The sequence below is a fragment of the Eretmochelys imbricata genome, chromosome 3 (genome assembly GCF_965152235.1).
Source record: "Eretmochelys imbricata isolate rEreImb1 chromosome 3, rEreImb1.hap1, whole genome shotgun sequence".
NCBI lineage: Eukaryota > Metazoa > Chordata > Testudines > Cheloniidae > Eretmochelys > Eretmochelys imbricata.
The window spans coordinates 75880741-75952829 of record NC_135574.1 but is presented as its reverse complement, the minus strand read 5'-3'; positions in this window follow the sequence as shown (position 1 = coordinate 75952829).

Sequence of the window (72089 nt, the reverse complement as noted above, 5' to 3'; positions counted from 1 at the left end):
TCATCCATGTTTTCTGTCAACTTTAAAACACAATGAAAGAAACTAATACGTCATATCTACAATATAAGCTACACAGACCCTTTAACTATTCACTTTGAAGGCTCCTAATATGAGAACATAAGCGCCATATTGTAAGGGCCAGGTCAATTACTGACTCCCTTTTCATCAATTTGAATCTGGACTCCCAAAGTGCCAAGGAAAGTGACACAGGAGCTCCTATATTGTTACCATAAGGTAACATTTCAAGAAATTCCTCTGAAGTGGCTTTAAAACACCTTACTTATTTATTTGACAGTCTCCACTACAAAACTCGTCCTAGACTGCTTGTTAAAATGCTATCGAGAACTACTTAAATCTGTATTATTTCCTATAAAAATACTTCAATTATAATTTTTAGAATTACTCACATAGGGCTAAATTAATTACATTCACAGGAAATAATACATCCATCCACTTCAGTATCCAAAGTCATATATGGTTAACACAGAGATAGCTTTTATGTACTGCACAATCTGCCACGGCATTCGACTGCTATTTGTGAGGATTGTAACAGATCATGTGCTTATGCTATGCAGTTCTGTCTTTATACATACAGAGGCAATGACCCTCTCAATTCATGGAGGTGCCTCAAATAGACAATTTAAAAGAACTGGGGTGGGGGGAGGAACCCTCAGCCCAACACATTATAAACAATTCTCAGCTGCTCTTCTCTTCCATTCCCGTATTCCTGAAAAAGATCAATGATTAACTCTCAGGTGTATGCCCATCATAAAACCCATCATTTCCTTAATGTCCTTATCTTTGAGTGAAAGTCACTACAATAGGGTTTACTGACCCCACACTAAACCAGGGAAAGGCATAGAGGATTACTGAGGTAGGGAGCCCCTCCCCTCAGCAGCAAGGCATACACCAGGTGGAGGGATAGTTTAACAAGACCCTGGTAACCCAGGGGAAGGAGCTATAGGCTGTACCAGAAAATAAGGTTGATGTCTGAAGCCATGAGAGGAGTGGCTGCAGCATTAAGAGACCTCTGGAAGCTGTGATGATGCTAATTCCCATCCCTCCTCCTTCTCTTTGAGTTTTGAAACTCACAAGAGACTGCAAAGAACAGGATATTGTCCCACTAATAGACTAAACACATACTCCTAAATCTGTGACCACACCCCAAACAGAGGAGACACAGTGGAAGTGACCCGGGGGGACTACTGAGTGATCCAGACTCTGTTTCACCCCTCTAAGACCCTGGGTCCAGAGCAGGTGCAGTGGGTGGGCCCAAATCCCCCATCTGGCTCCCCTGTGATAGAACCCTAATGGGTGTGGAAGAGATATAAGGAGAGGGATTGAGGCTTACCGCATATGACCCAGACAGGTCCCCCTCTAGAATGGTCAGGCCAGAAAGAAGTATGGAGCCACTGCCTGACCACTAGGCCAGCTGGCTATCAGACTGTTAAACTATCCCTCCACCTGGAGTATGCCTTGCTGCTGTGGGGAGGGGCTCCCTACCTCAGTACTTGTTTATGCCTTGCCCTGGTTTAGTGTGGGGTCAGTAAACCCTATCAGAGTGACTTTCACTCAAAGATAAGGAAGTTAAGGAAATGATGGGTATTATGATAGGCATACATCTGAGAGTTAATCATTGACCTTTTTCTGGAATAGGGGAATGGAAGAGAAAAGCAGCTGAGAATTGTTTATAATGTGTTGGGCTGAGGTGGTTTTTTCCCTTGAATCCATCTTTTATATCTTCTTCACACAAAAAACTAGCTGACAGGTTCTGACCCCATGTGGACCTTCCTTTGTTGGTTGTCTGCGAGGAATTCATATTGAGTTTGTGAATTTCCATTATGAACTCAGTGGTCCTTGATTTGAAGTTAGGAACCTTCTTCATTTACATTTCCAAGGCTCCAATCATGTTTGATAGGTAAATGCAATTACCAGAATATATGCTATGTAAATTGTAATGTAAGAGCATACAACAATCCTTCATTAGTTTTCATGAAGTTTATACATCAAGTATATTGTCATCTTAATACTAACATACGCTGTTAACCTAGGGTTAATTAAGTACCGGGATATACATAATGTAATGTGATAGTATTCAACAGGTTACAGATAAATGAAGATAATATCATTCACATTTCCTTTGAACCAAATTAACATTTGAGTGAATTCATACACTTAACATTTCTTTGATATTCATACACGTGTGAATTTGCCTATGGCTCTGACCTGCTGGCCTGTCAGCATCACACCTCTCTACAAAGAAACAGATATGCTGCTTCCTGGGGCTAGTGGGGTACTATAGACAATTTATCCATGATTGCCACCCCTTTAATGGACCTGGTGCAAGATTAATGGAAGCCTATGACAGAGTTTTCCAGATACTAAAAATAGACTGATCTGGAACCCTTTTTTATTCCACCCCCTGACAGACTATGCAGGTACTCCTAAATCTGTGACCACGCCCCAAACAGAGGAGGCACAGTGAAAATGACCCAGGGGGGAGTATAACTTGGGGTGGACCAGCAAATGGTCTGGACTCTGTAACAGTCCTCTGGGGCCCTAGGTCAGAGCCCAGTGGAATGGGTGGGCCTGGATCCCCCTACCTTGCTCCCCTCTGCTGCCACTGTGACAGAACACTAAGGGGAGTGGAAGAGACACTCAGGAGGGATTGATGCCACTTCATCCAACCCGGTAGCTGGCCTCAGTATTATTTCTATTGTGGTAACGGCCTTGGAGCCTCCGTCATGGCCCAGGACCCCACTGTGTTAGTTACTGTACAAACCTAGAACAAACAGGCAGCCTCTACCCTAAAGAGCATATAATTTGAGTACATTTTTCATTCCGTTTTGATGGGGGAAAATATCCACTTTCTCTCATTTGGGGGAGGGGAGGAGTGAGCAAACGGTGGGAGAGAGTTAAAAGTTTAGAGGAGACATCCAGTTTCATTTAGAATTTTTTTGTGAAAATTGTTGAATGAAACAAAAAAATATTTTGTTTCAAATTTTTTGGCAAAATTTCAAGCTGTTCTAGTGTCTAGCTGTCCCAATTCCTCTCCAAGCAGGTAACTTTTAAGGTGGACTTTTTTTCTCCAGGCAGTTTTTCAGGATGTGAAATCATTGCTGCAGTTCATCTCTGTACACAAATTCCATCTTGGTCAAAACTTTCTGTTTCTTTCTATCAGTGCTGGTTATTCTTCAGTCCATTTTACCAGTCCATTCTGCGTCTGAGAATCCAGGACACTTTGAATCTCCTGATCCAATAGAGATTTTATTTTCAGCTGACTGGATTTAGTCATCTCTCGATTCCTTCTGAGAAGCTTGCAGGCCCAATTTTAATTATTCTTGGCCTGATTTTACTGCTTCTCAGATGGCTTTGATTTCTGTAAGCATCACATATATTTGTTCCATCTCTGTATAGAGACATATACCAGATCACAATTTCTATCCTTTGAAAATGTATACACACTCCTGACAAAAGTGTGTCTCCTTTGCCAAGAGAAAACAGGATTTTGGTTGTGGTGGGTTTTTTGGGCGGGAGGGGAAGAGTAAATCATGGTTTCATTGGAAAAGACAGGATATTTTCAAGTCTTATTTATTTAGAATAAGTTCATAAATCCTATTTGCCTTGAACTGAGGTGACAAATATAGCCGTAAGGCTACTCACAGTTAATTCCACTTACATAAACCCCAACCAAGGCACCAGTGACTAGCCCTGTAGTCAGAAAAACCTTTCTGACCTTTCATTTCTCCTGCTCTGAGCACACTGATCCTTCCAGAGTAGTACTGGCTGTTCCCTGTAAGTCATACAGCATGAACTCAGGGGATCCAGGATTGTCAATACTGAGCACAGGCTGGTTCAGATGGACCTGGGTGTCAATCCTCCTTTCATCCAGCTGATTTACAACACAAAGGAATTCCTCAGGCAGGTTCAACTATAACCAGTGGGCACTGGTGTTCACTTCTCTGTGAGTCTCCATTTTAATGAAAATGAGTGCTTAATACAAACAATATCCTTAATGCGGTGGCAGAAGACAGCCCTTGTGGGGGTTTGTTAGACAAGGTTAAATAATTTAAACTCTTGATGCTAGAATTTCATTTATGCTGAGGCCCCCTGACACTGCTTTGGCAACGTAAAGGTACCTTAAAGGGTATGTCTACACTGCATAATATATCTGTGCTCTAACATGTGTTTAAGCTCAAACTCCCCTCACCATCCACACACCAAGCCCTCTGACATGTTTCAGATAAAGTGCTTTGGTTGCAAGCAAGAACAAGCCTCAGGTTATATGAATAGGTTTTATTAAATTTATAAAAATCAAACTTCATGGCAACAGTACAAGCTGAAAACAGAGCTACATTAACAGGTTTTATTAAAGTAATAAACTGCAATAGCCCCCAAAATTGTGGAATAAGTGTGGCATAGCTATATTTCTTCACTCTCCCCATCAACAGCACCCCGTAAACCCAGCATGTTGGCACACAAGACATTCTTCATTTTCCTTGAACATCGAGATTCCACCCCATTAATGAAAGGTGCACTTCTTGGTTGTATGTACTATTCCTGCAATCCAACAGTGTTGAGTCCACTCCTGGCAAAATGGTTCTCCTTTTGCCTTGCAGATGATGTGCAGTGCACAGCAAGCCACAGTAATGCTGATGGCACTGGCAACACTGGCATCTAAACAGTTTGAAGGGAGCACCATCTTGCTTTCCATCTCCCAAATGCACATTCCACCACGATTCTACAGCTACTAAACTTGCAATTAAACTTCCTTTTGCCAGGCTGTCTGAAGTCAGGATATAGTTTCATAAGTCACAGCAGAAGAAAGTACACAGGGTTCCCTAAAACAACAGTTGGGACAGACACTCCATTGATAACAATGTAATTTGGAGGGAATAAGGTCCCTGCTTGTCCATGAAGGTGAAGTCCTGATCTCCAAAAATCACTGGCATCATTCACCTTGCCAGTAATCCCACATTGGTGTCCAGCCATTAACCTGCCTCTGTGGTCAGCCACGGCCTGCATAACAATGGAATAGAGCCCTTTTCAGTTTACGTACTCATTTGCAACTTGTGGCTGATAAATTACGGGCATGAGTCCCATCAATAGCCCCAGCACAAATTGGGAAGCCCATTTGCTCAAAGGAACACTGTTTATGGTCACCACCTTTGGTAAACAACAGTCCCGATTGCCTCAAAAACTTCTACAACCCCCACAACTGATGTGCCAACATCAAACTGGTCAGTCACTGACCTGTAGCATTCGAGGGTAGTCAGTTTCCAGATGGCTATAGCAACCTGCATTTGGACCAGTATGGCATCCTTCGTACGTGTCCTGGTGCTGAAGGGTCAGTACAAGCTACTCACACAGGACCAAGAATATCTGCTTCTTCATGCAAAAGTTCTGGAGGGACTGCTGGGCATCCCAGATCTGCATGACAATGTAGTCCCATCAGTCTCTGTTTGTGGCCCTGCTCCAGAAGTGTCGGTCTACATATGGGGAATCTGTAGTAATGGCAGCAAGAATAAGCTGCATTAATCAAGTCATGGCTGCCATGGTTATTCATACCTCTCAGAGGAGCCTTTGATAGGACGGATACTGTCACCGAAATGTCCACCAGATCCTCCGTCTTGCAGATCCTCCACCTAAAACAGCAGCAGAAGAGTGAGCAGGAAAAAGTCTTCTACTGGTGCTGGATCCATGTCTCTGATTCCAGTTGCAGGGAGCATGCAGACCTGAAATGATTCAGCTGGATGTGTTGGCAGGCTAAGAGCACTTCCGATCAAGTGCCATGGGATGGACAAACAAATTCTCCCACAATACACTATGAACCAAGTCCTAAAGCAGCTACAGCTATGAAGGGCACTAAAAACCCTGGGATATGCCCCCAGAAGCCACAGCATCTGACACATGTCAGCATACCACAGTATGGAGGTGCTGGCTCATGTAAAGGATAGATATGAGCTGTGCAAACCAATGCAGTGCGAACGCTCAAAGGCAAGCTTGGAAAGCCCGGGTTTGCATGGTGGGTACAATGTCCTGGATATAGTCCGCAGTGTACACATGGCCAAAGTGGGTGAAAATTACAGGTACCATTACAACCCAAAGCAGCTTTAGCATAAATGAGAATCAGCCCCTTTCCATGCAGAGTGTCATAACAAGTACTCATATGGTAACATAATCCAATAAGACAATAAAGTGCATTTTATCCCCACCTTTGCCATAATAATATCTACAGTATATCTGTGCCATATATTTTAAATTGGCAAAGCTCCCTTGAAGTCAATGGAGTGCTGCTGATTTACACCAGCTGAGGATATATAAAATGGAAATAATAATGCTACCTCTGAGGGGTGTTGAGATTTAATTTCAGAGTAACAGCCGTGTTAGTCTGTATTTGCAAAAAGGAAAGGAGTACTTGTGGCACCTTAGAGACTAACCAATTTATTTGAGCATAAGCTTTCGTGATGCATCCGATGAAGTGAGCTGTAGCTTATGCTCAAATAAATTGGTTAGTCTCTCAGGTGCCACAAGTACTCCTTTTCTTTTTGAGATTTAATTTGTTAATATTTGATTAGAGTTTTGAGAACTTGAGTTAGAAAGTTCTATAGACATTCCAAGTATAATTACGGTTTTATTATAACCTCCGTTATGTGTTTACAGTGTGATTTATACATATTACTTTTACAAAAGTTATCAGAGATATTAAATTCCGCAGGGTTTTAAAAGAAAGAGCACTTTAACCTTAATTATGGGTGGCAAACATGGTAAATACACACGGTGGAATTTAAGGAGGCGTGGGTGCTGACCAACAACGTCCTTGATGATCTGGGAGCTGGCTACGGGAAGGGTCACCTCTCTCCTGGTAGGATACAATGGCAGTTGCAATCAGAAGCAATTAAATTAATAGCACTCTAGATTGAAAGAGAAGGGGTTCATAGTAAAACATCCTGCATAAAGGCTGTCTAACTTCAGAACTTGTTTCCCCATCTTACTCCTTGCTCCAATACAGCTTGGGTTTATTGACCTTCAGGGCATTCAGCATTATGTAACTATTTTCTCCATTTTTTTTCCCAGAAAGGGCAAATTGAGTGCCATTAGGGGCAAGTGGAGTGGTTTGTTGTGGGGTATTAGTTTTACTGTCTACAAATGAGTCCACACGTTTATTAGGCTGTTTGTGTTGCTGAAGAGACACTGAGAAAGGATGGTTTATTTATGTGTTGGATATTTATCCTTGATTATTGGTATGAAATGACCAGCACAACAACATTATTTGAATGTCTGGTCATTTATTTGCATCCCTGATTGCTATTTTGATTTCTGTATGAGCACAGTGTTTAGATAGGCAGTTTAAATAAAAATAAAATATTCATTGATAAGGCTGATATCCCAGAATCAGAAGGGACATAAGAGGCCGGTCAGTTTGGTTTGTTTAAAAGCTGAAGCAATTAATCCTTATAGATTTATTATCTAGAATATTTTGTTCTTAGTTATAGGACTCCTTGGAAAACAAGAGATGATGTCTCATGGACATACCAGCAGATATTTAACTATAACATCCTGACAGATATAATGAACACATCAATTTACGTATTGGGTATTTCATTAAGCATTTTTTAGAGCACTTCAGTTTACAACTACACATGCCAGTGAAGTAAATATCCCTTGCTAATTTCTGTGGACACAATATTTAAAAAGGTTCAGAATTTTTTGGAGAATTTTTAGGATGTAAAAGATTAGTATTACTTAGCAAACATGGAATTTGAGTGTTTTTGTCTTCTGTGTCAAAACATCTAAATAATTTTCATTACTGCTGAACAAACCTATTGTACCATTATGGTCTTTTCAAAATAATCTCATTTCATATATTTAACTTTCCTTTTTGTTATTATAATATGTCTTCAGCCAACAACAGTAGTAGTTTAATTTTTTCTAGGATGATTTTAAAATGTTGGGTAAACAAAAGTAACATTCCTTCTAATAAGATTTTTCTTAATCTCTTGCTTAAAATAAGTGTTTTTTTCTACAACATTAGTTGTTTTAAAAGATTTCCAGACATCAGCATTTTTTATATATTTTTGATGTCCTGCCTTTTTATGAAAGTCTGAACAAGTGTAATTAATGCTTTCATAATTCATTGAAGCATAGCCCAAATTTCAGGGAAAATAACACAGTATTTGGAAAATAATAGATCAAAGGGAAGTTATGAGGTACCTATGTGCTGCGTTTCTTCTCTTAAAAAATAAAAATACCGATGAAATGTCTTCCAGTCCAAATATGAGATGCCACAAAGTCAAGAGCTGGTTGCATTTATACTAAGATAAATATTTTAACCTTCCTTTTCTTGGTTGTTCATACAATATCCATGCTTTTGTTTTATTAGCAATTATTCCTACAGTCCTGATGTTGATAAGCCTGTGTTGCCACACTGAAAAGTTAATTTTCAAGAAATCACAAGATCTGCTGTAAGGCCTCATTATAGTAATCATAAAATGTAAAATATCTGCTACTAGTTTTAAGTACACTGACGGGTACAGCTTATAAATCTGGTAATAATTATTTTTTCATTTAAATTTGGATATACCTAAGAAGGTAACACTTTAATTTTATTTTTCCTGATTAGGATATACCAACAAAAACTTTCATGACAAAAATATTATATATTCAATCATTTATCAATATAACCAAAATACAGTAACAGGATTTATGTTAAAATTAGACTTTATTTTCTTGCTTCTCTAGGGATCCATCTCAATCAACTGTTTAGTACAATACCTAGAGGTAATATTCCTGTGTTTTTAAACCATAGTAATGCATTCCACACACATGCATAAACTTGAAAAAAAAGTTTGAATACTGTGCATGTAGAATCCATATTCTGAACATGAGCGTTTCATTTTCTGTCATTATTTGCTGGTGGTATATTTACATCATTTATTAATATTTTCAGAAAGGACAACTTAAAATGAATGGAAACATCAGGAAAAAAATCCATGTGCTGTATATTACTGAAAGACTTTTTAAGTTATAAAACTATATTACTTTAATATATGTATGAATATATATTGTAAGAAACAGAGAGCTCAGAAGATGGAAAATGAAAACCCATAAGCTTCTTACTTATAAAGCTACATACCACTGATGTGAATTTATTACCTTAATCATCAATTCAAATGAAATTCTAGAAATACTACTTTTAAAATGCATAAATAGAAAAAAAAACAAAATGGTGCCTGAAAAGATTTTAATCCAGTAGTAATGACCCTCTTTGAGTAAACAGGTATAGCTGGATGAAAACCTGGTTTTGAGTATAAAATCAACTACAAAATAAATGTGTGTATATAGATATATTCAACTGGTGTTTTGAATAATTTTAATAAACTTAAATAGTCCCAGTTTTATAAAATGAATTCTTCTGAAATTATATTTTCCATCTGTACTAAGTGGGTAGTAGCTATCACTGTGTATATTCTTCTACTACATTATATACCGCTCTGGTTTAACTTTTCAATGAGATTTCACTTATATGATTTCACTTGATTTCATTCTTAATATAAATCATTTGAACAACACTCTTATTTAAAAGTAATAATGCACAATGTATGATGAAGTACTACTAACTAACAAATTACATAGGACATGTCTAAATTATCACAAATGTATGGAAAATCTATTGATTGTTCTCTTGGGTACTACATGGGATTTAAAATATGTGGTCAACTGTTCACCTCTAACCCATATTTAGAAAAGAAAATACAGTATATGTTTTCATATGGATATATGAATAGACACACAACAATATACCCTTAGTTCTGCAAATGGAACAAACTTCAGAGTTGAAATGTAGCATGATATTACATAGTACAAATCTGTGTTAGAATCATTATCAACCAATATTTGAGCGGTGGAATAAAAAAGTAAACTTCTCTTGAGGAAGAAAGAGATATCTATAGGGCACTATATCTGAAACTAAGCAATAATTTTTAAATATAAATATCTTTAGATCAATATTAGGAAACTGACATTGTAAAAAATTGAAATAATGTAAAAGTTATACATAATACATTTTAAAGATTTGTTAATTACTTCCCTGCTAATCAATCTATTATTTTCTGTTCAATCATATTTGCAATAGGTTTCTTGGTTGTAATAAACTGTGTACTCTTACTACAGATCATAAATTGTTACAGATCCCTCAAAATAGCCTTTTGAAAAGAAGCAGTAGGTTAGCAATTTAGTTTTACTGAGATCAATTATTCTTATCTTTAGCTTACCTCTGAATGAAGTTCTCCAATATATGTTCTCCTTGGATTCCTTTATAGGGCATTTCTACTTAACTAAGACCAATAAATATGCTCTGGCCTTAGCTGTATGGAATTATATTTATGTTAAAGAACCTCATCACAACAATGTAGGAAAACTGTGGATGGTAGTTAGAATACCTTGTAGATGAAGACTCACATAAAGCATAAGTTGTGAAGTAAGCATTATCTTGAATTCTGACTTCATCTAAATAAATCTGAAAGCTTGTCACAAAGTTGAAATGATATCCTAGCAAATTGACAAAATTAATATATTATTATAAGTCATGAATTGTTTAACCATAAAAAATAGCTATACAGACATGCTGTTATTTTCTTTTTAATTAAATTAAAAGTCTCTCCATTCCAATCATTGATGTGTAATCATCTTTCCATAAATAATTATTTAAATAATAGGCTAGGCATTCAAATATAGTTATTATTTAAAATACATTCATTCATTAGTGTGGTGTTCTAATATAAAATAAAAAATATAAATGCTGCCATAGGTAATTATTAGTGGCTTAGCTGTCAGTTAGTCAAATCAACTAAAAGACCAATTATTCTGATGTTACACAGGTTGAAAGGCTGGTTAAAATAGAGTTCATTGTTGACATTAGGTCATGTTTGGTGAGTTCAGTTTCTACAATTTCTTGTCTTTGACTCAGTTATTATAATGAGGATATTTTGTATTTAAATTCCTATACAATTACTTGTTCTCGGCTTTTATCTTTTTAACCTTGATTTAACACTTAAAGTGTAAACAACCATTTTTAGAATCTAAGCACTACATAGGTATTCTGTTTCCAGAAAAAAATAGTTTAAAAAAGATATGGATAGCAATTTTAAAATGCTTCCTGTAAGTTTTCTTCGTTCCATTCACATCTCACTGCAGACAACATGCTAGAAATCCTACATTAGGAAGTGCATTTAAACTTCATACTTACAGTTTGTTGTCCCTACGTATACACTGAAGGAAGTATTCAAAAAGACTATATATGAGGTAAACTTTTCAGATGTGTGAAAGTATTTCATAAGCAAATATTAACAATGGGATGAGCCTACTATGTTCTGCAGTTGGTGATTTGCTTTCAAAGAGCAGCCACAAGAACACAGATTACTTTAAAGGCTAACTCTGACATATCCTAAAATATCTAAGCTAACAAACCATTCAACTTGAATTTTGTTCCACATTTTATTTTTAAACACAGTACCAGAAGTCAATGGCATTGAATTAGAACAGTATGTCAGAAAATCTAGGCCTCTGAAAAGGGGCTAGACAAAACATTTTTATTTTATATGGGCTGTATGAAACATTTTGAACTTGTTCACACACAAGCAACCAAGGTATCCAAAGAATATCTAATTTTATTCTTCAGTTAACCTGCAGTGTTCCAAAAGATATAATGTAAGGATAACAAATAAGTCTATTTGGCTTCCATAGTCATCATGTAATTTCAGTATGACAACTGAGAAAATATACTTGGCTGCTAAAATGATGAAAGAAAAGAAATATGAAAATTTTGTACTAAAGTCAAATATTAAGCACAACACAAATAATGGCTAGGTTCTTACTGTGCATATTAATCTTCTGAGCCATGTCTCTTCTTACATGTACACTACACTGTAAATTAATGTAAACTTTGTCAACTGATTTTTGTTACAACAATTGAAGAAGAAGAATATATTCACATTCTGTATTGTATATCTTTATAAATCAAGGATAATAAACAAAGTACTTTTAAGCATAATATGATTCTTCCTCCACTTACCACAAAATAAAATTCTGCCACTGGTAAATTCTACCATTAGAAGCCATCTAGCAATTTATAGAAAGTCAAATGTATAACAGAAGTTAAATTAAAGCTAATTAAATGGACTACTTTAGCTATGAGTACTGAAAATTATATAGATGTTTTTCAAGACTTTTATTAGGCTGCAACTGTATAATTAACAATGCAAACTGTTAATGGTGTCAGTTTATTCTACAGTATCACATAATTATCAATTATTTTAATCTTGTTTGCAAGCATTTTATGCTGTTTTCCCTGTATAATACTAAGCTCTAGAATGAGGGACATCATTATTTTGGCCAAATGATGCTCTAATTGTGATTTTTAGTGAAGTAAATTACTTTTATTAGCTACTTGATATCTTACTTCAGATAGAAAATCCCTTAATTAAAATGTGATCAGTTTGTAATATAAACTTCAAATTCTCCTAATTTACAGTGAAACGTCATTATGAATGATGGAGCATTATATGAGACAGTGTGATTTAGAATTCAAGTTTTGACCAACAATTATTTGCACTTGCAGCTCAGCTGAGATTTTATGTAATTTAATTTGTTCCATTAGGTTTACTCATAAAAATCAGACAGGGAGAGTAGAAGACAACATTAAGGTAAGCTTCAGTCTGCTTTCCTTTTGAAGAATTGAAGATGCATCCCTTCAAACTGTTTTACCTCATCACTGGGCCTCAGTGACAAAAAGTGAGATCATTACTAAATCCTAGTTTACATTTCTCAATACGTCTCCAGAAACAGTTAGTTAGTAATTTATTTAAGGGGGGGGAGGGGCGGAACCTAAACAGTTGTAACTTAATTTGTATATGGGTGGTGTTCTGTGCAGTGCGACCCAGGAGCAGAATATGTAAATCTTCTTCAAAACTCTATGCAATAAAAAAAGGCACAACTAACTATAGCCATCCTACACCACTATTCTTTACTCAGTGTTTGTGTATCATGACTTTGCATGATTATTTTGTAAATAAATGTGTATTGTCTATTAACCACCACTAGAGAAAATTTCTCACAAATCTTCCAGGGCCATTCGATTCAGGATTATCAGATCCTAAATAATGTTATAATTATTTAGACTGCAGATCATCAAGAGGGATAAACAAATAATCTCTTTACTGTTATGGGATATAGTCTCTTCCGGGGAAAAACTGCAAAACCTTTTCCTAGGAACATTTTATACCAAAAAATAATTGGCAAATAGAAAGAATTTAAATTCCAAAAATGAATAGTAATGAACTGATAACTAGAATATTGCTTTAAGGTCCAAATACTCAAAGATGATATGAAAACTATTATTTCTGTTAAGCTAAGTATACTTCACGGAAGCCAGTGGAAAGGAAAACATACCATATCACCACCATACCGCAGGCATTTTTCATACAACCTAGTGCAAATTCAAAGCTTTCTATGACTGTCTCCAATAAAACAGCCACAACTATTTTTAAATACATCAGGAGTCCATGACCCCAGAAGTAGTAACTTCCCTTTCTTGATGGAGTGCGCATCTCACTTTTGTAAGTGTCAACAATTTCTGGCTGGCTGGCTAGATACCAAGGCATACTCTGTTTTTTCCCAAAAAGGCCATGTCATTCTTATACAACTTAATCAGTGGCTACATATAGGAAAGCAACACTGAAGCCTTTCTGATCATTTTAATGAGGACCCCTGGCTATTCAGTCATTGAAATATAATTGACTTGCTCTTCTCTTATTTTCATAATAGACACTCCAACCTAGACCACATTTATTTTGCTATAAGAAATGTCAAGAAAGATTGGAAGTTTTCTGAGTGTCCCCATTAAAACTGAAAACATGCCACCCTGTCTTTTACTTGAGCTGCAATCATTTTGTATAGGACTCATTATGCAGATAGGTGAAACATTTGCATCTTCTATCTCACATCTAACCAAACTGCAAGTGCCAAGAAAATAAGCACAAGAAACATAATTTTCTCATTATTATTTCGCATTTGTGCTGTTTGCAGTGCATGTGGGTGTGTGACACACACAATGCAAACATCACACACACATAATTCAAGGGCCTACATTCATTTTATGTAATGTAAATAAAGTTATAGGGGTTTTATAGCATAATTGATCATTATCAAGTAATATCATTTATCAAAACTGACATAATTCTACAAATAACTATTTTATTATCAAATTATTAGCAAAAACTGCCCAGATGCAATAATGATATCTTTGTACCTAATCAGAATAAGAATCTACTAGGTGTTGTTTGTTAAATACAATAATAAGCTTTTATATTTCAAATCTGTGATTTTTATATAGGTCCTAGTTATAGCAAATGGCCACCTTGTTCCTGAGATAAAAAATTATTTAGTATGTATTATTTTAGCCCAGATTCCAAATATATCTGGTTGGATTGTGACCAACTTAATTCCTAGTACCTGAATTACTATAAAGTATGCCAAAGTCAACAGCTTAATACCTGTAAATGCACAGTCTAGTATAAATCTGTGCTGCAAAACTGATGATACTTCTTCTCAACAGTTATTTATACATATGGAATTTCATTTATCTGATTGGTAAATAGCACCACCACCTTGGGCCCTTTTCAGTATTTTAAAGCCATGACTACACAAGCATCATTTCATAGTTCATTACAGAAAAAACAAACAAGATCTCCTTTATCTTATGATTCCTAATGAGATTTTCAGCCTTCTATGTTCCTCAAACTTTCTCATATTGGACTAATCATGGCATAGTCTTTATAACAGAGGACTATCATTATAGTAATTACTGTAAGGTCTAGTAGTTTCAAGCCTACGTTTGAACAGAGAAAATGAATTTTACATTATTATTTTTCCAAACAAGGTTTAAATTATTCCATACCTACCCATTATACTGGGTTATGGACAGTGCTCAAACATATCATGTGTTTTACATGGCAACTGTAAAATGAAATGATGGGAAGGGACCACCAAACAGATTTTTTTTAATTCATGAAAGTATGTGATCAATTCTCATTTTTCTCATAGGAATCAAGATAATTCCCTCACCCATATTTTTGAGGCTCAAAAGTATGAAACTATCATTCTCATAGACTCATAGGCTTTAAGGTCAGAAGCAATCATCATGATCATCTAGTCTGACCTCCTGCACATTGTAGGCCACAGAACGTCACCTACTTCTGAAATACACCCCAACCTATAATTGGTTACATAATCATGTTACAATATGTTAGGATTGGTTAGTTAAATTTCAGTAAAATGATTGGTTAAGGTATAGTTAAGCAGAACTCAAGTTTACTATATAGTCTGCAGTCAATCAGGAAGTGGGTGGGTGGGAAATGGGAACAGGGAATGGGGTGGGGAAATTGGAATCATGTTTAGCTAAAGGGGGAAATGGGAACAGGGACACAGGTAAGCCTCTGTGGTGTCAGAGCTGGGAAGGGGGACACTAAGGAAGGAAACTGGAATCATGCTTGCTGGAAGTTCACCCCAATAAACATTGAATTGTTTGCACCTTTGGACTTCGGGTATTGCTGCTCTCTGTTCATGCGAGAAGGACCAGGGAAGTAAGTGGGTGAAGGAATAAGCCCCCTAACATCTTGGTGCTGGTGACTCACTCGGATGCATCGCATCGGATGGTGAGTGGCAGCCTGTAAGTCCCCCTCCCCAACAGTCCACGCAGCTGCTTGGAGGGGGTATCATGAACTCTCGTGATGGTAGTTGCGGGTTCTGGCAAGCCAGGGTAAAGGATTTTTGGGATAAATGGATAAGGAAGAACCAGGGCCCATACCAGATGCAGGGGTCAACCGGGGATGAGATTAAAAAGGAAATGGAGGAAGTGTTAGGGGACCCGGAGGGATGGGGGGTGGCTGAGGAGCCCACCCTCCTTGGTATATGGGTAGTGGAAGAAGGTCCCTGCCCATGGAGACTGAATGCCTTCCAGGGAAAGGAGGCACTTCAGTCTGCTTGTGAAAGGTTTGAAGTAAGGGCAGCATTATGGGAAGCTGCCAGTAATCTTTCAAGTTTGGTGCTGCTTCAGCAAGGGCTGCTGAAGGGTTGTAAACTAGTTAGGGGTAGTTAAAGATGATTTGGCACAACAGGGTTTAAAGTCAAAAGCAGAGTTAACAGACTATCTTTAGAGACTGAAGCTGGGACTTGGTCCTGGGGGAGTGGAGAGAAAGAAGTGGGGGGGAAAAGTTTCAAAGTGCAAAATGGCAGGGTTTGCAGGAGCAGGTAACAACCCCCACTCTTCTCCCAGAGCCAGAATGAGAACCTGGGGATAAGGGTTCCCAATTGTTTCAACCCAGGGAGCCTACTCTTGGCTCAGAGATAACTATATCCTTTTCTTCTTTTCCTTCTTCTTTTTCTCTGTTTACTTAATTTGCTGCTGGTAGCCTATATTTTAAACTGACCTGACAGGCTTAATTGGTTTCTCTCCACCTCTTTCTCCCTACCTTTCCAGACTCTTTTGTTTTTCTGAAGTTTTAATGGAGGGTACTTTGGATACTTATGTGAGATGTTTTGGGTTGTTTTGGACAAAGTATGATGGAGGTCTGCTGTATTCCACTGGAATTTTTGGAGTAAAAGATCCATGGGCATCCATGGACACAAATGTTTTACTGCCTCTTTGAACAGTCTCAAGGTAAAGACCGCACAGGTTAAGGCAGCTGTGTGGCAATAATTGTACTTGGTGGCGAAATTGTTACAGACAAATTGCACTACCTTAAAGAACTAAATGTAGGAGTAAGTGATTTAAAGAAGTGAGTGAAAAGTTACAAATAGCTTTTGCAAAAAATTGATAATACAGGGTTTGGAGGAAAGTAAACATTTGGTAGTTGTGGAAATGGTAAAAGGTAACTGTTGTAAAGACGTTAAAAGAGTAACAGTTGTGGTGTTACAAGAAGGAAGTTTTTGTTTAATGATAAAACCCAGTTATATACATGTAACTGTATGTGCAACTCTGTGCGGTCACATTGGATGGAAGCTTGGTAATTAAATTATCCGGGGGGGTCAGGTAGAGTGGCTACTACCACCACTATGCTTCTGTCCCCAGAAGCCTTTACAGCTATTCTGAGGGGAAATGGGCCCTTTTCCCACAGAAATGGTCTATAAGGGACTGCTGCAGGCAGAGAGAGAGAGAGAGAATCTGATCCAAATTATTTGACTTGGGTAATGTAATCAAAATCACTAAAGGATGTAAGGGGTTTCTATTGGAACTTAACTTGGCTGCCCCTGGTTGTGTCTAGTTGTATAAGATGGAAGTGTAATCAGGGTACAGTTGTGTAAAAGAGTAATCACAGTGCAAGGGATGTTAGGTAAAAGAGAATTTTGTGTTTGTGCACAGGTAAAAAGAAAAGGAAAAGGGGAGAAATGATGGGAACACTGAGCCTTGGGGTGGCTCTGGGGGATCAGATTGTTGCTTTGGTGGGTGTGCATGAAAACTCTGTGGGCATGGGAGGCAGTTACACCTTGTGTAAAATTAATATGGCTAATATAATGTTATGGAGGTTAAACCATATGGAAGGAATGTGCATTTTCCCAGGACGTGTGCAGTGTATATTGGAGAAGGGATAAAAGAAATGCAAACAAAATATGTACTTAATTAAAATCCTATTAGGGCTCCAAAAGAGGCCACAAGAGGTTGTGCTTTCTTTTTCAGATCTCTATGTGATTTAGAGCAAGAGATGAAAGTGGAAAGTAATCAGAACTCTGGTGGAAGTAAAATGTTTCCCTTTTAAGACAGTCTCTGAGCTGCTAACAGCTTTGGATCCAGAAGCAAGCTAGTAAGCCTCTGTGTAAATGCAAATTACCTAGCTGATGGGCACAAAGAAGCTGCAAATAATGAATACATCTGGTCAGCAAACAAGCTACTAGAAGACTCAGATTATGGCCGTCCAGGAAAGGGAGGTGAAAAAACAGGTCAAGCCTGAAAATAAGGGGGACAGGTTAACCTTAAGGGGGGTGGGGGTGTGTGTGTGTACAGTGCTAAAATCTGAAGCTGTGTCTCAGCTATTACCTGAGAATAAACTTAAAGCTTGGTACAGCAGAGAAACTATTGCAAACATGGTCTGTTGTACAAGAGGGGAAACTGAGGTACACCACATCATGAATTTCATAAATGACCAGTGAGTGGGGTAATTCACTAGCCTGACTATAGAACAAAATAAGGACAGCCTGGAGGTAATTTTTCTGTTTTTCCTGCAATTAGCAAGGAAATTTGTAAAAGAAAGTGGTATTATTATTAAGCAATAATCTGTCCCCACCAGGGGGGTGGAAATTGTTTCTTTTGTTTTTCAGACACTCTACAAGGGAGCTGGCACCAGAGGGAAAAATAACCCACAGTACCATGAATCTGTGTATTGTGTTTGTCTGTGGTGTTTGTCTTGTTGCTAGCATTGTTGTGTTTTAATGAACAGAAAATCTCATGATGTGGGTGGGGGATGGCTTCAAAAGGCTGACCTTGGGGGGAGATGTGTATGGGAATGCAAATTCTCAACTAGGAGGCCAGCACCTGTGTAATAGCTACCATGGTACCTGGAAATGGAATGGCAACTAAGGCGGCCCCCACAAGACCTATGGAAATAATGAGATGGGGAGGAGCTCACTGGGAATCAAATAGTGTAAATCAACAGAAGATGTTTGGATGTGCCCCTCCCCTATGACTATGGTGGAGCAGAATCAATGGCGTATGCAAGGGGTGGATAATTGGGTGTACTGTGTATAAGGTGTTTTGCTGGGAATATACATATTACTGGAAGCACAATTACACCAGCCCATAACCAAACTACACACATCTACATGCTGCTATCTGGACTTTGGTGCACAAATGGATCTATGAATCTTACTGCTGTGAATAATCAAACCAGGGCATACTGCCTGATTCCATGCCAAGTGGTCAAGCCGGTTTGGACAATATCCCATTTCTCTGTGAACAATCAATGGACTTGATATGGACAAAAGCAAGTAAAACCTGCAGAGGCAGCTTGTTGCAACTGCCAGCAACTGGACACATAAGATCGTGACCCTGTCGAAGGAGGAGAGGCAGTGTTTTGGGGGTGTCTCGGATGTTGGACCATACTGCAGTGGTCAGGACTCGGTGTTGCTGTGGATTTTGTATTGTTAACTGTACTTGTGTTACGTTGCATATGGAGATAACCTATAAGTAATGTAGTAAGCCCTCCAAACCCTACAGTGTACTAGACAACCCGGACCCAATCTTCTCGGGCCCACTATAATGGGAAGTCTGGAACACTAATTGGAATAGGTGTGGTATGCCCGTACGAGAGAAGGTACAGGGCACTATACTACACAAGGGGCAGTGGGACAAATGGAATATCGACACCTTCCACCTTGATGCCTGGCCCTATCAGTAAATGTGTCACCATATGTCCTATGCTTTTTCAGGGATATCTGGGCAGGAGGATCCCAAAAGAAAAAGGGGGAAAAAAGGGGTGGAGTGTTAGGATATAGATATTCAGGCCTGTCTGTAAAGGCCTATACTCTAAGAATTAAGGTGTATTCTTATCACTTAGCTAGTTATAGAGGTATAAAAGAGAGAATCAAAATCACTGTCTACCGGTGTAAGGTCCTTCTCTTACTGTGACAGTCTGAGGCCCTGTGCTTAGGCTAAGATCTTTGGCTAAGCAACAGAGGCAGCCATAAGCTGGGAAGCGACCGGTCACATCCTCACATTCCAAGCTAGTCACACTGAAATAAGGTGCTATTGGGCTGTTAGGAATACAATCCTGTCCTAATAATGCCGATCACCTCCAGAGAAAGGGAAGTGCCTAGAAAATGTAAAAGGAAACTTAGTTTGATAGCATCCTGTCTGGCAAGAACTCACTTATCAATAGCTGGGATGTGAAATCCTCATTTCTGTGTTTGTTCTATCACTGTAGTCCCCATTTCCCCATTGTTTGTCTATATAATCTCTGTCTGGTTCTGTGACTGTTTCTGTCTGCTGTATAATTAATTTTACTGGGTGTAAACTAATTAAGGTGATGGGATGTAACTGGTTACATAATCATGTTACAATATGTTAGGATTGGTTAGTTAAATTTCAGTAAAATGATTGGTTAAGGTATAGTTAAGCAGAACTCAAGTTTTACTATATAGTCTGCAGTCAATCAGGAAGTGGGTGGGTGGGTGCGAGGGAAATGGGAACAGGAAATGGGGGTGGGGAAATTGGAATCATGTTTAGCTAAAGGGGGAAATGGGAACAGGGACACAGGTAAGCCTCTGTGGTATCTGAGCTGGGAAGGGGGACACTAAGCTGGGAAGGGGGACACTGGAATCATGCTTGCTGGAAGTTCACCCCAATAAACATTGAATTGTTTGCACCTTTGGACTTCAGGTATTGCTGCTCTCTGTTCATGCGAGAAGGACCAGGGAAGTAAGTGGGTGAAGGAATAAGCCCCCTAACATCCTCCAGTCATGGTTTAAAGACCAAGTTACAGAGAATTCGCCACTGACACTAGTTTAAACCTGCAAGTGACCCGTGCCCCATGCTACAGAAAAAGGCAAAAACCTCCCAGGGTCTCTGCCAATCTGACCAAAGGGAAAATTCCTTCCCGACCCCAAATATGGCCATCAGTTAGACCCTGAGCATGTGGGCAAGACCCACCAGCCAGACACCTGGGAAGGAATTATCTGTAGTAACTCAGAGCCCTCCCCATCTAGTGTCCCATCTCCAGCAGTTGAGGATTTTTGCTACTGACAGTTGCCAGTGGGCCACATCCCATTGTATGCATTCTTTCTGTCCTTCATATTTGTATAGCATATTTGGCACGTTCACATATAAGGCTTGAAAAGGCCACATTCTAGCAGAGTGTTGTAAATACATACTCCCCTGAAAACTACCACACAGCCTGGTGGGGCTAGTTTCACTGGAAAGCACACTCACAGCTGCAGCGTAGAAGTAGAAAGTCATGAAAGCCACATGTTTGTTTGTACCTCCCATGACCCAGCAAAGGCCCCCATACATACACTCTTATATTATTCTTGCCCTAGCAGAAAAAAATCTGTGTACAAGGGTGTTGTTTAGTGCTCTGTCTGTTCAGAGCATGGACATATTAATGGTATTTTATCAGCATAGGTAGGCACCCGAACAGGGAGAGTTTATGCACAGTTCTAATATTTGGGCCATAATGTATGCAGGCTTCCACATTTTCATAAATGTGTATGTAGAATTTCATTTTAAATACATTTGAAACAATGCTCTATTATTTAAAATTAATAGATTCGTTTAAGACATATAAACAAGCAATTTTCATTTACACATTTAGCCTTTTGCTTAAACTGAACAGAAATCAAAATATACTGTATTGCAACCTTCTGTGTATTGATAGTCCCTTTGAAAAGCTTTTTTAAAATTCAGTGAAATCCTATACAAAGCCTCTTTTGTGATGATTATTTCATCTTAAATTAAAATCTTCAGATCCCAGGAATGATCATACAGCTATTGTGAAACATAATTGTTAAATATTTAAAAATAAATAAATATATATTTTTATGTCTAATCACTCCTAGCCAGCGAACTCCTATGCACACAGCAAACTATAAACAGTAATTCTTAAAGGGCAACCAGGCTCTAGCCTCATATAAAATAACTGAACTGTCATAAAAGACACAGAGAGAAAAAAAATTATGTGACACATCTACCAAACACCTCCTTTACTCTGCAAAAAAAAAAAAAAGACCTGCATAGCCTTCACAAGCACAACTAAGAAATATTTTTTTTAAAAGGACCTGTCTCTCTAACACCTTGTCATGGATGTCTCATTTCCAACATGAGTTTCATATATCCAAAACTGAACATTTGAGCCTTTCTTGGAAGCCTTCGCCACTCCCACTATTCTTTGGCACCATTGACAATGCCGCCATCCTCTCTGGCCCATTTCCTGGGAATAAGTTTCAGCTCCTCCTCTCCCTCACCCCAAGTATGTAAGTGGGGTCTAAATCTTGCTAATTCTTACACTACCCCTCTACACTACCTCTCTAAGATCAGACTATTCCTCTCTGTCATCATAACTAAAATACTCATCTAGGCCTTCATTTTTCATTACTGTTAACACCTCTTGCAGACCATGCAAAAAGCAGCCACTAAGATTTTCATCCTTGCCCAGACATGGGCCTCCTCAGAGACATAAGAAGTTCAAGAACATAGGTAAGATAAAAAGTGATGGTGCTCTAGATAGAGGAGGAAAGGGTTAATGGACAGAGCTCAGAATCATTTGGGACTCATTAGCCTTCTGGTAACCCAACGTGGAGCAACGGTAGGGAATAGGAACATAAGCACTGGGAGTGGATCTGTAATCAGGCTGCTGCAGAGGGACAGAACCTACTCCATGAGTTCTGTGTTTTATTCTGTTTAAGGACTGGGTTTTGTTTTGACTTTCTGGAGGAAGAAGAGATCTTCAGACTTTAATTTTGTCTTCCTTCTGTAGCAGGAAGGAATTTAGAGACTGTTTACTCTTACATTCAGGCTGCCTGAAGGCTCTTAGTCATAATTTGAAGCAGAGAATCCAGGACTGTTTTCCAGCCTGTCATAAATATAAAGGGAAGGGTAACCACCTTGCTGTAGTGAGTGCTCTAAAATCCCTCCTGGCCAGAGGCAAAACCCTTTCACCTGTAAAGGGTTAAGAAGCTAAGATAACCTCGCTGGCACCTGACCCAAAATGACCAATGAGGGGACAAGATACTTTCAAATCTGGAGAGGGGGGAACAAAGGGTTTGTTTGTCTGTGTGATGCTTTTGCCGGGAACAGATCAGGAATGCAGCCTTCCAACTCCTGTTAAGTTAGTAAGTAATCTAGCTAAAAATGCGTTAGATTTCCTTTTGTTTAATGGCTGGTAAAATAAGCTGTGCTGGAGGGAATGTATATTCCTGTTTTTGTGTCTTTTTGTAATTTAAGGTTTTGCCTAGAGGGATTCTCTATTTTTTTAATCTGATTACCCTGTAAGGTATTTACCATCCTGATTTTACAGAGGTGATTCTTTTACCTTTTCTTTAATTAAAATTCTTCTTTTAAGAACCTGATTGATGTTTCATTGTTCTTAAGATCCAAGGGCTTGGGTCTGTGTTCACCTGTACAGATTGGTGAGGATTCTTATCAAGCCTTCCCCAGGAAAGGGGGTGTAGAGCTTGGGGGGATATTTTGGGGGAAGACGTCTCCAAGTGGGCTCTTTCCCTGTTCTTTGTTTAAAACGCTTGGTGGTGGCAGCATACAGTTCAAGGACAAGGCAACTTGGGGAAGTTTTTAACCTAAGCTGGTAAGAATAAGCTTAGGGGGTCTTTCATGCAGGTCCCCACATCTGTACCCTAGAGTTCAGAGTGGGGAAGAAACCTTGACACAGCCCATGTGGGCTTTTTTCTCCCACTTAAAGGGGCAGGATCTAGGAACAGTGGTTGTGCAAAACTCTTAGAAATGTACTTCAGGGCATGTCTAGAGAACAGGGAATGTGATGGCTGCAGGGAAAAGGAAGTAATCTCAGGAGAGCAGGAGACCAATCCAGATTGATAGCTTGGTGGAGGGCCTGAGAATGAAACTCAAAGGTGCAGGAGATGCTAGAGTTCTCCTCTTTCCTTAGTATTGAGGAACAATAAGGAGAAGACCCTGTGGCACTGCGGAATGATAATATCACCACATCCTTCTCAGGTTTCATTGTCTCCCCCTTCTCAACCACATCCAGTTCAAGCTTGTTGTTGTTCATTGCTCTGCATAACTCTGCCCTTTCCTTTTTAAACATTATGCGTAGTACCCTACATGCCAGAATTGGTAAGCTGGGCTGTACTGTTTCTTTGGAAAGAGCAAATTTGTGACTACTGTAAGCATCCAGTGGACCAGAGACAGGACACTCCAGGGAGATGCTCAGAGGGCTTGAGGGTTCCAATGTGCCCGTCACTAACCTGTAGAGTGACAGCAGGGCCTGCAAGGCATAGAAGGAAATGCTTATGTTGTCTGTGACCAGTGGAGTTGGGAAACTGACCCAAGGCAGACGAAGACAAGGCATTCTCACACTAAGGGCAGATGGTAGCGAGGTGCCTTACAACCCTGGGTAGCCCCAGGAAGCACCACAGGGGGGTTAAATATTGGTTATGAGGGGATTAAGGACAGAGGGAAATGAAGGTGAGGATTGATGTTGGGAGGGGAATATAGTGTGTTTAACTAAAAACAAAAATGTGAAGCCAACAAGCCTGCCTTATCACTCTGCTCAGTTTTGCCCCTCTTCTTACCCCGTTACATACACTGTGTAATACTGCAACAGTAAGTAGTTTTATTTCAATGCTAATTGAAGGGTAAGCTATTATTCAACAAAAGTAAGGGAAGCAGAATTCAGGTCTTGTGGAAGAAAACTAGTCCTCACTCTGCATTTGTCAGCAACAAGTCAGAGACACTTTTATTCTCAAGCAATTGCAAGGGGGAGAGTGCGCACAGACAGGGATTTCGCCTTACTAAGCAGATCTCCGCCAGATAAACAATTAGGGCAAGCATTTATACCTTTTGTTGCATACAATAATGATCAACAGCCGTGTCTTGTTTATACATATTCCTTCCTGATATCTTACTTTTCTCAGCAGTTCTTGCTACAGTCTGCGTTCCTTTCTTATCTAACACAAGGTCAAAACAGCATCTCTTACAGTTTTTCCCACTCGCTTCCCACTCGCCCAGGCCCTGCCTTAAAGTCTCACGTTATTAGACTTAGAGTTAGCCTGACTCTTACTCTATTCCTAAGAAAACGAAGATGTCTGCATCCAAATCCCCTTTATCCCTTTTTTTTCTTCCACAGTCCTTTTCTTATATGTTGTATCTCTTTCTCTCACCCTTACTCTGTCTTTATTTTTAAATTGTACACTTTTGCAGGTCAAGGACTATGTCTTTCTCTCCATTGAGAAAGTGCTTAACACAGCCTAGTTGCTACCACAAGATAACTAATACAAATATTTTGGACTATTCCAGTAATTTTATACGGGCAAAAGCAGAGGGAAAATATAAATAGACAAAGCCAAATGGGAGCCCTTCTTCCAGATCATGCAGAGGTGCCCTCCACATACTGCACACATTGCTACTTTTATTCCCTGGTAGGTGGGCATGTAATGTTGAAAAATCTGGAACCTTGGTTCTAGACCCTCCAACATTTATCCCCTGTAATCCACGCATAGGGAGAATTAATCAGTGCAAGCAAAGGGTGTGACACAGATTATTTCCCCTCTCCAGAACAAGAAGGAAGCAGGAAACAGATGACTGAGCCATGGTCTGGTTCCTGACCTGTTCCTGGGGCAATGCAGGTACATGCTACCCCTTTCTTGGGCTGGATTGTAGGATTACATTCTAGCCCTAAATAAATGGCATATACCAAATAGAATGTGGAGAGGCTCTAAAGTTTATATTGACACCTCTTTGTGAAAACCTGCATAATTCTTCCATGGTTCCCGTCATACTGAAATTTGCTTTTTTTCAATGATTTTTTTCTTGATACATGCCTTTTTATATTCTTCTTCTACATCTCTGTGAAAAGTGGCATTGGTATTTTATTTCTTTAATGTGGATGTATAGGGTTAGTATTGTGGTGATTACAAATTCACTGGTTTTGTATTTGTGAATTTCTGCTTTTTTCCTTTTCTACCAAATTTTTCTTCTAACAAGGGTCTCTAACATTTTTAACATTTATGGACTCAGAAATCAGTTTCCAAAGCATACCAAAGAAAAAGTTAAAGACTACATTTATGTCACAGTATTTTTGGGGCAATTTGTGAATGGATCTTCAGCACTGACTCCTGCACAAATACATCTCAGCTTCAGGAGGAACCAAATCAAGGAGGGAAAAGAAGATGCTGATCATTGCCAGCAAACACCTACTGGGACCTAAGCACCAAGGGAGAAAGAGACAGAGAGGTCCTATTTTGATTGTTCTTTTTTTATCTTCTCTCATATGTCCGTGTGTGGATCCTTGTGCTTCAATACCCTCGAGTTTCCCAGAGTTATTATGAACAATTTTTTAAAATTTAGATGCATACAACTTTGCACAAAAAATTGTGTATACATTAAATATGAATGCAAATATCCCTTGTACAGATATAAATAAGCTATTTGTACCTGCCCCTGCTGGTTAGGCATTTGTAAGCTTGGAGACTGTAAGCAGCTCCTCTGTACCGGCCCAGCACCTTCCCAGCCAGGTTGAGCTTCCTCTGCTCCACACTTAGAGCTGGTGCGGAGGCAAACAGGAGGGAACTGGTGTGGTTCCAGACAGCAGTCCCTGGAGGCAGGAGGTAGTATCTGCAGCTTTTTCTACCAGAAATCTCAGATTCCTCTGATTTGATCCTTCCTTCTTCCCTCCCCAAGAGGGGAGGGAAGAAAGTTGAAGGGGAAAACAGTGTCATCCCCCACAGGCTGTGAGTTTGGAAGATTGTATCCATTTGTAAAATGGGGATCGTTACTTCTGCATAAAACACTTTGAGTTCTCTCAATCAAATATTAATGCTAAATATTATTATTACTTGTTGATCGTGGTCTCAATACCAGGATGTTATTGGTGTTCAAACCTTCCCTCAAAATGGTAAATATGAGGCTAGTAAGCAGCAGATACTCCAGTGTCAAGAGATGGTTTATTGAGTGGAGATGATCCCTGCATATTTCGTAGAGCTGATTGTAAGACAAGATGAATTATTTGTGAACAAGTGTCCCTTTTTAGTTTGAAATATTTCTAAATTCAAATTTTTTTGACCGTTTATTTTTTTGACCATCAAACCTTCACTGATTGAGATGTTGATAATGTCTGCCAGTAATGGCACCTCAGCCATGGCATCAAGCTGGATAAAAGAGAGAGAAATGGATGACGGATCTCAGAGAACCTTATAAAAAAAAACAAGTCAAAACCAAAAAAGAAAAAGGGGAGTAATGGGGGAGGGAAAGTCTAAAGGAATCTCACAACTCCTGAAGTCAAACCAAAGACCCAGCAAGAGACCAGACTCAAGACTGCTTGTCAGGACAGTTTCTTCCACCGATTACTATTGGGACAAGACACTCTGGATTAATTAAACTGTGCACCACCCAAAAGAATTCAGCTGAATAGTTCTTCGTGCTGTCGATGTATGAGGTTAAAGCTCACTTGGTCACAGCTCTCCTCTGTGCCAACACAAAGCCCTTGTACAGAAGATCAGACTATAGCCCCCAGATCCTGAAAGGTATTTAGATACCTAACTCCTATTGAAATTAATGAAAGTCAGGCACCTAAATACTTTAGATCTGGGCCTAGGTGACTTCCCAGTTAACTCTTCTTCAGTCTGTGGCTCAGCTGCCTCACTTCAAAGAGACCACCATTAAATAAAATTGCCACAGTTTCAAAATAAAATCTTGGATAGCTTTTTACAACATTTTTTAGGGTTGCAAAATAATTTACAAGAAACAAAGTTAGACTTTTTTTTTTTAAAGTCTGAAGTCTCTACTGCCAGATTTATTCAATAGCTACAGAAATGGAGGATTTTTTCCAGTAACTTAGTATTCTGAATAAGTTTATCAAGAATCATTGGGCTGGAAAGAAGCTCGAGAGGTCATCTAGTCCAGTCCCCTGCACTCATGGCAGGACTAAGTATTATATAAGAAAAACTGAATAAGTGTCATTAACCTCTTTGAGCAAAAGAACAGCTTTAATAGTGTCTAAACTCATTTGATTTTTCTCTTCATTCAAAGCACTTCATTATACTGAAAACCCATTCCATTAGATCCGTGGTTCCCCAACCTTTTACTAAGGTGAAACACCAACTGCATTTTGTCTTTTTTTTGCAACCCACTCAGAGTCCAAATTCATGGAAAGAGCCCAAAATCATCATAAGCCAGCATCTTTCACCATCACTGCCTCTTCCTCACCCTGCCAAGAGGCATGGCAGCACCTTTCACCCCAGCACCTAATTCCAGCCTGGTGCAGAGGGGTGGTTTCAAGGAGGGAGGGTCTGAGAGCAAGCCTGCCCTCATTCATCCTGCAGTGGCAGCTTCTGTCCTGTGGGGCTGGCTGTCTCCACTCTCTGGGTGTTGCGGTCCAAATAGAAGACAGAACAAGGCTTTAAGCAAGCAAGCAGGCTGGTCTGCCGACGGGCTGGTCTGCCTGTCAGCTTTCCACCCTCTCTTTTATTTCTCTCCCTCCTCCTGCGCATTACATACTCCAACAGATAAAAGGAATACACTGGCTTTGTTTAATATTCTTATTTACCAATTTCTATCTATCGCATTCCTTGCTCTCGGGCATTGAGCCCAGTCCTGGGAGGCTTCCCACGGTTCATGTCATCTGGGCGAGATTCCAAGGTTCATGCCCTTGAGAGGAGCCGTGTGTGCACTGCTCCTACACAACACTCTGGGTGTGCCCTGAATGTTGCCAAGTGCATGAACCTTGCATGAATCCTACATCTGGGCATTGCAACCTGGCACACAGACTTGCAGCACCACTTAGGTGTGGCTTGGCCACTCCTGTGTCATGACAGAGGGGCAAGCTGGGCCAAACCTGAGTGGCACTTTGACCCCAGTGTGCCAAGGCACAATGCCCACAGCAGGGAGTCAGGCTCAGCCCTGCAGGAGAGACGCCACCACTGCAGAGTGAGTGCTGGGCAGGCTCTCTCTCCAAAGCCTCTCCCCCAGGGCCTTCCCTCAGCACCAGGCCCACAACCCATATAGAACCTTCCTGCAATCCATTAGGAGGCCAGGACCCACTGTTTGGGAAACACCACACTAGATTGTTCCCAGTATACGCAGAGCAAAGCCTACTTTGTATAGCAATATGTCCTGGTCGAATATTTTGTTATTGAAAAAGTAAATGTTCTGATCAATTAAATGAAAAACCAAGAGCTTTCAGGTGTCCTGAAAGAACCATGGGACATCATGTGAAAATCTGGGATATATGGTTACTTTACAATTCCACCACATTGGCCACCATGCACAAAAAATAGCCAGGGCACAGTGACGAGCCAGGGAATCTCTAGCCTCTGCAACACCCTGGCTGGAAGGGGAAGTCACATGTATGCTACAGCAGCTGTAAGAAAGCCAAGCAAATCCTTAGTGTTCATTAGTTCCAGAGTGACTACAAAAACAAACTCTGTGGCCAGTATAAGTGTTAAATACCACTGCACAGAATCGCATAAGAGAAGATGGTTAGACCATCTGTCAGATGGGACCTAGATAGCTGCAATATCCTAAGCAGTTTAAAAAAAAAAAGTCAAGCACATACCTGACCCTGTGAGAATTCTCCTTAAACTTCTCATTAAATCCTTGTGTTGATCACGTCCTATCAGACTCAAGCTGGCCCATCCAAACTGCATATCTGAGACAGCTCAGCCATGAAATCCTCCATACAATCTAGTGAGCTACACATCAACATTATCATGAAGTCTTATGTAAAAGTGACATATCACAATAATACTTAGCTGTCATATAGCACTTTTCTTCCATACATCTCTACCACGAAAATCAAGTTTTAGTCTCATCATTAGTAGAAGTGGGTGTAACATTAACAGGATGCAACTTTTGTTATTTTTCCCCACTGTGACAGCAATGTTGTTTTACTTTTATAAGATAAGAAATTCCATGTGAACCTAGGAGAAAAGGATTGCACTTTAACTGTACCAAGAACTTATGGTTTAGCACCTAGCAGAAGAATCACCTGAATTCAAGTGGTGACAAGGAAAGTCATTAATTTTCATAGGGCTGGAATCTATTTGAAATGTCCCAGAAAAGTCACAGAAAAGAAATATCTAATGCCCAGGAGAAAGAGAAAAAGCTTTTAATACAATGAAGTGTCCTCATTCTTCTTCTCCCTGGGGCCTAAGTGAAGTCATTTTTGTGTCAGAAAAAGGGTCACCTGACTGGGCTGGAGCTCCTCAAAGAAAGGGGGTGGGGTCTGTAAATGGGGAAGACCACATAGTTAAGATTTGGCCACATGCTCTACCTTTAGCTCTCCCTAGTCCCTAAGCTACCATAAACTATCAAAAAGAAAGAGTCAGATCCATTAAGTAAGTCTTTATATTTCTTTCTTTTGTAACATGTATTCTGCCAGGATTCTCAGTTTCTGATTAATATATTGTATTTTCATATTTCTTTTATTATGTTTTGAACTTGGAAATAATTTCATATTTTAAAAATGATAAAATAGCATTATTTTTTACTGTATTTTTTCCAGTAAATTCATCATTTCCATCCCTGAATTCTCAGTTTAGAAGCAGAAATACAAAACCAATATGCCACAAGAAAGGATACTCCTGAGGTGATGCTGGTCACCTCAATTTTGAGGATGATGTTGACAATGATAGTTTGTACTAAAGGGTCTTTGTGTGACTCTGAGAAGAACATTTACTGCAGTGGCCAGCCATTTGCCTAGTTGCATGGATTGAGCTGCACATTGTTTCTGTCCCTGGCACTGTGTTTCAAGCTTCTCATGCAATTCTTTGCAAAGCTGTGGACGCCCAGGCTTACGATGTGGCAAGTGCAAGTGGTCTTCTCGTCCATCCTCCCTGTGGAAGGAAAAGGCCTGGGTAGAGACAGTTGAATTGTGGAAGTCAACGAATGGCTACGCAGGTGGTGTCGGAGAGAAGGCTTTAATCATGGGATGGTGTTCCAAGAAGGAGGAGTACTAGGCAGAGATGGGCTCCACCTAACGAAGAGAGGGAAGAGCATCTTCGCAAGCAGGCTGGCTAACCTAGTGAGGAGGGCTTTAAACTAGGTTCACCAGGGGAAGGAGACCAAAGCCCTGAGGTAAGTGGGGAAGTGGGATACCGGGAGGAAGCACGAGCAGGAGCGCACAAGAGGGCAGGGCTCCTGCCTCATACTGAGAAAGTGGGAAGATCAGTGAGTTATCTCAAGTGCTTATACACAAATGCAAGAAGCCTGGGAAACAAGCAGAGAGAACTGGAAGTCCTGGCACAGTCAAGGAATTATGATGTGATTGGAATAACAGAGACTTGGTGGGATAACTCACATGACTGGAGTACTGTCATGGATGGATATAAACTATTCAGGAAGGACAGGCAGGGCAGAAAAGGTGGGGGAGTTGCATTGTATGTAAGGGAGCAGTATGATTGCTCAGAGCTCAAGTATGAAACTGCAGAAAAACCTGAGTCTCTGGATTAAGTTTAGAAGTGTGAGCAACAAGGGTGATGTCGTGGTGGGAGTCTGCTATAGACCACCGGACCAGGGGGATGAGGTGGACGAGGCTTTCTTCCGGCAACTCACGGAAGTTACTAGATCGCAGGCCCTGGTTCTCATGGGAGACTTCAATCACCCTGATATCTGCTGGGAGAGCAATACAGCAGTGCACAGACAATCCAGGAAGTTTTTGGAAAATGTAGGGGACAATTTCCTGGTGCAAGTGCTGGAGGAACCAACTAGGGGCAGAGCTCTTCTTGACCTGCTGCTCACAAACCGGGAAGAATTAGTAGGGGAAGCAAAAGTGGATGGGAACCTGGGAGGCAGTGACCATGAGATGGTCGAGTTCAGGATCCTGACACAAGGAGGAAAGGAGAGCAGCAGAATACGGCCCCTGGACTTCAGAAAAGCAGACTTTGACTCCCTCGGGAACTGATGGGCAGGATCCCCTGGGAGAATAACATGAGGGGGAAAGGAGTACAGGAGAGTTGGCTGTATTTAAAAGAATCCTTATTGAGGTTATGGGGACAAACCATCCCGATGTGTAGAAAGAATAGTAAATATGGAAGGCGACCAGCTTGGCTTAACAGTGAAATACTTGCTGATCTTAAACACAAAAAAGAAGGTTACAAGAAGTGGAAGATTGGACAAATGACCAGGGAAGAGTATACAAATATTGCTCTGGCATGCAGGAGTGAACTCAGGAAGGCCAAATCACACCTGGAGTTGCAGCTAGCAAGAAATGTTAAGAGTAACAAGAAGGGTTTCTTCAGGTATGTTAGCAACAAGAAGAAAGTCAAGGAAAGTGTGGGCCCCTTACTGAATGAGGGAGGCAACCTAGTGACAGAGGATGTGGAAAAAGCTAATGTACTCAATGCTTTTTTTGCCTCTGTCTTCACGAACAAGGTCAGCTCCCAGACTACTGCACTGGGCAGCACAGCATGGGGAGGAGGTGACCAGCCCTCTGTGGAGAAAGAAGTGGTTCGGGACTATTTAGAAAAGCTGGACGAGCACAAGCCCATGGGGCTGGATGCGCTGCATCTGAGAGTGCTAAAGGTGTTGGCAGATGTGATTGCAGAGTCATTGTCCATTATCTTTGAAAACTCATGGCAATCGGGGGAAGTCCCAGATGACTGGAAAAAGACTAATGTAGTGCCCATCTTTGAAAAAGGGAAGAAGGAGGATCCTGGGAACTACAGGCCAGTCAGCCTCACCTCAGTCCCTGGAAAAATCATGGAGCAGGTTCTCAAGGAATCAATTCTGAAGCACTTAGAGGAGAGGAAAGTGATCAGGAACAGTCAGCATGGATTCACCAAGGGCAAGTCATGCCTGACTAACCTAATTGCCTTCTATGACAAGATAACTGGCTCTGTGGATGAGGGGAAAGCAGTGGACGTTTTGTTCCTTGACTTTAGCAAAGCTTTTGACACAGTCTCCCACAGTATTCTTGACAGCACAATAAAGAAGTATGGGCTGGATGAATGGACTATAAGGTGGATAGAAAGCTGGCTAGACTGTCGGGCTCAACGGGTAGTAATCAATGGCTCCATGTCTAGTTGGCAGCCAGTATCAAGCGGAGTGCCCCAAGGGTCGGTCCTCGGGCCGGTTTTGTTCAATATCTTCATTAATGATCTGGAGGATGGTGTGGATTGCACCCTCAGCAAGTTTGCAGATGACACTAAACTGGGAGAAGTGGTAGATATGCTGGAGGGTAGGGATAGGCTACAGAGGGACCTAGACAAATTGGAGGATTGGGCCAAAAGAAATCTGATGAGGTTCAACGAGAACAAGTGCAGAGTCCTGTACTTAGGACGGAAGAATTCCATGCACCGCTACAGACTGGGGACCGAATGGCTCAGCAGCAGTTCTTCAGAAAAGGACCTAGGGGTTACAGTGGATGAGAAGCTGGATGTGAGTCAACAGTGTGCCCTTGTTGCCAAGAAGGCCAATGGCATTTTGGGCTGTATAAGTAGGGGCATTGCCAGCAGATCGAGGGACGTGATCATTCCCCTCTATTCGACACTGGTGAGGCCTCATCTGGAGTACTGTGTCCAGTTTTGGGCCCCACACTATAAAAAGGATGTAGAAAAATTGGAGAGAGTCCAGCGGAGGGCAACAAAAATGATTAGGGAACTGGAACACATGACTTATGAGGAGAGGCTGAGGGAACTGGGGATGTTTAGTCTTCAGAAGAGAAGAATGAGGGGGGATTTGATAGCTGCTTTCAACTACCTGAAAGGTGGTTCCAAAGAGGATGGATCTTGACTGTTCTCAGTGGTAGCAGATGACAGAACAAGGAGTAATGGTCTCAAGTTGCAGTGGGGGAGGTTTAGGTTGGATATTCAGAAAAACTTTTTCACTAGGAGGGTGGTGAAACACTGGAATGCGTTACCTCGGGAGGTGGTGGAATCTCCTTCTTTAGAAGTTTTTAAGGTCAGGCTTGACAAAGCCCTGACTGGGATTATTTAGTTGGGGATTGGTCCTGCTTTGAGCAGGGGGTTGGACTAGATGACCTCCTGAGGTCCCTTCCAACCCTGATATTCTGTGATTCTATGATTCTATGATTAATTACCAGTTGCTCAAAGGTCACGACAGAAATGTTCGTTTTATGCAGATTTTGCTTCTTGTTTTCTTTGAAGCATTTCATCTGCCCTCCATGCTTATGAGTGCTGGAGCTTTATTTGGAATACAAGAATTGTTTTGATAGATGGGTCTCAGGCATACAAATTACATGGCCAGTTCATCTCAGTTGGGTGCAGCTCAAATGAGCCTTGATGCTGAATAAACCAGCTTTCATCAGGACTTCCATGTTGGAAACCCAGTCCTGCCATTTGATGCCCTGCAATCATTGTAAGCATCGCAAATAGAAACTAACAAGTTTTTTAATGTGCTATTTCACACCCATAAAGTAATGTGAAGAGGACACAAGCATTATAGACTTTGATTTTATTCAACATGCTGCTGAGATAAGTAAACTGTTTGACAGTTTGGGGCATGGTACCTTCCAAGCTTATTGACAAGTCTTGATAAGGATGTTGAAGAGCTCGCTGGTCTATAACCTTGATTTTCATTTGGCTGATGATGAGGCCAAAGTTATGAGCTGCCACAGCAAAGAAGTTTGTAAGATCTTGTAGTGCTGCTTTAGAGTATGCCATCGAGGCACAATCAGCAGCATAGGGCAGTTCCTGAACCAACTCTTCTGTCCTTGGTGTTTGCCTGGGGATGGGAAAGACTGAAGAGCTTATCAGTACAGAAGCATACAAAGACTCCATTTGAAAAGCCATGGAGGGCTTCCTCTAGCAATGCAGCAAACAATAGACCATAAGACTAGGAGCAAGGACACATCCTTGCTTCACTCCATTTGTGAGTGGAAATGGGTCTGCTGGATCACCATCAGTGCTAACTCTTCCAGCCATGCCTTCATGGAATTGCCAAACTATGTTAATAAATTTGCCTGGACATCCAAATTTAGTAAGAAATTTCCAGAGGGCAGTGTGATTGGCCATGTTGAATGCCTTGGTTAGACATGAGTCCAATGGTTTCTATGATGCAGTCAAAACTGTTCACAGCCCTACCCATCTAGCCTTGCCAATGCTAACAAGTGCTGATGGCGAATCTCTAGTCACAGATCACTCTGCCAGCCACCAATCTTTTCTGTCAAAGGAAAACATAAAAACATTTTAGTGAACTACTTAATCATTTAGATACTGTTTCTGATGAGTCGCCAGATAACCTATGTAAATTGCCCACATCTAATGCAGTTGAAGATCCATCCACACGAGCCAAGGTGTTGAACACTCTTGAGGTATTCCAAACCTATCTAAAACCTTGGAGTACTAAAAATCTACCAAAACATTCTGTCTCAAATGATTTTCAGCTCAATTTTCTACAGCAAAGGGCAGATTCGTCCACCTTTACTGACATTGTGTGATACCTTGTGCCATAAGTAGTCCTGTTGAAATAAGCTGGGTGACTGTCAGCAAGGAAGATAATGTCCCTAGCCTGGAACTCAGGATACCCAGATTCAGTTCCCTGCTGTACCACACATTCTCTTTCTCTTAGGCCTCGGACAAGTCACTTAGTCGCTCTGTGCCTCAGTTCTCCATCTCCAAAAGGAGGATAATGGCACATTCCTGCTCAGAAGGGTGTTGTGATGATAACTATGTTAAAGACTGTGAAACACTCAGATTCAACAGTGCTAGGGCCCACAGACATAAATACGATTCAGCATGTGGAAAGGTGACTCAAGCTAGCCCTAAGTATGAATATGTTCAATTAGGGAGCCAAACCCTCTTAAGGGTTCAATTGTGTTAGTTAGCTGCATGAGAATTTCCACTGGAATCTATTTGTGTGAGTAACTGCTCACCAGTGAGAGTAAGGAGTTCACAGTTTGGCCCTTATAGTTTTTGACTGCTCATTGGAACATATCCATACATGACACCAGATTGTGCCACCTTTACTCACAGTGAGTAGCACCTTATTCCACCAGTAGCTCCACTGAAGATAGTGAGTCTTTAAGTTCCTGAAAAGGAAGAACTGCAGAAAGAGACAAGTAATTAGAAATGAATTCCCTTAAATAGTTTTTGTTCCAAATCTTTAAGTAGGCAAGTGCCTCGCTCTCCTGCATTGAAGTCACAGATATACACCACTACCGTCTGATTTAAGGCTTTTAAAGAGTAGTCATCCTGACATCTATCTTTTCTGATTACACTTTAAAAGGGGAGTAGGAAATGGTGGAGGTAAGAGCAAGGCTCTTTGCTTTCTCTTGGCTTCAGATCTACATTCCATGGGGCAGGTTGTGCCAATGGGTGGTGAGTAAGGAAAAGGAACAATTTTGAAGGCCTTATATCTCAGAGACACTTTTCTGATGCACACTTTCCTCCCTGATTTCTGCTTGCTCCCAGGGCTAGTAATTTGCTGATGGTCTATTCCAGCAGCAAATTACAACCACCCCTAGGCTAGTTCAAATTGGCTGCCTGGCTTACTGAGGGGAGAACCCATGGCTTCACCCACTCCCTGCCCACCTACCTGTGCAGGGGAAGTAATAGCCCTTTGAGGCTGCATTCCACCCACTCTGTGACCCCTGATATATGTGGCCCATGCAGGGGAGCAAAGAGGATATCTTGAATCTCCCTAGTCCCCTGTGTGCTGTCATCAGAGAAGATCACAATCCTGCCTTTCATTTTGCTGCTCACAACATACATCCAGGTAAGATAATTTTTAGGAACATGGTTAAAGATCCAAGCTCTGGCAGAATCCTTGTACTTAACAGTATATCAGTTTTCATCCTGGAGAGAATGTGTACAAGCTAATTCTAACCCCTTGAAAGGATGTTCAGAGTAGAAGCACTGACTGTTTTAGTGTATTTGTGTAGCATCCAAATGGCAAATAAAGCTCATCTTTGCCTCTGACCTAGCATTATTATATAGCACTGCAAATGACAACACCGTAATATCACATAATATACCGAGTAGGTCTGACAAGTTACTAGCAAATCTTAAATATACATTGATTTTTTATTCTCTCTTTATGATTGCCATTTGGTCAGGCCCTCATTTTCAGCTCCTTGCATGATAGTTCAGCTGGTCTATACTGTGATTTGTACATCATATGGGTTTAAAATCATTGTTACACATAGAACTCTGTCCTTGTTGCCAAAGGCACTAAATAAAGATCAACTTATTACAAACTGGTGTGCTAACAGATTACTTTTCTTACTGGTTTGGCATCTAATGCACAGGACAGGGAGTCAGGAAACGTGGGCTCTGTTACAGATGTGCTGTGTGACCTTCCACAAAACCCCGCGGAAGAAAATTAATCCTTTCTCTGCCTCACTTAATTTAAGCACCCACATTTGAAAATGCTGACATAGGTGTCAAAACATGGGTATCAAAAAACTGAGACACACAAAATGAGAGGCCACTCTTGAAAATGTTGTTCTATGCTGTGCAGCTGTATTATTCATATCAAATACATAGAGAAAGATTTTAATCTTCTTCCATTCCTACTTCTCTGTTCCTATTATTATAACCATTATTTTTGTCTGAATTTGATTCTTTTCCTTTTGTACAAATTTGCAAATACAAGATTACAAAGGGCAAACATTTGGCTATTTCTGTCTGGGAATCCTGCCCTCAGCTAGCACACTTGATGCACATATAGTACGTGATCTCTTGGCTGCCTTCACTCACATCCATCTGTTAGACTGGCATCATGCCTGCTCACAAGTTGATCAGACTGTTTCACAAGGACACAGGTGTCAGACTATGATGTACTTAGATGGGCAGCATGCACAGTACTTCAAAATTCCATATCTCCTTTAAAACAATTCCTCCCCCATGGCATCACAGGCTACAGCAGTTTCTGGATTTTTATCTCATACTAACATCTGTCTGCATTTGAGGGGGTTACTTTAAAAAACAAGAAAGTGGCATGTGGAGGGACAATCAGCCTGTCATCTATAGCATTAACCCGGAGGCTTTGGCCTGTATCTCTCTGTTTTACAGAATGAAACAGAGAAAAGTGGTCCCCTTCTTACCTATTTCCAGGATAATCTACATATTCAATAATTTTCGACTCTTTCCTTGACAGGTTTCAGAGTAGCAGCCGTGTTAGTCTGTATCCGCAAAATGAAAAGGAGGACTTGTGGCACCTTAGAGACTAACAAATTTATTTGAGCATAAGCTTTCGTGAGATACAGCTCACTTCATCGGATGCATGCAGTGGAAATCCCCACTGTATTTTCCACTGCATGCATCCGATGCAGTGGAAATCCCCATTGTATTTTCCACCGCATGCATCCGATGAAGTGAGCTGTAGCTCACGAAAGCTTATGCTCAAATACATTTGTTAGTCTCTAAGGTGCCACAAGTACTCCTACTCTTTCCTTGGTGGCTCCAGCATTCCATCATGGAAGTTACCATGTACACTTTCCCCTGCTCTATGTCAAATGAAGCAGATAAACACAAAGTTAATTTAGCTGAACATACATGAACAGTAAAAGCAGCAAAGAGTCCTGTGGCCCCTTATAGACTAACAGACATATTGGAGCATAAGCTTTCGTGGGTGAATACCCACTTCGTCAGATGCATGTAGTGGAAATTTCCAGAGGCAGGTATAAATATGCAAGCAAGAATCAGCCTAGGGATAACGAGGTTCGTTCAATCAGGGAGGACGAGGCCCTCTTCTAGCAGTTGAGGTGTGAACACCAAGGAAGGAGAAACTGCTTTTGTAGTTGGCTAGCCATTCACAGTCTTTGTTTAATCCTGAGCGATGGTGTCAAATCTGCAAATGAACTAAAGCTCAGCAGTTTCTCTTTGAAGTCTGGTCCTGAAGTTTTTTTGCTGCAGGATGGCTACCTTTAAATCTGCTATTGTGTGTCCAGGGAGGTTGAAGTGTTCTCCTACAGGTTTTTGTATATTGCTATTCCTAATATCTGATTTGTGTCCATTTATCCTTTTATGTACGGACTGTCCAGCTTGGCCGATGCACATAGCAGAGGGGCATTGCTGGCACATGATGGCGTATATTACATTGGTGGACGTGCAGGTGAACTAACCGGTGATGGTGTGTCTGATCTGGTTAGGTCCTGTGATGGTGTCGCTGGTGTAGATATGTGGGCAGAGTTGCCATCGAGGTTTGTTGCATGGATTGGCTCTTGAGTTAGAGTTACTGTGGTGTGATGTGTAGTTGCTGGTGAGAATATGATTCAGGTTGGTGAGTTGTCTGTGGACGAGGACTGGCCTGCCTCCCAAGGCCTGTGAAAGTGGGGGATCGTTGTCCAGGATGGGTTGTAGATCACTGATGATGCGTTGGAGAGGTTTTAGCTGAGGACTGTATGTGATGGTCAGTGGAGTTCTGCTGGTTTCTTTCTTGGGCTTCTCTTGCAGCAGGAGGCTTCTGGGTACACGTCTGGCTCTGTTGATCTGTTTCCATATTTCCTCATACGGGTATGGTAGTTTTGAGAATGCTTGGTGAAGATCTTGTAGGTGTTGGTCTCTGTCTGAGGGGTTGGAGCAAATGCGGTTGTACCTCAGCGCTTGGCTGTAGACAATGGATCGTGTGGTGTGTCCAGGATGGAAGCTGGAGGCATGAAGGTAGGCATAGCGGTCGGTGGGTTTTTGGTATAGGTTGGTGTTAACGTGACCGTCACTTATTTGCACCATGGTGTCTAGGAAGTGGACCTCCCGTGTAGATTTGTCCAGGCTGAGGTTGATGGTGGGGTGGAAGCTGTTGAAATCATGGTGGAATTCACCAAGCATTCTCAAAACTACCATACATAAAAGGATAAATGGACAAAAATCAGATATTAGGAATGGCAATATACAAAAACCTGTAGGAGAACATTTCAACCTCCCCGGACACACAATAGCAGATTTAAAGGTAGCCATCCTGCAGCAAAAAATCTTCAGGACCAGACTTCAAAGAGAAACTGCTGAGCTTTAGTTCATTTGCAAATTTGACACCATCAGCTCAGGATTAAACAAAGACTGTGAATGGCTAGCCAACTACAAAAGCAGTTTCTCCTTCCTTGGTATTCACACCTCAACTGCTAGAAGAGGGCCTCATCCTCCCTGATTGAACGAACCTTGTTATCCCTAGCCTGATTCTTGCTTGCATATTTATACCTGCCTCTGGAAATTTCCACTACATGCATCCAACGAAGTGGGTATTCACCCACGAACGCTTATGCTCCAATACGTCTGTTAGTCTATAAGGTGCCACAGAACTCTTTGCCGCTTTTACAGATCCAAACTGACACGGCTACCCCTCTGATACTTGACATACATGAACAGTTTAGCTTTTTTTAGGTACCATCCAGGAATGGGACAGTAAACTGTGAAGCAAATTTTGACTGTTACTGTGTGTGATGTTTAATGTGTGGAAATTTGTGTAAAAAGTATGTTTTGCTGTGTAATGTTTATATGAGTGATTTTCATGGCCTTTGAGCAGTGTCTGGTACTGCAAGGTGATAGGTCTGTATACTTAAGTTTGTAGAAAAGATTATATTGTACTATGTGATAATGTCATTAAAGACACTGTTGTAATCAGGGTCAATAAGGTCAGAAAATGCCAACCAGGTCCTCCTACTGGGTCACATTGTCAGTTCTCTTGGTTAACAGTTTCATATGGTAGGGTGGTAATCCTAATGGAAGAGGTTGCAATTAAAATCAATATTAAAATCAATATGGGGATGGGACTGATGCACCTTGTAATGATGCTGTGGTGAAGAGTTCAGAGATAGGCCTTGTCAGTTAGTTATCAACCCATCATTCTGAGCCAAAATGGGGCTAGGTTACTGGGGCTGTCCAGCATGGGATTTGATGGCAATCTTTTATTAGACTGCAGCCTAATTGCTATTTGATTGCAGCGTATTTTGGATTTGAGATTATGTGTTACAGTTAGGCAGCAAGTGTGCTGACACTATTGCCAATCAGGCTGACATATACTGACTCATTGTTTCCTTGTATACCTCCATCAGTCTATCTGTATTCATCTATTGTCATTTGTCTTGGACTGTAAGCTGGAGCAGGGACCGTTTTTATTTTATTTTGGGGGGCTTTGTACAGTGTCTAGCACAGTGGGGTCCTATTTCATGACTCAGTCTCCTAGGTTTTATGGTAATACAAATAATAAGGAACAATAATAATATGATATATGGTCCACTTGGGGCCTGGAGTTGTATATTTATTGTTCTGAGTATAGAACAATGTTTCCCAAACTTGGGAAGCTGCTTGTTCTGGGTAGGCCCCCTGGCGGGTCGGGTCGGTTTGTTTACCTGCCGTGTCCGCAGGTTTGGCCGATCGCAGCTCCCACTGGCCGCAGTTTGCTGCTCCAGGCCAATGGGGGCTGCGGGAAGCAGTGCAGGTCGAGGGACATACCAGCCGCCACTTCCCGCAGCCCCCATTGGCCTGGAGCGGCGAACCATGGCCAGTGGGAGCCGCGATCGGCCGAACCTGCAGATGCGGCAGGTAAACAAACTGGCCGGGCCCGCCAGGGGCTTTCCCCGAACAAGCGGCAGCCCAAGTTTGGGAAACGCTCGCATAGAACATAGGGGCATTGACCCCAAAAAAAGGCTTCTGTTGCCTCCACTCCTTTCAGCTATTGCAAGGACCTGTTCTCAGGACTGTCTTGCTTTATTTTATTTTAATAATGCTGCAGACTTTCCAGGCCCTTTCCAAACAGTACATCTGTGTTCATCCTTTTTATCTGTGCTCTGCAAAGAAAGACTAGCTGGAAGAGATGAGGAAAGGAAGACTGAGGGGTTACTGGCACTTCCAGTTGCTAAAAGGCAGATGGCAAAGCGTGAAGTAGGTTTCTTTTGCAAACACTGAAGATAATTCAGTAGCACCTAAAACATATATGGCAAAGAATTCTCCTGGGTGACAGAGAGGTGGAGATAGATGAGAAATTAGCTTATCCAATTTTTTTCCCTCTGGTTAGAACCCGTAGAATTAGAATGCTTATTTGGAATTAAAGCTGATATTCTGAGCAAGCATGTGGATTGTTTAATAGGAAAACTCTTAAATGGAAAACTAAGGACTCTTTTTTCATTTAGCTTAATGGCAACATTTCTCTCCAGTGTATTCCCTCCTTCTTTGCCTTTGTTTGGGAATCAAACCTGAAGACTCAGTGAGCAAAGGGAACTGTTAGTAGAAAAAATGGGCCAAAACCTGTTCTGGTTGCTTCCGTGCACCCTGTTAATGTCAAAGACATTTTGCTGGTGTAAGTGAGAGCAGAATTTGGCCTGGTGTGTCTGGAAAAGTCATCTAGTCTAGCAGTCCTGCAGCACCCGGCCTAGGTCAAATCAGACAACATTAAACTGCTCAGTAGAATTAACATGCTAGGGAATAAATGGATTTACAATTAAAGACAAAGTGTTACTGCTTATGTCAAGTTGAGGAAATCAGCTGTTGATGGGCTACAAGTCGAATTAGTCCTTTAAAAAGTAGGGCAATGATGAATAATAAAATCTACAACCAATATAACAACAAAAAATAACACTGGAAATCTAATGAAGCATAGAATAGTACCACATTTGAACAGGGTTTCACCTGTGTATTTCCAGTTGAAATTCTGAGCATTTAAAAATGGGAGTAGGAAGAGAATTTAATAGTCCATAGTGATAAGCTTACAATTATTCCTGTCCCGGGAAAAATAAATGTTGGTATTTAAATACAGAACATCCATTTTTCATTCATGTTGTACATTACACAAAATCACAGCAAATCCGCTGTAAAAATAAATTATGACAGCATTAGGCAATTGCTAGCATACATTTGCACATGCCTAACTTATGCATATATAATAACCAGAGTGCTCACACAGATCAGATAATTACACATGCTCAAGACCAGTTAGGCACTATAATAGTATTTGCGCCAAAAATAAACTAGCATGCCCATTGGTTATTGTGTACATATATTGTCATTACATTCACTTAAATTTATGTGCATAATTTTGAAAAATAGGCCCTGAAACTTTTATTCATCTAGTTGTGCCTAGTTATTGCAGACACACACTAAGATACAGAGTAGTGATGACTCCACTGTGCTAAGACTACAATACCAAGATATAGCCAGAAGAGAGGGAAATTAATTATCAAGTAACAGCCTAGTTATGAATTTTCCTGCTTTGAGTGTTTAAGTTTGGAGCCATAACATTAATTAAATACAATATTTTATATTTATCCTTTTCTTGTGTAACATATTGCCATTGATATTACACTAGCATAATGATAATCTCTCTGAAATTTTAATGCATTGACAGTTTCAAAGGTACATGCCAAATGCTATGATATTTAATAATACAAAGCTCCCATTGTTCACTTCAGTGTCATTAACTGTAACAACATTATAAGTAAATTGGAGTTTCTTATACATGAATGGCATAATCCTACATTCCTTGGGCATCCAAAATTCCTACCAAAGTAAATACACCCTAACAAGCAAATGTATAGTGTAGTGAGCTGTGATTTAGCTATACAACTCAGAGTGTACTGACCTGAAATTTTGTCCTTAATGATTTTTATTTAATAAAAAATAGGTTTTCAGGCAGCTATGTGGCAAGTGAATTTTGGGGGTTTCCTCCTACTCCCTAATAGAACATTGCTCACCTCATATAATTGGTATGATTGGCAGTCTATGCTCAAGAATGGATGGAATGGAATGGAATAGCCCAGGTGTTGCAGATCAGGTCTGATGTGCAGTGACAGAGCTGTATAGGGAAGTTTGCAAAGTGATTGTCTCCACTACTCCTGATATTAGTCAGTGCTATTAGCCCCTCACTTTCTTGAGCATTAAATTCACATTAGACTACAATTGCAAGAATGCCACATGCAACGTCCAATTCTTATTTATTGTCAGTTGGTTGTGTACAACTAAATTAAGCTTTTCAAAAATTGATAGTCAAACAGGAAAATCAGTTAGCGATAGAGTTTGCACCCAAACAATGGGAAGTTGCTCTAAATATCATGCATAAAACTCTCCAGGAAGTAAAGCTAAAGCTGATGCATTATAAGATATTACACAACAATTATTGGAACAACCATTCTTCAAAAAGATTGGAAAGATAAATCTTAATAGATAAGTGTTGAAATTTGAACCAATCTGTGTGGAACTTGCCTCATATATTATTGTCCCCCAAAAAGGTGGGGGTCCGGCCAAAATATTATCCTTCTACGTGACTTCTCTTTAATAATAACCTGTCTATCAAAAGTTAACAATGTGTGTCTACAGCTTTATTTTGCTCAAAGATACTATGGTTGTACAGGTGGAACATCTTCAAAAATTCAAGATGAGTACACTGAAATAGCTGAAGTCACCTATTCTAAATCATAAATTACATAATAAACTACTAGACCTGAAGAAGAGCTCTGAGGATCTCAAAATCTTGCCTCTTTCACCAACAGAAGTTAGTCCAATAAAATATATTATCTCAAATTACCTCACCCACCTTGCCACTCTTACTAGAATTCAATATAATTTGGGGAAGTTTCTTGGATCTTTTTTAAGCAGGATTCGAAAACAGGTCTTACATGTTCATGACAGCTTATATCACAATATTGAACCTAGTGTATCTTGCTTGTGCATATTACATTATTTTGTGAAAATATGCAGCAGACTCAAACTCTCTGACTGTTTTGTATTCCTTCTATTACAATGGGGCAGTAACACTACCATTGTTAATTCTGAGACTTGCTTACTGTTTAACAGTTGATTTTTGTAGGTGCTTATGATGCATCAATTGTGAACAACACAATCTAACATTTCTTGGGTACAAGCTTATATTTTTTATTCTAAATTATTTCTTTTAGTTTTGTTAGTGTATGGATGTAGCTAATGTTTGAGTGCATTTGTAACTTAAGTCTGTATTTGCTTATGTGCATCTAGAATGAATAAGAGTTAAATAAAAATACACACTTTTTTCCTTTCAAATACAAAATCACCAATCACATTCAGGAAGTACAAAAGCTAGATGTCATCCACATACAGAAAACACAGCTCCCAGTGTCTCCTTACTAACTCTCCTAACAGCTTCAAGTGCACACTGAGCAAAAGGGGTGGCAAAATATATGTAACGTCTCACTAAAATCAGAGGTCAGGAAAGTAGCCAATGTTTTACTTAGCTTTGCAGAAGGAAGTAAGGGTGATCCTTGGAACTGCAAACCAGTGTACTTCATTTCAGAACCAGGTAAATTAACTGAAATAATAAAGAAACAAAATTATAACACAACAAGATAAGAATGATATGATAGGAACAAACCAGCACAGCATATGTAAAGGAAAATCTTGACTCTCCGCTCTATTAGAATACCTTGAGGTAATCAACAAAATAATGTAAAAAGGAGGACTGGTTAGACACAGTTGATTTGGACTTTCAAAAAACCATTGGTAAAAGCCAGGAAAAAAATCTATTAAAGAAAGTAAATACAGTCCTAGTATTGGGAATAAAGTTCTGTCATGGATTAGAAATTAAAAGGGAGAAAACAAAGAGTAGAAACAGATAAATTTCAAAATGGAGGGTGGTTAATAATGGGTGATCCGAGAATCCAGATTAGAACCAGTATTATTTAATATACTAAGGGTCCATGAAAGGGGATGACCAATGAGGTGGCAAAATTTAGTCAATCAAGGCTGGAGATGGTTGTAAACAGTTCTAGAAGTACTTAACAAAGCTAGGCAAGGAGGCTATATAAAATGAAATTGGCTGATGACATTCATTGTAAACAAGGGTAAGGTGATGTACAATGGAGTAAACAATATGAACTATGATAGATTATAGATGATCTCATCAGAAAGACCTAGGCATAGTTGTGGACAATTCAATGAAAACATACACGCAATGTCAACAATGGTCAAAAAAGCAAACAGGCTGTTAGATGATATTTTAAAAGGGATAGAGAATAACACTGAAAATGTCTCAGTGCCATTATACAAATCATTTGTATTCCCTAACCTTGAATACTGTGTTCAGTATGGATCATCCTCTCAGAAATAGAATAGAGAAGAAATCTGAAAGGTCCAGGCAAGGCCAGTGCAAATGATTAGAGTCACAGAAAGATTTCTTTAGTAAGTGAATTTAAAAGATTGCCACAATTTTCTTTACAGAGGAGATGAAAAAGAAGTGACATAGTCAAGCTTTATAGAATGACGAATGGCATTGAAAAGGTAGGTCAGTTAGGTGCTCCTGTTTATCCAGTCTCATAATCAAAAAGCAAGTGAATAAACACATTACAAGGCAAGACATTTTAAATGTGAAGAGGCCTATATTATACCTGCTTTTTATAAGGTTCCTTTCACCTTGTCATCTATCTAAGTGCAATGTGTATTGTATACTTCTGTATTAGGCTGTCCTGTAGCTGGGACAGAGAGCTTAATTTATTCTTAATTGCCTCCAGGTCTATGGAATTTATAATCCCTGCTTTAAAACCAATTTCTTCTAATATGGTGTCTGCTGCCTGAGGAGGTTTCCCTGCAGCATTTGGTACACAACAGTGCTAGCAACAAGACAAACACAAGACAAAACAAAACATAGAACACAAAACACAATTTCTATTGTGACAGTAGATTCATGGTATTCAGGGTTGCTTTTCAGCTGGCATCAGCTTTTCCTGTTGTTCTGAAAGACAAGAAAAACATATTTCTACCCTTTGGGGGTGGCAGATTATTGCTTAAAATATTCCTTTCTTTTAAAAATACCCTTGCTGGTTGCAGGCAAAACAGATAAATTACCCCTATATTTTCCTGTGTTTGTTCTATAGGCAGGCCAGGTTTCAATGGCTTCTACCTTTATCAGTTAGGTAATTTGCATTAACACAGATGCTTTCTGGCTTGCTTTTGGATTCAAAGCCGTTAGCAGTTCAGAGACTCTGTTTTACAAGGGACACAATCAACTTTCACCAGAGTTCTGATTACTGTTCACTTTCAACTCCTGCTTACATTCCCTTTATACATTTAGGGGCAGTTATGTTCCAATAGAACCCCCTTATATTGTTTTAGCAAATTTGACTAAATTGTTCATAGTTAAATTATTCCAATTAGATAGTCCCTTTGCCTGGATCATTGACAGACAATCCTTTGGAAAAGGGCCCTTTTTCCTTCAGAATGTCTGCAAAGAAACCAAGAATTTTCTTTTTCTTTAACACTTTTTTTTAACACTTTTACAACATTCAACTGCTTAATTCCCTCCAGTCTCTGCAGACTTAACATCTCACTCTCTTTCCTTAAATCACTTGCTTATCTCCCAAAATGACACCTTCATCAACTCAGATTTTACATTCCAAGTACTATTTCAGGGATTTGAATTTCCCATGCCTGCACTTATTGCTTCCTTTACTCCTGCCACTATGCTCTCAAGGTTTCCAACCCATTTTCCAATTTGTTTGCTGCCTGCCCGCTTGTCTGGGCCCGATCCTTTTTTTCTCGCTGCACTGTCCCTTTCCATGGGCACAGGCTTTGTTCCATTACCAATTTAGCAAGGAGGGAGCAAGGAGGGTAGGCTCCTCAACTAGTCCCCACCCCTCCTACTTCCTTTTCTTAAACAATATCACTCACAAGGGTCACCCGAGTCATCCTCCATGAGGCTTGCCACCTGAACCGTCCTCATGGTCAACTGATGTTTTAACTGCTCAATTTCCTTTTCATGGTGAGCACGCTGCCATTGTGGGATATGCTGAGTACGGGTGGTCAAGTCTTTGACAAGTCCCTGAAGGACCAGTACTTGCTTAGCCAGTACTTCCAGGCAGGTGCATCCCGCTTTTTCCACCTGGAAGTCCTGTCTCAAGGCTTGCAACTTGTCCTGGGCATAGGTTTGTGTTGAAACTTAGTTAGTAATCTGCGCTTTCAGTTGCTCCATTTCCACCAGCTGTCGGGTACACACCTCTTCACTTTTTCCCAACTCCTCTTTCTGTCCTGACAACAGTTGATACCACATGGCAGCTGCAGTCCAAATTAAGCCCACAGCTGCCCCTAAATTCTTACCCTTCTGCTTTTCATACTATAATACTACCTACCGCATTTCAGGCTTCCCATTAACATTTGTTGTGTCCCACAATGTCATGTCATACACCATTTTTAGCTTTAGTTTTATGCTCATTCTGACTTTCTTTAAGAAATAAGTGTCCAAAGTTATTCTTCCTGCCTGGTGTCCATTTAACAAAAATGTGAAATAACACATCTGATTGGGGCCATGCTAATGACCATTGAGAGGAATATGGTTGCTATTTCCTGCTGTGTGCATTTATGCACATTTTCACAGGAGAAATCATTGCTGATGTTCTAATATACAGAGACCAGAAACTTGATAAAAGCATATGGGTGTGTCCATACTGGCTACACATCTATTACATGGATGGGAACTTATATGAAGTAGGACATTATTGCTGATCAGGGCAGTCAGCATTTCTATCATGTGTGTGAGGGATTCTTTGGTCTTATTCAACTGGAATGGAGAATGTGGATGGATGGATGGATGGATGGATATGTTTGGTTAACATTTAGTTGAAAGGTCTATTACTGATGGATTGGTATGTCTGTGGGAAAGGTCATAATTCTAGTGTATGATAGCAGCTGGTGCTGTTTGTGATGAAAACCTCAGATTTTAGCATCTGTGGAGAGTTATCCCTTATGGCATGGATTGTAACTCATATTGAATTGTTCCCGCTAAACAATTGGCTGTCTGGAGGTCAGGATCCCAGCTGGGAGTGGATCTAATCATGCAGATCACCTAGGACTGCACCCATAGCATGCAGGGGGATCAGCTCATGTCCTTTACTTATAATATAGATCACCACCATGAGGCGGTGGATGCTGTCTTTATCCACCTTGTGGAGAATACCCTGATGAGAGACTGGAGAGAGATGAGAGATGAGAGACTGTCAAAAGAGACTGGATCACTCTGAAGTACTTAGTCGCATGGGCCTGGACTGGTATGGTCTAACCTGCTTCCCATCAAACTGTGGTGGAGAAGCAATGCCCCTACCATGAAGCACTTCATTTGGAAATGCATCAACTAGCCATGATGAACTTTGCAAATACACCTTTGGCAAAGAGGCCCTGAGGTACAAAGAAATCACATACAACTCTGCCCTGATTTGTTTTGATTCAATGACACTCACTTCTCTAACACAGGCAGTTATATTACTCCTGTATCCAGTCAATAGAAGGTTGAAGGATGACAGCTAAGTAGGTTATTGGCAGCATCTTCTAGCAGGTAGCTCTTACAGGAAGATTAATTAATTTGTTCCAAGAGTGAAATTCACCCATGTGCAGAGGGCCAGTGATCCACTGTAGCCCTCTTGTGAGAATATGCGATGAATGAGCCTTTTCCTAGGTTTTTTAGGAAGGACAGAAAGAACACTACAGCAGTTTTAGAAAAAGGCTCTGTGCACAGACGTGAAAGTTACCCTTAAGGCACTGACCAGCATAGCTATCAGTGGCTTTCAGTGGAAGGTTGCTTGGGATCCAGGGATTATCCAAGCTCACAATTATGGGGCTCATCAGCTTTGCCCATGGAAAGGACCAGACTCACAGTACAAGATTTGTTCTTCATCAGCACACCAGACCTCAGGGCCTAGAAACAGAGGTTGGACCTTGTAGGAGATAAGGCAGAGAAGTCTTTGGCTAATTTCCCTCCCCTTCACTAAGTTTCAAGGCAATACATATATGCATGTGTGCAATGACTCAGGTACCACACTGTACAATAAGACTGGGTAGTGTTCCAGCTACAGTGACTGCACATTGCCATGAGGCATTTGTCTGTATTGTGTTGTTTGGGCTAATATTGTACTATTGCACCAATATTCTGGGGTGCAATTCAGACCAGCGAGAGGTTATGTCACCACTTGTCCTGTAACATTGAATGGCTTTAAAATTCTCTTCTGCCGTAGCTTCCTGTCAGGACACTCCCAGCCAGCACACAAGCATGCACTCCCAGCGAGCATACAAGCATGCACTGAGTGTCTGCGAGTTGAGCAGCCCTGATTTAGAACTCTGACTCCAGCAGGCTGCTTGTTACGCCACAGTCACCCTCTGGTCTCCACCAGCCTTGATTACGACTAGCCAAGTAACCCCAACACCCTCCCAGTCCCAAATTTCCCCAAAACCATCTGTCCTGAAATGTCCAGCCCTCTCCTGCAACATTCAGAGGAGTAATAAGGTCCATTGCTCCTTTAAAGAGCCAAAGCACAGAAACTTGTTGCTTTAACTGGAATTAATAATCACGTCAAGGCAACCACAGTAATAGGTTGATTTTGAACAGTGATACTCAGACCTCAGTGATTCAGGAGCCAAATTAGCAATCGACATTACCCAAAAGAGCCACAGTAGAGTGAATTCATTATTTCATTTACTATAGTACTATGTATTCATATTTAAACAGTATGAAAGGGGAAATATGTACATTTTGCTGTGAGAATTTTACATATATATAAATTAGTATAGAATTATATATATGATTATAGAATTATATACATATATATTTTTATTCTCATGGCAAAATGACTGACCAGGTATTATTATTTTGTCAACTACAATTGGTAAATAACATAGAAAAGCATCCTGACTGATTAATGACTTAGATTGGTTAATAATTAAATCACACAGTGCTTTAATATGTGCTACAAACAGCCGCAGGAGACACATTAAAGAGCCACTTACAGCTCGCGAGCCTCAGTCTGAGTATCACTGATTTAGAATAAAAGTAAAACAAGTCTATTTAATCAAAAAAGAGAGAGGTTTTAAGTGAGTTCAAGTATAAGGGATAAAGTCAGAAATGGTCACAAGTAAATAAAAGCAAAAACACTTTCTAGTGACTAAGATTTAACAAAACTACTATCTTGTGAGGAAAAGTGCCATGGAGCCTGATGGAGAAGGTTTCACAATGGTTTCTTCCCTGCTGGTGCTTTCTACAATGCAATCTGTTAATCTGTTCCTGCAGTCTCCAATATGCCAACAAATGGTCACTTGTCTGTTTTTTTGAGATTGCCATTTGTCTGTGATTGTACACGGAGGCAGGCATCGGCATTTTCTTTGTCTGGAAAAAAACTGTTTACCCATATCCCAGACTTGTCTGATTCAAACACATTTTAGTAACATCATACGGAAGGAATTTATAACATTAACACATGCCTTTTACTATGACATTAATAACCGTGTATTACTAGCTTTCATATTATACCTCACAAGACATATTTTGCACAAATATTATAGCAGTAGTGTGCAGGGTGTGAATACAGGTGTGCCAAGGGTCACAATGCACCGTTAGTCTATGAGCTTCTTAGATCTTGATTTATATTCTTTGTAAAACAGCCAATTCTAAGATGTTGTGCTTATCTTGCAGTGTTATATAAATGACTATTAATAGCTCTTTGTCTTTCTTTGTACCAAATCTTCTCTTCTCATAGCCACTCTTTCTTCCAAAAGGTTCCTGGATCCCTTGCCCATGGTGCCTCTCTCCTCCTTTTAGGCATTTCTCAGACCTCAAAAATACACGTCTAAAGGCATCTCATTCATGCTTTCTTGCATGCATCAGTTAATCCTTATCAGGAAAGACTAACTCTCAGGAACCAATATAGTTTGTTCTACTGACAGTGAAATAAGTCAGTATCAATACAGGTCAGTATTAACAGGTATGGTGGATTAAAATTATTATTATTTATATAGTGCCCAAAGGTGCAATAAGTGCTTTGCAGGCATATTATATAATAGGTCCCTACCCCCAAAGAGTTTAGAATCCAGACAACATAAAAACAAAGAATGGGAGTGTGAGAGAGATATCTGTCCCCTTAAGAGACTGAATATTGGTTTGTTTGTTTTCCCTTAGAGATTCAGTATTCTTTTTTGTTCTGGATTTTCTCATGTTGGGTGCCTGAGCGAATGTTACATGAATAAAATGTGAAAGAAAGTACATTCCTTTTTTGTTTTCTTTCTTCTTTTCATTAAGTGCTGCAATGTTTTCTCTCTCTTTGTTTTACCTAAAAAGCTAGGAAAAGGCCAAGTAGTAAAGTACATACATCTGTGTAAAGGCCCATATTGATGGTTACTGTCCAAATCTGACTCAAAAGGAAGCCACACCCTCACAGAGTCTATGTCTACACTACCACTTATGTCAGCAAAATTTATGTTGATCAGGAGTGTGAAAAAAAATCCCCTGCACGCCATAGGCTACACCAATACAAGCGCCAGCATGAACAGCACTCTCTCCCATCAGCAGAGAGCGGCTACGCAAGAGATCTTACAGTGGCATAGTTGCATCGGTACAGCTGTGTGACTGTAAGCTCTCTAGTGTAAATACAGAGAGAAAATGATGCAACAATTTCAAATTGCTTCTGATTACATCAAACAACAATACTTACGTTTAGATATAGTTGCTTATATTGATGTTGGTGTTTCTCTTTTCTAAGTATCTTTTAATTGCTTACATAACTGTATGTATGGTCTGTGGTGGTCATTTTCCAAGTAAAATTAATAAAGTATTTATCTACAGAAGAGAAGTCAAACAAAATGCAGTACAATTTACACAAAATTCAAATCATACTATAAGCTAATACAATACATATGCAGAAATGACAGGTTTCAGAGTAACAGCCGTGTTAGTCTGTATTCGCAAAAAGAAAAGGAGGACTTGTGGCACCTTAGAGACTAACCAATTTATTTGAGCATAAGCTTTCGTGAGCTACAGCTCACTTCATCGGATGCATGAGGGGGAAAGGAGTCCAGGAGAGCTGGCTGTATTTAAATTTAATTCCAATTCAACAGTCTCTCGCTGGAGTCTGGATTTGAAGTTTTTCTGTTGTAATATCGCAACTTTCATGTCTGTTAATCACGTGACCAGAGAGATTGAAGTGTTCTCCGACTGGTTTATGAATGTTATAATTCTTGACATCTGATTTGTGTCCATTTATTCTTTTACGTAGAGACTGTCCAGTTTGACCAATGTACATGGCAGAGGGGCATTGCTGGCACATGATGGCATATATCACATTGGTCCGTTGAACTGGAATTCATTTGCAAATTGGATACAATTAACTTAGGCTTGAATAGAGACTGGAAGTGGCTAAATCATTATGCAAGGTAACCTACTTCCTCTTGTTTTTTCCTACCCCACCCTCCCCCCAGACGTTCTTGTTAAACCCTGGATTTGTGCTGGAAATGGCCCAACTTGATTCTCATACACATTGTAAGGAGAGTGATCTCTTTAGATAAGCTATTACCAGCAGAAGAGTGGGGTGGGGGAAGAGAAAACCTTTTGTAGTGGTAAACACCCATTTTTTCATGGTTTGTGTGTATAAAAAGATCTTCTGTACTTTCCACAGTATGCATCCGATGAAGTGAGCTATAGCTCACGAAAGCTTATGCTCAAATAAATTGGTGAGTCTCTAAGGTGCCACAAATACTCCTTTTCTACATGCAGAAATGTGATACAAGCTGTAAGACTTTTGCATGCATAATGACTTCATAGAATCATAGAATATCAGGGTTGGAAGGGACCTCAGGAGGTCATCTAGTCCAACCGCCTGCTCAAAGCAGGACCAATCCCCAACTAAATCATCCCAGCCAGGGCTTCGTCAAGCCTGACCTTAAAAACTTCTAAGGAAGGACATTCCACCACCTCCCTAGGTAATGCATTCCAGTGTTTCACCACCCTCCTAGTGAAAAAGTTTTTCCTGATATCCAACCTAAATTTCCCCCACTGCAACTTGAGACCATTACTCCTTGTCCTGTCATCCGCTACCACTGAGAATAGTCTAGAGCCATCCTCTTTGGAACCACCTTTCAGGTAGTTGAAAGCAGCTATCAAATCCCCCCTCATTCTTCTCTTCTGCACACTAAACAATCCCAGTTTCCTCAGCCTCTCCTCATAAGTCATGTGTTCCAGTCCCCTAATCATTTTTGTTGCCCTCCGCTGGACTCTTTCCAATTTTTCCACATCCTTCTTGTAGTGTGGGGCCCAAAACTGGACACAGTACTCCAGATGAGGCCTCACCAATGTCGAATAGAGGGGAACGATCACGTCCCTTGATCTGCTGGAAATGCCCCTATTTATACAGCCCAAAATGCCATTGGCCTTCTTGGCAAGAAGGGCACACTGTTGACTCATATCTAGCTTCTCGTCCACTGTAACCCCTAGGTCCTTTTCTGCAGAACTGCTGCCTAGCCATTCGGTCCGTAGTCTGTAGCAGTGCATTGGATTCTTCCGTCCTAAGTGCAAGATTCTGCACTTGTCCTTGTTGAACCTCATCAGATTTCTTTTAGCCCAATCCTCCAATTTGTCTAGGTCCCTCTGTAGCCTATCCCTACCCTCCAGCATATCTACCACTCCTCCCAGTTTAATGTCAACTGCAAACTTGCTGAGGGTGCAATCCACACCATCCTCCAGATCATTTATGAAGATATTGAACAAAACCGGCCCGAGGACCAACCCTTGGGGCATTCCACTTGATACTGGCTGCCAACTAGACATGGAGCCATTGATCACTACCCGTTGAGCCCGACAATCTAGCCAACTTTCTACCCACCTTGTAGTGCATTCATCCAGCCCATACTTCTTTACTTGCTGGCAAGAATACTGTGGGAAACTGTGTCAAAAGCTTTGCTAAAGTCAAGGAACAACACGTCCACTGCTTTCCCTTCATCCACAGAACCAGTTATCTTGTCATAGAAGGCAATTAGATTAGTCAGGCATGACTTGCCCTTGGTGAATCCATGCTGACTGTTCCTGATCACTTTCCTCTCCTCTAAGTGCTTCAGAATTGATTCCTTGAGGACCTGCTCCATGATTTTTCCGGAGACGGAGGTGAGGCTGACCGGCCTGTAGTTCCCAGGATCCTCCTTCTTCCCTTTTTTAAAGATGGGCACTACATTAGTCTTTTTCCAGTCGTCCGGGACTTCCCTGGATCGCCATGAGTTTTCAAAGATAATGGACAATGGCTCCGCAATCACATCCGCCAACTCCTTTAGCACTCTCAAGTGCAACGCATCCGGCCCCATGGACTTGTGCATGTCCAGCTTTTCTAAATAGTCCCGAACCACTTCTTTCTCCACAGAGGGCTGGTCACCTCCTCCCCATGCTGTGCTGCCCAGTGCAGTAGTCTGGGAGCTGACCTTGTTCGTGAAGACAGAGGCAAAAAAAGCATTGAGTACATTAGCTTTTTCCACATCCTCTGTCACTAGGTTGCCTCCCTCATTCAGTAAGGGGCCCACACTTTCCTTGACTTTCTTCTTGTTGCTAACATACCTGAAGAAACCCTTCTTGTTACTCTTAACATCTCTTGCTAGCTGCAACTCCAGGTGTGATTTGGCCTTCCTGAGTTCACTCCTGCATGCTGGAGCAATATTTTTATACTCCTCCGTGGTCATTTGTCCAATCTTCCACTTCTTGTAAGCTTCTTTTTTGTGTTTAAGATCAGCAAGGATTTCACTGTTAAGCCAAGCTGGTCACCTGCCAATTTTACTATTCTTTCTACACATCGGGATGGTTTGTCCCTGTAACCTCTATAAGGATTCTTTTAAATACAGCCAGCTCTCCTGGACTCCTTTCCCCCTCATGCATCCGATGAAGTGAGCTGTAGCTCACGAAAGCTTATGCTCAAATAAATTGGTTAGTCTCTAACGTGCCACAAGTACTCCTCTTCTTTTCCCCCTCATGTTATTCTCCCAGGGGATCTTGCCCATCAGTTCCCTGAGGGAGTCAAAGTCTGCTTTTCTGAAGTCCAGGGGCCGTATTCATAGAATATCAGAGTTGGAAGGGACCTCAGGAGGTCATCTAGTCCAACCCCCTGCTCAAAGGGGGACCAATCCTCAATTTTTGCTCCATTTCCCTAAATGGCCCCCTTAAGGATTGAACTCACAACCCTGGGTTTAGCAGGCCAATGCTCAAACCACTGAGCTATCCCTCCCCCTGCTTTCCTTTCCTCCTTGTGTCAGGATCCTGAACTCGACCATCTCATGGTCACTGCCTCCCAGGTTCCCATTCACTTTTGCTTCCCCTACTAATTCTTCCCGGTTTGTGAGCAGCAGGTCAAGAAGAGCTCTGCCCCTAGTTGGTTCCTCCAGCACTTGCACCAGGAAATTGTCCCCTACATTTTCCGAAAACTTCCTGGATTGTCTATGCACCGCTGTATTGCTCTCCCAGCAGATATCAGGGTGATTGAAGTCTCCCATGAGAACCAGGGCCTGCGATCTAGTAGCTTCTGCGAGTTGCCAGAAGAAAGCCTCATTCACCTCATCACCCTTGTTGCTCACACTTCTAAACTTAATCCAGAGACGCTCAGGTTTTTCTGCAGTTTCATACCAGAGCTCTGAGCAGTCATACTGCTCCCTTACATACAGTGCAACTCCCCCACCTTTTCTGCCCTGCCTGTCCTTCCTGAACAGCTTATATCCATCCATGACAGTACTCCAGTCATGTGAATTATCCCACCAAGTCTCTGTTATTCCAATCACATCATAATTCCTTGACTCTGCCAGGACTTCCAGTTCTCCCTGCTTGTTTCCCAGGCTTTGTGCATTTGTGTGTAGGCACTTGAGATAACCCGCTGATCGCCCCTGTTTCTCAGTATGAGGCAGGAGCCCTCCCCTCTCACACACTCCTGCTCGTGCTTCCTCCCAGTACTTCCACCTATTTAAGCAGAATTCTCTTTTAACAAAAATGCTCGTATATAAAGGGAAAGAAAATCTGTGGTAGCTTTAGAAGGCTGCTGCCACCTATAGACAAAAATTAGTTCCAGCACTAAACAATATGGATAATGATAGTGAAAGCTCTAGCCTCAATGCAGGTTTTAACCTAAAGGCTTGTGAGACTCAAAAGCAAGCTAAGTAACAGCTACAGAATGTCTGCTAACTAAAAGAGCTCAGCCAACTGGAGTTTCTCACATGGCCAGTGAGATTGTACTGTGACATTCATCAGGCGAGCCATCCTTGAGCACAAATGTTGCAAACCCATGCTACAAAAGCCACAGCTGCTTTAGAATGTTTGCCACCTGCAGATCAACATTAAACTTAACACAAATATATTAGTAGTCAACCATAATGGTAGCTTCAAATAAAACATTAGTACCATAGTGTACTGGAATAGCTTTCTCACTCATCCACTAAGTGGCTTTATATGATTCTCTCCCTCTCCAGAACTGTTCCTTACTGACTCAAAGCTACATTATCATTGGCAAAAACAAACAAACAAACAAAAAGAAAACCCCATAGCTTTGTTCCAGCATAAAATTGTTCCAATAAACAAGCATCAATCATGCATATTATGCACTATATAATACATTTGAGCTCATCAGCAGGCAGACAGCTCAATCTGTGAATAACATCCCTTTCCAAATCAAGAGAATGAAATTATACCACCTGGCAGCTGTTTGCTGACCTATCTAAAATAATGTGGTGGTCTCAGTCCAGTTCCTAGTGGACAGGTGTCTCCATCACAAAAAACATCATCACAATTGGCATTAATTAATACCCTTGTTGACAACCTCAGCTGTGAGGCCAAGGATTGACTAGTTATGGAAAAAGAACTACCCTTTGGTCCCAATGGTGATCCCTCCAAGCCAACATTTTGTACATTGTCAGAATAAATTGAGGAAGCTTGTAATGTTCATGCAGTACCTGTTCTGAGAATGAATGGAGAGCTTTCTACGTCCAGAGACATTATATCAGCACTCAATTGATATAAGCCCTGTTCCCATTTAAATCAAAAGGAGTTTCGTTATTGGCTTCAATAGGGGAAATGATCAGACCTGAAATTCACGAATTGATAGGGTGACCAGAAGTCCCGTTTTTAAAGGGACAGTCCCATATCTAAGCCCTCCTGCAGATGTCCTGACTTTTTGTTACAAACTGGCATATTGTCCCTTATTTTCTGTCTTCCCCCCACCTGCCATCAGTACTGGGGGGTCCTGCTGCTGACTGGATCCCTGCTCGCCAGCCACTCGCCCACCAGCGGTGAGTGCGGTGGTCCAGTAGCCAACGATGGGGGAGGGGGTGTAAGGCATGACATCTCTTGGCCAGCAGGACCCCTCCCTCATCCCATTTCCAGCTGGCACTGCTGCGTGCTGCGAGCTGCGATGGTTGGTGAGTGCGGGCAGGCGCCTGGCGACTGCTGGTTACGTCACATCTGCTGCCCACCCATCAGCCCTTTACATGCTTCCCCTCTCTGTCCTCTCCCTGCTTAGTCCCTTCACCCTCCCTCCCCCCCAGACCCACTGCTCCTCCATATCCCCACCGGTGGGCACGTACAGCTCCCAGTGCTGTGTGAGAACCAGCTCCTGGTCAGAGAGTTCAGCTCACCAACAGCCTGACTGGCGGCTCATTCCTTCCCTCACTGCCTCTGGCTGGGCCAGCGCCCTGGGAAAGCCCAAGACCCTCTGGCCTGGGGCACTGGCCAAGAGGAGCCAAGCCCTACATGTGCCAAAGCCCCGCACAGTGCTGGCACGGGGAAGCCTCTCCGCCCCTCAGCTAAGCTCTGGAGTGGCAGGGGGAAGCAATTTTCAGCCTGTTCATGCCCCAAACCCACAGGTTCCACAGTAGCCCTGGGACAGGGGCTTAGCACCCTCTTTGCCCACCCCTCCCCCCAGATCCTGCCCCCAGGGAGCACAGGGCTGCTCCGTCCCCTAGGCACCCTCCTCTGCTGAGCCACCTCTCTGGCCAGGTTCACTGAAGCCCCTGCAGTCAGCTTCCCTGGGCCCTGGTGCACAATGCATCCAGAGGACTTAACCCCTTCCTGCCCGCGCTGTAGCCAGTGGACAAAAGGCGGCTGGATTATGTCGGTGGCCGGCAGCAGCCTGGAGGTGTTAGCTGCCTTTTGACACTGTGTGGGCAGGAAGGGACAAGCTACTTTCAGCTACACAGGTGGGGAGGAGGAAAGAAGAGATGAGCTCTGCAAAGACACAGGCCAGGTCATCCCTTCCCCCATTCCTCCTCCCCTGTGGATGGAAGTAGCTCCCATCCCTTCCCTCCCACACAGTGCCGAAAGGCTGCTTCTGGCCACAGTCTGGTCTGAACCCTGGCAGAAATCTGGGGGTGGGGAGAGGATGCAACCCTGCATGCCCCGCAACATGTTGCCTCAGGAAGACGGGGTGCCAGGTACCAGGAAAGACGGGTCCATCCCGAGAACCCAGCCAGGCAGGGAGGGTGGACAACGCCGGGCAGGGAAGGTCGGATTGGTCAGTCACCCCTGCTTTGAGAGAGGTGTACGGGAGTGTGTGTGTCACCCCTTCCCGTATGAACCCTAAAGCCTTAAAGATAAGAAGGTAGATAAAAAGAATCCAACTACGCAGTATAGTATTTCTTTTAAACGGGCTCAGTCAACTTGATGTTAATTTGAACATTTGCATGATTGCCATTGAACTCGCTTGAATATAAGTAATTTTGCCAGTTGTCCTACATTCAGCATAATGAAATATTGTCCACCCTACCAATTGAACAAAAATCATTGAAAACGGAAGAAGGGGGAGGGGGAGAGTACCTAAGAGGTCATGGCTGTTTTGATAGAATTATTGATTTTTATCCATCTAGAAATGATTTCCCCTGGACCTCAACAATAATGGGCCTGATTCTTCACATCTTACTCACCCCAGAACTTCCATTGCCTTCAAACAAGGTATGAGACAGGTGTGTAGGATCTTGACTGTTAATAACACTTTGTTTTTCTATACCCCCTTTTGTTTAAGGCTTTCATTGCTCTTTACAAACATTAATGAATTAAGCCTATCAGAACCCCAGTGAGTTAACGAATTTTGCAGCCAGCCAGGAATAGAGCTCAGATCTCCTGACTCTCATTCCTGTACTTTAACCACTAGGCGATGATTATACATAACTCTCTTAAGCTTTGCTATCAAGAACTGAAATGGAGCAACTTGGGTATTTATCAACTCCTGGTATTTGATGAAACAGTACACTGTGGCCTGTTCTCAAAAATTAATCGCTCGCGTCTTAAAACTCCCACTACAGGGACTAAGAGGGAACACTGGGGTTGGGAAAAGGTGATAGGGTATGGCAGGTATAGAGCTGTTTTATACTGAATGCTCCCCTTCTAAATGGCAGATTTCCAAATGGAAAACCTGTGTTGGAATTAATGCCCCCAAAGCAACATTAACTCCTCTCTGAGGTTTTTGTCCATCTGAGTGGCTAATTACTGCAGCTGGTTGAAGACACTTTGACAGAATCATATTCCATTGGAGTACGCAGTTTTCTCAAAACTGAAACACTTTGTGAAATTGGTTTGATTTTCCCATAATTCCATCTCCCAAGAAAGCAGTTTAAAAATTTCCAGCAATATCAAAATGTCCCATTTGACATTTTCAGAATGAAACATTTCAATTTTTCAGTTTGAAAAGATTTTTCATTTCAAAATATTTTAATTTTGGATTAGCTGAACATTTTGTCAATCCACAACCTTTCGATCAACCGGAAACAAAAAAAAATTCATAATTTTCCTTCATGGAGAATTCCAAAATTTTCCATTTTCAGTCCAATTTGGAATGAAGCCAAGTTTCAAAATCCTTCATGGAATTTCTGAACTTCGTGTAGCTCTACTAATTACTACACAGTTCCAGAGGCAGCAGTGCTAGATGATGAAGTCATCCTTGCGATGGCCAAGTATCCAGGGAAATGATATCACTTTACCCTGTGGATCCCAGAGCTTGTGAACTCCTTCTGCAAGCCCTGCAGGGACCATGAAGTGACAAACCTCATGGTGGATTTGGCATAAGTTTCTCCTCTCTAGCTGTTGTTTCCACATGAGAGGAGCATCAGGGCCACAGTTAATCCAAAATAATATTTTATGACAAGACATAGTAACTAGATAGAGAAATAACTCCACTGACATTAATATACATTCAGAGTAACTTGTGCTAATGTTGCTGTATTCAATTAATTGGTGTTATCATCTCCCTTTGTTTCAGAAAAATTAAAATAAATTTTAGAATCTTTTGTTCCTGATGCATCTGTAAATAATTAGCTTCTCTTTGTTAAACATTAATTGCACCTGCCACATTTGGTGTGCCAGTGAAAGTCTCAAAATAGATGTCTCAAATGGCAAAGAGCTAAACTCTGCTCTCGCTCCCATCTGACTCCAGTGATGTCTAGGGTTGTAAGTTAAAGCTATATATGGCCTAGGGTGCCAGATTCACCCACGGTGTAACTCTGACTTCTGTTAATAACTTACTGCATGTTCCGGGTTGACCTAACAAAATGACATGTCAGAAAAGGTCATGATCTTGCAAACAAAATTCTGGTAACCATTTTATCCAGGGTTATCATTGCTACATGGTTTATCAAGAAGAGAAGATGAGGTGCAGCATGCACTGGCTCAGACACATGGCGTTGTTTGTCTCTTTAAAAAAATTAATCTGCAAATCATTCTGCAACACTATTATTATTACTGATATAGCACCATATGTGTGCATGGTGCTGCACAGAAATAAAGTAAGAAAAGGACAATCACTTCCACCTGACTCCATGCAGGATTGTGTCAACTTCTTGGAAAAGAAAATCAACCACAACAGCCATCATTTCCCTCCTCCCTGGACCTCCTATCCTCCTTCACCCCTGTGTCCAACACTGAGGTTTTCCACCTTCTCTCATCTCTAATCCTTTCAATCTACCCCACCAATCTGTTCCCCTCCAGCTCTCCCTCCCTTTCTCACCCTCCTCCATAGCCTGTCACTGTTCTCTGTTCCTTCCTCACATAATACAACAATACTCCGGTCTTGCCAATTCTCCAGATGCAGTCCCTTGTACCTCACCTGTCTCATCTCGCTTCTTTCTGTCATCTAAACTCATCAAATGAGCCGTTTTCAACCGCTGCCTCAAATTCCTTTCCTTGAGCTTTATCTTCAATCCCCTCTAATCTGAAATCACACTCACAGAAGTCTCTAATGATGTCCTGTTGGTCAAATCTCAGGATCTCTGCTTCATTTTCATCCTCCTCAACCTCTCCTACTGCTGTTGACAAAGCCTACTTCACTTCTAGACATTTTGTCCTCATTAGGTTATCAAGGCACTGTCCTTTTGATTCTCCTCCTACCACTTTAGCTGTTATTATTGTATTCTGCTTTTGGTACCGGTTCGGTACCTAGATGATGTGCAAACAGGAATGGGGTACCTCACAGTCTTTGATGGTTCCAAAGTTTCTGTTACCTGGGCTCATTTTGTAGTGCTGCTGATAGGTGCCCAACTCCTCCTTCTAGTGTGCTAAAGAATAAATACATTTGGTGGTGGCTCCATTGAAACAAGGGATTAACCACCTAAGGTAGTGGCTACCACACTTGAACTCACAAATAATTCAGACTCACACAACAAACTAGTTAAAAACAGTTTCTATAAACTTTATATTAAGATTTGATTAAAGGAAAATATACAACCAATAAGAATATTAAATGATTTAAATGATTGGAGATATTAATAATACTTTTTTATTACTGAAGGCTGCCCCGGGGATCGCTGGAGAGTGACTAACCATCTGCTCCCTCCTGGACCCATGTTGGCAGTTTTATAGATTGGAACCTACAGGGGCAGATGTAACCAGGTTGGGTCCCTGGGTCCGAAGTCTGGAATCTGGTTTGAGCTGGCTGCAGGGCAAGCAGGCTGCAGGTCGTGGCAGGAGAGATGGGCTGTCTCCTCCTGTTCCTAGCAGGCAGATTGCAGGAGGAGCGGATTGTCCCCTCCTTGAGGCTTTTTGGCAGGCTGAGGGTAAAGACAGGCCAGTTGCTTGGCCTGGAAATGCTGCGGTCAGGGCAGTGTGGGGACTAAAAGTGCTCTGCTGGCTGGCTGTAAGGAGACCTTCTCATCTCCCTGCTGGTCTCTGCCATGTATTTATAGCCTCCCTCCTGCTTTCCTGGGCATCCCAGGCTGTGCCCATGGTCAGAGTCTACTTGCACTGCTGCCTGGCTGTCCTCTACCGTCTAACCTGGCTGCTGATGATGGCTGTTGTCTCCCCTCCTCCCACTGGCTGAGGGAAGAAGCTTGCCAGGAGGTGAAAGTGACTGGAAGGGATGTCACTTTCCCCCCACTTCAGCTGCCTGGGGGAAGTCAACAGCACAGAACTCTGTCATCGACCCCTACAGGGGCCCTTGATGGGTGTTTTTTCTCTTGGGGCACAGCCGCCTTGCTAAGGGGGTGGGGGTTTCATTACAGCATCACTTTTGCACAGTTTCCTTCCTCTTTTCTCTCTCTCTCTAAATCTAGGGTGACCATTTGTCCCATTTTGACCAGGACAGTCCCTTTTATAAGCCCTGTCCTGGATGTCCTGATCACCAGTTGGCAAGAGCAAACTGGACAAATGCTCCGTTTTGCTAAAAATGTGGGGTGTGACCACTATTGGGGTGCGGAGGAATGTGCGGGGGGGGGGTTAAGCAGCAGCAACACCAGCCCCGCAAGGGAGGGAGGGCTCGGGACAACTGCTCAGGCTGGGCCCGTTTGCAGGAAGCGGGGTGGGGGCTCAGGCCTATCCCGCGCAGACTGGGGGGTGAGGGAGGGCTTGGGCTGGCCCCGTATGCAAAGTGGGAGAGGGAGGGCCTTGGGCCAGCCCCGGGCAGGAGGTAGGGAGGGCTCAGGCCAGCCCGCCCCGAGGAAGAGGGAGACCTTGGGCCAACTCCATGGGGTGTCCTGTTTTCCATTTGGGAAAATATGGTCACCCTATCTCTGTCTGTTGGTGTCCCACAGGCCTCTATACTTGCCTCCTCCTATCACCTTCTTACTTTCCACCCTTTCTTTGGGCAATACCATCTTCTCACAGAGTTTCAACCACCATCTCTAACCCTGTCTTCTTCCATCCCATCTGCCATCTCAGCCTGACTCTGTGACACATTGTCTTAGATACCTCACCATCGTTCTAAATTTGAACTCTAGCTCCAATCCCAGACTGCATCCAAGCTGCACTCTCCCATGTCACATAGAATCACAGAAATGGGGGCCTGGAAGGGACCTCACAAGGTCATCAAGTCCAGCTCCCTGCACTGAGGCAGGACCAAGTAAACCTAGACCATCCCTGTCAGGTGTTTGGCCAGCCTTTCTTAAAAACCTCTAATGAGAAGTATTCACAACCCCCCCTTGAAACTCTATTCCAGAGCTTAACTACACTTATAGTTGGAAAGGTTTTCCTAATATCTAAGCTAAATCTCCCTTGCTGAATATTAAGCCTATTACTTCTTGCCCTACCTTCCGTGGACATGGAGAGCATTTGATCACCATCCTCTTTATAATGGCCCTTTACATATTTGATTACTGTTATTAGGCCCTGCTCAGTCTTCTTTTCTTAAGACTAAACATGTCCAGTTTTTTAAACCTTTCCTCATAGGTCAGGTTTTCTCAACCATTTATATTTTTTGTTGCTCTCCTCTGAATTCTCTCCAATTTGTCCACATCTTTCCTAAAGTGCATCTCCCAGAATTGAACACAGCACTCCAGCTGAGGCCTCATCAATACTGAGTAGAATGGGACAGTTACCTCCTGTATCTTACATACAACACTCATGTTAATATACCCCAGAATGACATTAGCCTTTTTCTCTTAATCACACTGACTCATATTTGATTATAACCACCCAGATCCTTTTCTGAAGTACTAACACCTGGCCATTTAGTTCACATTTCATAGTTTGTGCATTTAATTTTTTCCTTCCTAAGTGTACTACTTTGCACTTGTCTCTATTTCATCTTGCTGATTTCAGATCCAATTCTCCAATTTGTCAAGATCATTTTGAATTCTAATCCTATCATCCAAAGTGTTTGTAACCCCTCCCAGATTGGTGTCATCCACAAATTTTATAAGCATGCTCTCCACTCCATTATCCAAGTCATCTATGAAAATACTGAATAGCTCAGAACCCAGGACAGATAAGCCCTCTCAGTTTGACAGTGAACCACTGATAACTACTCTTTGAGCACAGTCTTTCAACCAGTTGTGCACCACCTCTATAGTAATTTCATCTAGTGCACATTTCCCTAGTTTGCTTATGAGAATGTCATGTGGGACTGTATCAAAAGCCTTACTAAAATCAAGATATATCACTTCTACTGCTTCCCCCCAATGCACTAGGTCAGTAACCCTGTCAAAAAAGGAAATTAGGTTAGTTTGCCATGATTTGTTCTTGACAAATCCATGCTGGCTATTCCTTATAACACCATTATCCTCCAAGTGCTTACAAATTGATTGCTTAATAATTTGTTTCAGTCTCTTTCCAGATATCAAAGTTATTCTGAATGGCCTATAATTTCCTGGGTCCTCTTTGTTCTCCTTTTTAAAGATAGGTACTATGATTTGGCATGTCTTCCTTTCCCCTTGTTGTTAATATTAATTGTGTTGAGTACCATTAACCTTTTTAGTGAAGGCTGAAGCAAAATAGGCATCACACCCTCAGCCTTCTTAATGTCATCAGTTATTACCTCTTCTTCCCTGCTAAGTAGAGGCCCTACACTTCCCCTTGTCCTTCTTTTGCTCATAAAAAACCTCTTCATATTGCCTTTCATGACTGTCGCTAGTTGTAACTCATTTTATGCCTCAGCATTTCTGATTTTGTCCCCACATGCTTGTGCTAATTTTTTGTATTCTTCTTCAGCAATTTGTCCATAAACAAGCTGCACCCTAATTACCCACTTCTTCTCCCTGAGATCTGTCCTTTTCTTTGTATCTTTAAATCTCCTCCAGGCCTTCACCATCTCCTGTCATCACTGCTGCAAGGTATTCCTCTCTGATACTAAGATTGACCCCCTTCAATCCATACAAAATTCTTCCACTTGCATACTTCTCCAACAAATGTCTCCATGTTTTTTTCAATTTCTGTATATATATATATATATATATAGTGCCTTTAATAGCCAATATCTTAATTTATTTGTGTTTGCTGCTGATTGCTCCAGCTTCAGCAATTTTGAACTTGGTATGGAACTTACTTTTGTCCTCTGCTTCAGATATCTTATCACTCCCAAAGTATTCATATATGTGAACCTCTTTGACAGATGAGTGACCCTAAACTGACAGCACAAATCTTTCTCTGCCCCAGCTGCATTATGAGGGAAGGAAGCAGACCTCCCACTTTCCATGTGCTAAAATGGCATTAAACTGTATACAATCATCAAGTCGAACCATAAATCATTACTCTCTATATTCTGTTTTCTAGTCAGAGTCTCTGCCAGTCTCCTGCTGGATTTTCAGCATATTTGAGCCAGTAATCACAACCATGAATGACTCACACATTACAGTCTGTATCCAGGTAACAGAATAAATCAGAGTACCCTGTATTTCTCTCTATCATGACTGAAAATCAAATCTAGAATATGGATGTTGCTGATTATTTTACCATCTTATGCCCTCTCTCCCATTTAGCCTCCCTTTTAGTTATCAGCATCCCTTCAACTTCACCTTTTGGTAAACTCATGAGTGTGAACATATGTCTACATCTAGTATTTACTCCTCCAAATTAATTCCTCTTTGGCATGTAAATAATTATTCCTCACCTGATTAAACCAAAACACATCTGACTGTGCCTTAACATTGTGTGACCCATAAAGCATAACTGGTAATTGCACCTGTATCATAACTCTCAAGTGTCTTTCATTTCTAGGAAAATTGCTCACTTTAATCCCAGAGTTACCTATGTTTGTCGTCTCCTCACTTTTATTGTTGAAAATTATTTACATCAGAAATAAAGAATCATTAAACTGATACATAAGGATTTACACTAAAGGAAAGAATCCCACAGCATTTTGGGTCTTCTGCATAAATAATTTTTTGTGTCCTTCATTTTATGACTTTGTCACACATTGTGTCCCACATTTGGGAGTTAGCAAGCTGAGAAGTACGGCTGTTGTTCGTGGCTGTCTTGTCTCTACCCAGACCATTCATCCCTTTATATAACATTGAAGTAGGGTTCTTCTATGGGGTGCCATTGGAGAAACAGCACTTTTTCCCAGGTAGCCTGTAAATGGTGTCTACTAACCTACAAGAACAAAGTTAGAATGGCAAGGTGGGTGAGGTAATATCTTTTATGGACCAACTTCTGTTGGTGAAAGAGACAAGCTCTGGAACTTATAGAGAGCTCTTCTTAAGGTCTGGGAACAGTACTCAAGAGTGTCACAGCTAAATACAAGGTGGTACAGATTGTTAAGCAAAGGTATTAACATGTTACAAGAGACCATTCAAGGTGAAGTGAGCAGTTAAGACCACTGCAGTAGTAGGACAAAGGAGGGTTAGTGGATTATAGATTGTTGTAATGAGCCATAAATCCAGTTATTTTATTGAATCCATGATTTTTTAGTGTCTAGCAAAGTTATGAATTTAAGCTCCCAGGATTGTCTTTTGAAGGTGTTGTGCAGGTTTCCTTTGAGGATGAGGGCTGATAGGTCAGATATGGAGTGATCGTTTTGCCAAAAGTATTCACCCGCAGATGACAGGATGTTTTTGTCTTTTATCATTTTTCTGTGTGAATTCATTCAAGAACGTACTGATCATCTTGTTTCACCCACATAGTTGTTAATAGGTCATTTAGTTCACTGGATGAGCTAAACCACACGTTGTCATAGGCACGGGTAGGACCCAGGGATCTTGAAAGGTGTGTTGTGTAGTAGAGGACATATGTCTGCAGGTTTTGCATCTGCTGCTATGGCCAGGTCAATTGCCATTCTGAGTTGGTGTGTCCTGGTCTGTGGGGAGCTTGCTTCTGATGATGAGCTTGGAGAGGTTAGGGGATTGTCTGAAAGCCAGAAGAGGGGTTTGGGGGAAGATTTCTTTCAGGATGTGGTCCCCATCGAGAATGGGTTACAGCCGTTTAATGATATGCCTTATGGGTGCCAGTGTGAGTAGATGACAAGTAGGGGTGTGCGATCAGTAGGGATTTTTTTTTCTGCAGTGAAGCAGGTTCTCTTGGGATTATTGGGTGGCCTGTTCCATGATGTGATCTACTTCTCTGGTGCAGTGTCCTTCTTTGGTGAAGGCAGTTTTAAGTGTGTTAAGGTGTGTATCCCGGACTGTCTCCTCTGAGCATGTTCTGGTGTATCTAAGTGCCTGGCTGTAGGTTACACGTTTTCTGGTGTGTTTGGGATGGTCACTGGATGTGTGAAGATAAGTGTGGAGATCCATGTGTTTCTTATATATAGTGTCTGTAGGGTTCCATTATTAAAGCTGATGGTGGTATCCAGAAAGTTGACGTCATGTCAGAGAATTGTAGAGAGATTTTAATGGATGGGTGGTGGTTGTCAAACTTGTGGTGGAAATCTGAGGGAGTTTAGGTTTTCTGTCCAGAAGATGAAAATATCACTGCTGTATTCATTGGGTTTGTGTTGCACTTGTCCAGAAATTCTTCTTTGAGGTGGCCCATGAAGAGGTTGTCATATTGGGGAGCCATCCTAGTACCCATAGTTGTTCTTATAGGTTGTATAAAGTGTTTGTTGTTGAATGTAAAATCGTTATGGGTGAGGATGAAATGGATGAGTTGGGCAATGTGTTTGGGGTGGATATCTGAGGGCTGTCCATTGTCTTGTAGATTTGAGGTAGACAGTGAGGGATATTGGTGTATAGGGAGGTAACATCCATGGTGGCAAGAATGACATTCTGAGGGATGTTGTTAATGTTGCGGGGTTTGTGGAGTCAGTTGATGATGATTTGTTTCTTGCATTTGCTAAGGAAGTAGATGTCATGGTTAAGTTTGGCTTCAGGCACATCTTCACTGGCAACGTTAAAGTGCTTGCCAGCGGCTTGTGTCGTCGCAGCATAGTGCTGGGAGAGCCCAGCACTCTAAAAAAAACCACCTCCATGAGGGGCGTAGCTACCAGCACTGGAAGAGCAGCTCCCAGCACTGGCGCACTGTCTACACTGGTGCTTTACAGCGCTGAAACTTGCAACCCTCAGGGGGAGGTGTTTTTTCACACCCCTGAGCAAGAAAGTTGCAGCGCTGTAAAGTGCCAGTGTGGACAAACGCTTCCTTTTTCTTCACGTTGTGGAGCTGCTATTTCAAATGGCAAAATTCGACATCTTCCATTATTGTTTGCAGTGTTGTTGTAGCCATGGTGGTCCCAGGATATTAGAGATACAAGGTGGGTGAGATAACATCTTTTATTGGACCACCTTCTGTTGGTGAAAAAGATGAGCTTTTGAGCTTTCTCAGAGCTCTTCTTAAGGTCAAAGTTAGCAGCTGCAACTTGACTATTTTAAAGATGTGCCACCTCCTAAGGAATAAGAGATAGGAAAACCAGGGAAAAACTCCCACAGCCAATAAACAGACCTACAGCAAGCTCCCCTGTCTTCAAAAATGATTTCAGAAAAGAATGCCAATTTTGAACAGCAGCTGATCTTTAACTTTCATACTTCTTCTTTTCTCTCCACTTCTTCCTTCAGGTTACATCAGACAAAAAGAACATACTTTTAAAGAAAAAATCCCTGTAAATTCTATCTCTGTTGCCTCTCTCCCTATTCTAAATTACAAAATTACAGTTAAACCTAAAAAAAAAAAACTGATTTCTGAAGTGTTCCCCATTTGATCAGCCACCATTTTACCTGCGCTGTTTGCTGATGATGTTGCACCTCTGGCCAACCATTGGTTCAAATTTTCAGTGTCATCTGTCAGCCACCTTATAAATAAATAGCTTTCAGTTGGCCATGTGGACTTTCCACAGCAAAGGCCCTCTTGACACCACCACCAATGAGTGATTACTATGTGAGCCCTCTCGCTTGCATTATATGCAGATATTGTTGATTAAAACATAGGATAGAATCCAAAGATAACAACCTGATGGAAGATTAAAGAGACAACAGGTGAAAGACAGCAATTTGTTTGAAAGGAGAAAGGTATGTTAATTTGTATTCTTCAGTGAAATTTTCTACAACTTTCACACAACCACTTCTCCCATGTTCCTCCCCCTAAAAAAATCCAACCCCAAATTTTAATTTCAAAAAATCACAATAAGAATTTAAATCTGCCCCATAATTGGTGTTGCATTATTTCACCCAAATTTAGCCACGGCCAAGATTTTCAAGAGTGATTAGTGATTCTGAGTGCCTTTAAGACCCTTTAAATGGGTTTAATTTGCAGAAAGTGCTGAGAATCCATTTCCTGAAAATCAGGCCCCTTTTAGGTGTTTCAAGTGGGGCATCCAAAAATTGAGGCACCCAGAATCATTAATCTCTGCTGAAAGTCTTAGGTCATATCACTAAAATATAAAATAAGACTACTCCTAATCACACACAATGTTCCTGTATCTCCAGTAGAAGTGCTTTACATATGAGAATATGTGAGAATATATGAAAAACCCTAAAGATACAAATTCAGAGGAAAAGTGTAAACTGATATAAAGGAGTCTATGTTAGTACACAGTAGTAACTAAGTGGCTGACCGAGAGGATTGTAGCAGTAAAAAGCAAATAACAGGAGAATGTAAATTAAAGTCTCAGAAGGTTTTGGAACCAATTGATAAACTAATTAAGGTTCACAAACAGCCCACAGGTTGTTATATAGGATTCATCCCCATGGCTGATGTGAGTGGGTTTGGGTTGTTTGCAAAGGATTAAAGTGGCTGTATCACATATCTCACATCTAATAAGTCACCAGGTGACTTGATGGGAGTCACCCAAGAGCTCTGAAGGAACTCAAATGTGAAATTGCAGAACTACTAACTGTGGTTTGTAACCTATCATTCAAATCAATTTCTGTACCAAATGACTGGAGGATAGCTAATGTGACGCCCATTTTTAAAAAGGGCTCCAGAGGTGAACCTGGCAATCACAGGCCAGTAAGCCTGACTTCAGTATCAGGGAAACTGGTTGAAACTATAGTAAAGAGCAAAATTGTCAGACACATAGATTAACATAATTTGTTGGGGGTAAGTCTACATGGTTTTTGTAAAGGGGAATCATGCATCACCAATCTAGTAGAATTTTTGAGGGGGTCAACAAGCATGTGGACAAGGAGGATCCAGTGGATTTTCAGAAAGCATTTAACAAAGTCCTTCACCAAAGGCTCTTAAGCATAGTAAGCTGTCATGGGATAAGAGGGAAGGTCCTCTCATGGATCAGTAACTGGTTAAAAGATAGGAAACAAAGGATAGGAATAAATGGTCAGTTTTCAGAATGGAGAGAGGTAAATAGTGGTGTCCCCCATGGGTCTGTACTGGAACCAGTCCTAGTCAACATATTCAGAAATGATCTAGGAAAAGGGGTAAACAGTGAGATGGCAAAATTGGCAGATGATACAAAACTACTCAAAATATTTAAGTCCCAGGCAGACTGTGAAGAGCTACAAAAGGATCTCACAAAACTGGGTGACTGGGCAACAAAATGGCAGATGAAATTTAATGTTGATAAATGCAAAGTAATGCACATTGGAAAACGTAATCCCAACTATTCATATAAAATGATGGGGTCTAAATTAGCTGTTACCACTCAAGAAAGAGATCTTGGAGTCATTGTGGATAGTTCTCTGAAAACATCCACTCAGTGTGCAGTGGCAATCAAAAAAGAGAACAGAATGTTGGGAATCATTAAGAAAGGGATAGATAATAAGACAGAAAATATCATATTGCCTCTCTATAAATCCATGGTATTCTTGTGGAAAACAAGTCACACCATCTGTTTGGTTCAAACAGTCTGAGGTCCTTTTATTGAATACAAGCATGCAGGGAGAAGGAGCTAGAGAGGGTCACATGCAGGTGCCACCCTGCTCTCTCTCTGTCCTGCCCCTATGATACCAGTCTTATATAGTTTTTTTACATTCAAGTCAAATGATAAATTTCCTTAATTTTTTGTATCACTCAAGAATTGTTAATAAAGCCTTATAAGGAGCCAAAGTAAACAGTTTTATAATTAGCACTGTGCTGACGCACTTCATTATTATCAAGATTTGCGGTTTGCTTGTGGCAGCGTTTTCTCTAGGGGCTTTTGCAGGTTTGAGGGGGGGGTTGCATATAATGGACAGCTAGGGACTTGCGCTAGGCTAGAGGTTGGCCTAGTTCGTTATCTGGGTCAAAATACCATGGCCCAGCATATGCAAATGCTCTTAGCTTAAGCTAAGTCTTACAGGATGCAGGCCTGTAGGCCTCTTGCGTTACCGCTCTTGCCTATGCTGCATATAGTGCATAGATCTTGTCACAGACTGGGGTGGGGTCAGGTTCAACAGCAAGGTTAACAACAATTCCCCCCACAGTATACCACATCTTGAATACTGCGTGCAGAAAAGGTTCAGAAAAGGGCAACAAAAATGATTACCTTCAGCCCCCAACTAAAACCTCTGCAGAGCATCATCAAGGATCTACAATCTATCCTGAAGGACGACCCATCACTCTCACAGATCTTGGGAGACAGGCCAGTCCTTGCTTACAGACAGCCCCCAACCTGAAGCAAATACTCATCAGCAACCACACACCACACAACAAAAACACTAACTCAGGAACCTATCCTTGCAACAAA